Source organism: Prionailurus bengalensis, chromosome A1, assembly GCF_016509475.1.
Source record: "Prionailurus bengalensis isolate Pbe53 chromosome A1, Fcat_Pben_1.1_paternal_pri, whole genome shotgun sequence".
Lineage (NCBI taxonomy): Eukaryota > Metazoa > Chordata > Mammalia > Carnivora > Felidae > Prionailurus > Prionailurus bengalensis.
This window is the reverse complement of record NC_057343.1, coordinates 99,798,686-99,870,774: the sequence shown is the minus strand read 5'-3', so window position 1 is coordinate 99,870,774 and position 72,089 is coordinate 99,798,686. Positions and strand designations below refer to the sequence as shown.

Genomic DNA, 72,089 nt, shown 5'->3' with positions numbered 1-72,089 from the left:
TGTTGAGTGAATTTCAGGGAATGCTTTTAATAAGCTTAGTGTACATATTACTCAGCATTCTAATCTGATACAGGGTATACTCCTTTACCAGTAGTTAAGATTTCAGAGTTGGGGTGTGACTTACCCAACAGTCTAAATTTATGATCACCAAATCAAGCATACATATTTATCATAGTGTCACCCCTCTTGGGGTTGTTAAAGTTTTCCCCACAAGTAGGTTTTCTTTCCCAGATCATGTCATTTTGAACACGTCTGTGTTTACTTTACCTTTCACTTCTTGGGTCTCCTGTTGTTAAAATGGCAGGTAAAAGGCTTTTTAAAAATAAAAGCATGGGTCAGAATGAAGTGATACCTAAGTAAGGGAAGGGAAAATTGTCCAGGCTAAGGAAAACTGTGTACTAAGGTAAAGGTGCCCTGAGGAGCTTAAGGAATAGAGAGATGCTCAGTCTGGCAGGAGTCAAGAGATTTCTAGGAAATGAAGGAAAAATGAAGGAGTAGTTTTATTGGGTCAATACTGTTCAAAGTTAGAGAATAAGGAGGATCTTAGAGGTCATAAACACTTCCACAGGAGCCATTTCAGTAACTGCTGAATATAAAAATAACACTAAACTTCAGGGTAGTTAAGTGAGGAGATAAAAACATCATATACAGAATATCTATGAATAATCATGCTTGAAGGAACAAAAAGAGATAAGCCAATCACGGACAAGAGTTTCAACTGAGACTTTTATTTGTTTTGTTTCATTTATAGGAAGAATAGGATTGATACATAGGGACATTGGTTTTATATTCGGCACCATGAAAATGAGAGAATTATTAATACGTGTCTTCTCTTTTCTGTCTGAAGTAGGTGGTGAAGTTAGAAACTAAGAGTTGCAGTAATGGTGAATTGAACATTCAAAGAAAGCCTGAACATAGTGAGATGGATACAGTAGATACACGTGCACAGGACCACAGAAGATCAGTGGTCATAGACTACTAGCCATTGTGGAGACCCATTCTAAGTTGATGACCATGAATTAATTATGGATCCAATCTGGTCTTGCTCAGTGATTTCTCCAACAATGGCCCTCATTGTTTAGTTATAGGCAGTAAGTGAGATTCTAGTTGAAAACTAATGAGTCACCTACAGCAAGGTTATAGGGGAAAAACAAAGGAGAGATGGGAACAAGTTGGAATCTACAGAGATGAAGTTTGTTTAGATGCTATCTGTGACAGAGAAAAAGAGTTCAGGGTGACCTCAAGGTATTATTCACTGTGATAAGGAATAAAGAAAAAGATGGAAATAGCATTAGAGTGGAGTAAGATAATGAAGTCTCCTTTGGAGGCGCCGATCTTAATTTTCTTATGGGACAGTACGATGGCAATACTTAGCAGGATACTAAGTAAAATCAATCTCAAAGACAGAAGGATCTTCTAATCTGAGAATTAGACCTTTTTGTCAAACATTCCCTTGGACTAAGTTTTTTTTTTTTTTTTCAACATTTATTTATTTTTGGGACAGAGAGAGACAGAGCATGAACGGGGGAGGGGCAGAGAGAGAGGGAGACACAGAATCGGAAACAGGCTCCAGGCTCTGAGCCATCAGCCCAAAGCCCGACGCGGGGCTGGAACTCACGGACCGCGAGATCATGACCTGGCTGAAGTCGGACGCTTAACCGACTGCGCCACCCAGGCGCCCCGCCCTTGGACTAAGTTTTTGACTGAAAACATGAGACTGGGTGAGATTTTCTAGGAATTAGAATGATCAAATAAGGCGACCAAGAAAGACATCTGACTTCAGTATACTCTACCACATGAAATGAAATAAGGGATATGAGAATTTTAGAGTATCAAATAAATTTGTTCTAAAATAGCATTTAGTTTTTGGAATAGAAACCAAAATATAAACCTCTATGCCTTCAGCCAAAGAAATATTCACACAAAATATTTAAACAGGACTTTAAAAGGTATCTCATTAACACATTACAATATGATAATTTTCTACAAATACATTTTATAAATATGCAAAGCTGTAAAAGTGTTTACACATTTGGAAAGTATCATGGATTACATGGGGAGCCTTCTGGACAATCAAGGCACCCCTTTAAGGCTACCCTTAATTACTGTAGTTCAACATCAGGTTCCAACTAACATTCTACTGTTTCTAATGAATTAAGTATTTTGTTTTCTCTGGTTTGAATAGTCAACATTAAATTCATTTATGACAAAAGGAATCTCTAACAAAGAAATTTGCTTATTTATTGCCCAATGTATTTCTAATAAAGTATGACTCGTGAATACATCATTATAGAATGTTACATGGACATTTAGGACTCTTACATTTAAACCTTTTTTTGGTATTAATTTAGGTTTTAAATGGCTTTTGTTTCTAGGAAGACAGATTTCTTTGAAATCACACACACACACACACACACACACACACACACACACACACAGGATAGGAGTCAATCCTTCTACAGACCAGGCAGAATGCTTCAGTCTAAGTGTGGTATTTAATATTTAGTTATATTAATATACATCCATCAGATTTTGCCAAATTTTACTTCAGAATAATGGGAGGAGATTTTAACTTATTAATCAGTTATTTTTAATATTAAAATATAAACATTTAAGAACTGAACCAATAAATATAGTATATTTGGGGTGGTTAACATGTTTCTTTCAAAATTTGTATTTTTAATATTAAAATGTAAACATTTAAGAACTGAACCACTAAATATAGAATATTCGGGGTGAGGGCAGATGTATTTTTATTTTTTTAAATGTTTATTTTTTAGAGAGAGAGAGAGAGAGACAGAGCATGAGCGGGGAGGAGATAGAGATTGGAAGAGCCTAATGATCCCTGTGAAACAAATAATGAAAATTTATTAAAAGATTTATTTAACTTTTTTAATGTTTATTTATTTTTTGAGAGAGAGATTGAGAGAACATGAGCAGGGGAGGGGCAGAGAGAGAGAGGGAGACACAGAATCAGAAGCAGGCTCCAGGCTCCGAGCTGTCAGCACAGAGCCTGACATGGGGCTCCAACCTATGAACCTTGAGACCATGACCTGAGCTGAGGTGGGATGCTCAACTGACTGAGCCACCCAGATGCCCCAAGGGGTGGGGGAGAATTTTTACTTGTTTATTTCCCAGTTAATATGTTTAAGATTAAAATTTAAACATTTAGGAATGGAACCGCTAAATATAGTATATTCCCTTATCAAACTCAATGCACGTAGTACTTTTGCTCAATTCTCTTCTTCACTGTTTTCACTAGCAGGCTACATGAGAATTAGGTAGAAATTTGGATTGAACTTTGAGTAAAGAGCTTTTTCACCATAAGAAAACACACACATAAACACATTATACCAAGATTACTAATAACTTCTTCTGGAAGAGGACATTTCAATATAGTAAATAATTAATCTATACTTCATAAAAATGTAGAGCTAGTGTCTATCATTCAAGGTCTTCTAGTACAATAAAAAAAACAATCAGTGGTCAAATGTTTAAAAGTCAGAAACCCTATTTCTCTGTCAAAAAACATTCCTTCAAACCTATTACAACTTTCAACAGTTTAAAAAAAAATTTTAATGTTTGTTTATTTTTGAGAGAGAGAGAGACAGACAAAGTGTGAGCAGTGGAGGGGCAGAGAGAAAGGAGGATACACAGAATGCAAAGCAGGCTTCAGGCTCTAAGCTGTCAGCACAGAGCCGGACATGGGGCTCGAACTCACACACCATGAGATCATGACCTGAGCTGAAGGTGGGCGCTTCACCATCTGAGCCACCCAGGTGCCCCCAAAGTTTTAGCAGTTTAAAAGTAAGTATCTCTGGTCTGCTTACTCAAAAGATTACCCCAAAATATTTAGTCCTGACCAAATGTTCACAGAAATACCTGAACATTTTACTTGGTCTACCACATGGCCTTGAAGAAGGAAAACTTACTCTCATATTCTCAAGCTTCTATCTGGGGGACACAGCAGCCCTTGCAGCTAATGGGGAGAGAAAGTGCTGCTCTCATCAGCTCCAAGGACTCCTTTTTGGTTCCTCCCACTGCTCACTGTGGGAACCAGAAGTTACATGTGGCCAAGGGAAGATGGAGTACTCCATAAGTCTGCCATTATCCCTATAAGAGTATTTCTCTTCCTGGTTTTCCTTTGGGTCTGTTGATCCTGTTGCCTCTATCAGGTTCCATACACCAGTTCTCAGAGCTCAGACTCAAGGGGGAAAGCCCGTCCCTACAATTTCTGAATGCACACCAGACATACACACTCTCCTGTCAGAGAGCATGTTACCATTGCCAGTTGCCACAGGGCTCACAAAAAACAACTCGAGACCACTATAGGCCTTGGTCATTTTTTTCCTTATGTTTAGACAACTTTTACCAATATAAAAGTTGGTTTTGTTTTTTGTATTTTGTTTTTTCCCCCCTCTCTGAACCAAGTTTCGTCTTTGAATGTTACTGGTATATTTGCTGGAAGATGGGCCTTAGAAGACAAGTTAATGAAGCACTTTTTGACTTTCATGGGATTCAAGTCACCAAAATGACAATAGATGTTAGAGACAAATACAGAACGTTACTCAGTTGTGAAGCCAACTTAGCTTTTTTAACGATGAAAAGGCTGGGTTTTCTTAAATAATGGAAAAGAACTCAGAAATCCAATGTGTAACACAGTAAATTATTTTGGTACTGGCGTCGAAGCAAAGTACTTAAAAGTTAAAGAACAACCTTTGTTTACAATTTCATATTAACAGCAGACCAATAACCTAAGAGAAATTTGTCCCTTCAACAAAAAGAAAACCGCATTCTAATTCTATACCAGTGTACTTGTGATATTAATTCATTTAAGAAAAACTTAATTAAATCCATTCCATTAATGAAATCCATTCAATCCATTCAATCTTAGTTTAACCTCTCATAAAATTCCTTTCCCAAGACTCTTTTTCCACACACTTTCTACAATATTTTTGATAGCCATTAAGATTTTGTCCTATATTTTTCCTCTTCTCATTCCAAAACAATGGTTTTCCTTTCCTTACCTACTTTTCGTGTGCCATTATTTCCTCTCACCCTTATTTTTTCTAAGTGGTTTTAATTACATATATTGATTAGAAGAATGATTAACCTTCAGAATCACTAATTCCTGGTTGAAAACTCAGAAGCAAGCAAATTGTGAACTTTTATACTAGTGTTCTATGCGTGGGCAAAATTAAAAACACATTTGGTAATTTCTAGAAGTATATTATTCCTCATAACAGGTTTTCCAATGTGGAAAACTTCCACATGTGTACTAATAGACCCCCCCCCCCAAAAAAAAAAGTTTTAGTTCCTCTGTGGCATATCAGATCACAGTGTGAAAACCTTAGAGTCTTTCACATCCCAATGTTCTACTGGGAGGATTAGGACAAATAAACTTTCAGAGCTCAGCAACACAAAATGAGTGGAGCTCTCTCAGAGAGAAGCTTACCGTTGATCCAGAAGAGGGGCCAAAGAGGCAGCCAACCAACAGGACTCTGTGGGTAGATTTGCCTGCATTGACGAGCAGCCTCCAAAATCTTCACCAGCTGTCTTAAGGTCTTCTCTAGTTTCCAAAACCATCAAATGACTGAACTAAAACAATTTAGTAACGAGTCTGATGTCCTTTATTCAAGGGACAAAAATCCATGGATGGAAGAACACAGTGTATCAAAAGCAATGGCACACTCTTCTCGAGAGATTTTGGGCAAGAGCAAATTCTGGAGAATGTTTAGCTGAGATAACACGGAAATGGGTCAGGATTGGCTAGCATGGGATGTCGGGATTTTCTTATAAGGCTAGCAAGGTCTTATTTTCTCTGGAAAGGTAAATTAGCTAAAGCTGAGTTAGATTGTGATTGGTATGGGTTAGGTTTCCTTCACAGGTGTTTCCTATCAGCACAGGTGGACTTAGGTTTAGTTTTGGGATGTGGACCCGGTTACTGTGGTAGCCTCTGTTCTGGGCTTACTGATGTACTAAACTAGCTTTTTCAGGCCCTATGGGGGAGGATCCTCTGATGATCCCCAATGCTCCTTTAATCTCTAGCATCCGATTATTTATCTTAAGAAAATATTGCATTGGGAATTGGGATATATATAACATGTCAGAGATACATGATTTTCAGTGAAATTTATATAAAGCTACTGTATTGTCAATGTTTTGGGCAAATTAGTGGGTGGATACCACAACAGAAAGAAGGCTCAGAATTTTTATAAAGTGCTTTCTCCAAAAAACACACCAGATGTCAGATTTTTACTGAACCGTAATGATTCCACTTTAGAGAGACTCATAAATCAAGGGCAAAAAGTTGAAACTAGCCTTTCAAGGATTTAGAATCACATTTAGGGGCGCCTGGGTGGCACAGTGGGTTAAGCGTCCGACTTCAGCCAGGTCACGATCTCGTGGTCCAGGAGTTCGAGCCCCGCGTCAGGCTCTGGGCTGATGGCTCAGAGCCTGGAGCCTGTTTCCGATTCTGTGTGTCCCTCTCTCTCTGCCCCTCCCCCGTTCATGCTCTGTCTCTCTCTGTCCCAAAAATAAATAAACGTTGAAAAAAAAAATTTAGAATCACATTTATTAACTAAATTCAAATTGAGTTTCTGAACTTTTCTGTATTTTGAGTATGTGCAATGTTAAACATTGTTAAACATTTCTACATTTGGTAACAGCACCAAACTATCTGGCCTGCTTTTCTACTACAAGCTTCATACCATGCAAAGAAATTCTAGCATCAAAGCTGGTCATCTGTCCAGAGAAAGTCATTAAACTCTCAGACCAAACCCAGAGACACAACGTTAAATATTTCTACATTTGGTAATCGCACCAAAAGATTGAGCTTGCTCTTCTAGGACGAGCCTCATACCATGCAGGGAAATTCCAATATCAAGGCTGATCATCTGTCCGGAGATGGCCATTAAACTCACAGACCAAATCTGGAAAACATTTGTAACTATTTAGCCACTCCTGAATAGCTTTCACTGGAAAGCTAAATCATCTTCTCCAAGTGGTAATTGTTTCAATGTCCCAAGACATTAAAAGCTATTAAAGTCTAATGACCCAAGTCTTGTTTTTCCTAAAAGATGGAAACTTTTTTTGATACTCTAGCTTTTTTTTTTTTAATAGCCTTTAACTGGCTACCAGTTTTAGAAAATACACTATTATATCACTACGTAAAGCATAAATCAAGTAAGTCAGTAAAATTGTTGGTTTGGAAAACTTACATTTTTGGTTCATTATTTACTTCACTAAAAATACCTAAAATAGGCATTTTAACGTTCAAATGAAAGAGGTAAGGGTATCACTAGGTGATACGAAAATCCTCACATGGCTGTTAAATTTTTGTGGTTTATTTTACTAATATTTTCAGTCTGTATCGTACCACAGATTTTTGGTCATTACCCGGTAAAATCTTGTCATAATCATGAAAAAGTAGTATTCACTGGATCTTATTTTATGATTTTCAGGTAATTATCTCTCTTATAAGAGTGCGAATATAGTACAGACTTTCTCATTTGCAGTTTTTCCCATCTCTGGAACATGTTCATCTTGCCAAAAGGTAATGTTACAAATGGTACTTAGCTAATCAAAAGTTAAAAGAAAACATGACAGAAGAATGGATGCATGAGAAAAACACAATTTTGGTAATTATAATTACACTGGAAATCCACTTGAGTCATCTTTTTGCCATGGTTAATTTTAGATATTTTAACTTTTCGTGTATCATCAGAGCAAATGCTATCCCTACTAAGGAGGAGAGGGCCTGAAGAAATAGAAATAAAATCAACCGATTATTAACCCAAGTAGTAAAGGGGAAACTCCAAGGAGAAATAATCAGTAAAAAATACGCATACTTATTCATTCTTTCATGAGTCAATCATTTAAATTTTCATTAATAAAATGATCAAGTTGAGTCAACTGATTATATCCATCATGTTCTTTTTTTTTTAATTTTTTTTAACGTTTATTTATTTTTGAGACAGAGAGAGACAGAGCATGAACAGGGGAGGGTCAGAGAGAGAGGGAGACACAGAATCTGAAACAGGCTCCAGGCTCTGAGCTGTCAGCACAGAGCCCGACGCGGGGCTCGAACTCATGGACTGTGAGATCATGACCTGAGCCGAAGTCGGACGCTTAACCGACCGAGCCACCCAGGCGCCCCTATCCATCATATGCTTTTAGCACCACTAGTATGATATGAAAAGATAGGATAAAATAGGCAGCGATGGAAAGGATTAGGACCTGAGGTCCTGGGTGGGGAAAGACACCTATTTGGGAGCAATGCTGGGAGATTTTGACACTAGCAAACCCCTTGGGACATAAAGTTCCTTTTAAGAATGTAACAGACACCACCTACTGCCACCCCCCACCCCCCACCCCCGCCAGGGTTCCCTCAGGACTTTGACAAAAGACCTGACTAAAAAAAGTAGACCAAAAAACCTATGACCCACAAGGAACAGTATGGCCATACACTACCCCTCATAGAATGGGAACGAGCCAATCAGGAATGGACAACCCAAGACCTAGAGTTAGCCAATAAGGGTAGAACCTGAGAAGGACCGAGGAGGAAGGATGGGGGGGAGGGGGACAAGAACCTTGTAAAAGTGCCCCCTCTCTGCGAAGAGAGCTTTCCTACTATTCTTCCTTTCTAATTTTATACTCTTAATAAATTTTTGCCTGCTGCTCATTTTGTGTCTACCTCTTCATTCTTTGAAATGGTGAGACAGTGAATTCTGGGTATTGAGGTAAAAAAATACTGCAACAGTAGAGAACAAACATAAAGCTGATGTTTACCTTGAATTATAAGGTATATTTATGAAAAATACAGTTATTATCTGAATGTGTAGAGCATTTTCTAAATCTTACCAGATTGCTTAATTTGAATGCTTATTATAGTGTCTTTGTATAATATTTTTCCTTTTAATTTTCTTGATGTTTGGAGAAAAGCAACATAAAGAATATTTTTTAGCCAAATTCATTCATTTTAGTTTTCTAGTCATTTGTTGTCATTTGTTCAACAAGTATGTCTTTTTTACTATGTGGCAGTTGTCACATTAAGGGTTGAATGTATATTGATGAAGTAGAAAATGCTGTCATTCAAAATTAGTGACAGATGCCTGGGTGGCTAAGTTAATTAAGCATCCAACTGGCTCAGGTCATGATCTCATAGTTGGTGGGTTCGAGCCCTGTGTCAGGCTCTGTGCTGGCAGCTCAGAACCTGGAAGCTGCTTCAGATTTTCCGTCTCTCTCTGCCCCTCCCCTGCTTGTGCTCGCTCTCTCTCTCTCTCTCTCTCTTTCAAAAATAAATGTTAAAAACAAAACAAAAAGTTTTTTTTTAATTTTTTGTTCAACGTTTATTTATTTTTGGGACAGAGAGAGACAGAGCATGAACGGGGGAGGGGCAGAGAGAAAGGGAGACACAGAATCAGAAACAGGCTCCAGGCTCCAGGCTCTGAGCCATCAGCCCAGAGCCCGACGAGGGGCTTGAACTCACGGACCGTGAGATCGTGACCTGGCTGAAGTCCGACGCTTAACCGACTGCGCCACCCAGGCGCCCCCCAAAAAAATTTTTTAACTTAGCGACATATCAGGGCACCTGAGTGCCTCAGTCATTTGAATGCCTGACTCTTGATTTTGGCTCAGGTCATGATTCCAGGGTCTTAGGATCGAGCCTTGTGTTAGGCTCTGAGTTAAGCATGAAGACTGCCTAAGATCCTCTCTCCCTCTCTCTCTCTCTCTCTCTGCCCCTCTCCCCTGCTTGTGCTCTCTCTCTCCTAAATAAATAAATAAATAAATAAAAATTAGTGGCATATCTATCAAAGTAATAAAGTGAAATAATTTTAATATGATACAAATATTTTAATAATTCTAAACTAATTCAGTCCTTGGTGATCAAAAAACACTAGTTCACATGACAGAAAAAATATACACAAGGAATTAGTGCAATTTTACTGTGGTGTTTGAGGAGCCATGGTTGAGACTTTGTGTGCAAGTTTGCATTTTTTTATAACTGGTTCACCATGTCATAATTAGGAACTGTCTACAGCTAAATGTGGAAACTCCAGTTTTCAAAGGGTGTCTCAGCAAATTAGATTTGCTTCCAATACCACATTCTTCACAGCAACGTGAAGATTTCTGACATATGGTACAGTTCCTAAACTTGTTTAGGTTAATGTTGAAAATTAATCCTAACAACTGACATTTTCAATGTACAAAAATCTCCCAGCAGGATCTGACCAAACAATACAAATTGAGGCATTCTGAAGACAGAAATTTCCTGAGTCCAAGTGTAGGGAAACCTGATCTAGAAGAGGGCGAAATATTTAATGGGCTTTAATAGCTAGGTCCAAGAGAAACAAATCACAAACATTTTATTGAAAATTCCCACCATGCCTTCACTGGACTGCAGTTCTGCTGGAATCCCTGAGTTGAAAGTAACAGCTATACGACATAAATTAAAACTGAGCGAATAATTGGCTTGAAATGACCTGGAAATCCCTATATCCTTAAGCATTTTTGTTATTACCTTCTCTTTCAGCTTATATTCTCTCCATATGCAACATGTCCAATGGGACATCCTACAATAATCAGAAATATAATTGTTCAGTTTTTAATTTCCATTAGATAGTAATGTAGCAAAATGCACCTGTAAATACCATGGCATAAATATCTCTATTTGCTACTTCTACTAATCAGAAAACAAAGGGCCTGTGACTCAATTGTTGTATTTATATAAACATAAATATATACTATATATTTATAAACATACATATATTTATACATTTAGATATTTACATAAATTAATGTAAGCATGTGTGTGTGTGTGTGTGTGTGTGTGAATCCAGAGACGAGTCTATAGAACAGGAAAATGAGAAATGTATTTAAAAATTGAATTCATTACCACTTCTCAGATGTGTAACTAACCCGCATGATCTTTCCAGTCTTCCAGAATTAGAGTAACTTTAGAGATATTACTTTTGTGTATGTGCATGCATGCGTGTGTGTGTTGTTATTTTTTTCCCTTTAATATCTCAAATCTATAGCTATATCCCTGACCAATGTATTTTCTATAAACAGAAATTGGATATACTGGCATGCCCTTCTTGGGCTGGCTAACACCAAGGGTGTTAAGATTTATTGGTTTATTTTTCAACAGAAAAAAAGTAGAGTGAATTTTTCACAGAATGATTCTAAATGTCACTGAAGTTAAAACCTAGATGAGAATAGAGTAAAAGTTAGTGTATAGGCATGTTTATGAAACTTTCCTCATTTTAACTGAATAAAATTGAAGAAAAAGTAAAAACTGTCATCTGAGCAGAATGCCTCCAGCCTCATGGCAGAAATGAACAAGTGAGGGTTTGGAACCAAGTGAAAAGGACAGCAAACATGAGCAATAACTCCCATACTCAAAGGCATGGGAAAGTCTGTGAGAAGAAATTGCAAAAGACCCTACCGATGTTTTCTGTCACGGAAGAACCAGAATTGTGGATATGGGCGTGTTGTACAGAAGGCATCGGATAAAAAATTGTTTTCATACTATTTCATCAAGACATGTCAGTAGAAGACCAAAGGAAAGACTGCCAGCCTATATACCAACCATTTTTGACCACTGGCCTAGATCCCTAAAGAAGAAAATTGAGGTTGAATAATAAAGGTAGAGAGTAGGAAACGGTGTAAACAGCCTATATTATGAAAATGATGGTGGTCAACCATAAGAAATCTTTGGGTGAAGAGTAAATAACACACATTTTAATTCAGTTCTCATTGTCATGTCACCCCAAGGGAGACAAGGCACACCCACCAGTGTGTCTGTGTCAATGGGAAAAAGTAGACATGTTTCACCAATTTTGATATAATTTAGAGAAACTCAAAGAAAAATTTCACAGACTGCCATTACCCATATTTGTGTTTGTTTCCTCTGCTCCCAGGCAGCTGAATGAATGAATATAGAAGAGACATTCTTCAGTCAAGCTCTTAGGCACAAACAGAACCCAGGTAAACAGCTAGTCAAAAACAGCCCACTCACATGATTTTCAGACATAGTTGTCTAGATATCTGTTGCTTCTGATAAAAAAATGAGTAGCAAAGTAAATGGGAACCATGGAATCATATTCAAGAAAGGAAGAAGAGAGAAGGGAAAAGCGGAGAAAGAGGAGAGAAAGCAAAAAAAAAATTTTTTTTTGCAAAGGATAGCATTTAAATATGAGGCAGAATTCATCTAGCAAGTAGAAGATAATTTTAGAAAATCTGTATTATTCCACCCCTGCCATCCCCACATTTAATTTAAAGAAAGTGTGAAATCTAAAATGCTGGATAACGGGAAAACTGAATATAAAAGAGATAGATAATAAAGAAAATTATAAACAAGAGAGAACAGCACCACAGTAGTCATTAAACATTATAATGGACAAACTAATATCAACACTGGAAAAAATGAGCAAATCAGGAGACTATAGATGCTGGAGAGGATGTGGAGAAATGGGAATCCTCTTGCACTGTCAGTGGGAATGCAAATTGGTGTAGCCGCTCTGGAAAGCAGTGTGGAGTTCCTCAAAATTAAAAATAGAACTACCCCAAGAGCCAGCAACAGCACTGCTAGGAATTTATCCAAAGGATACAGGAATGCTGATGCATAGGGGCACTTGTATCCCAATGTTGCACTTTCAACACTAGCCAAATTATGGAAAGAGCCTAAATGTCCATCAACTGACGAATGGATAAAGAAGTTGTGGTTTATATATACAATGGAATACTACTTGGTAATGAGAAAGAATGAAATCATGCCATTTGCAGACACAGATGGAACTGGAAGGTATTATGCTAAGTGAAATAAGTCAGAGAAAGACAGATATCATGTGTTTTCACTAATATGTGGACCTTGAGATACTTAACAGAAGACCATGGGGGAAGGGAAGGGGAAAAAATAGTTACAAACAGAGAGGGAGGGAGGTAAACCATAAGAGACTCTTAAATGCAGAGAACAAACTGAGGGTGGAAGGGGGGTTGGGGAAGAGGGGAAAATGGGTGATGGGCATTGAGGAGGGCACTTGTTGGGATGAGCACTGGGTGTTGTAGGTAAGCGATGAACCACAGGAATGTACCCCAAAAACCAAGACCATACTTTACACACTGTATGTTAGCCAGTTTGACAATAAATTATATTTTAAAAAATATTGGAAATATAAAAGTAAGTGAAATAAAGCACAGACTTATAAAAATATGTCCAGTCGATTGCCTAACATCAAACACTTCACTGTGGAAAGAGATCGTGAGGCTTATGTGTGTGTGCACGCCACGTGTGTGTGTGTGTGTGTGTGTGTGTGTGAATAAGGGAGTGATGAGTATGAAATTAGTTTGGGAATTGTACTTAAATGGATTAAAACTTTTTAAAAAACTATAAGATTAGTAAAATATTTCAATATTGTAGCACATTACTTTTTATCTTTCTGATATGGATAAAGCTCATGTATATAACAAAGTTATTAACATCTGCCCGAAGACTGCAAATTGGAATGCAGTTTGGTCAATCTCTTACACACAAAACACAGGGATCAAAAATATGGCAATGACTGGGAGAGCATATAAGATGGGGAGGGAAAAAGACATAAGAAACAAAAGCAGCAGACCTAACAATAGAGTTAAGTTCTTTATAAGACATTCCAGAGAGCAATTTCTTCCTCTCCCTCCCTCCCTCTCTCCCTCTCCCACTGTGTGTGTGTGTGTGCCCATGTACAGTGGAAAGACCATTTGAGGACAAGTAGAGAAAGTAGCCAGCCATCCACAAGCCAGAAAGACAGCCTACATGTACAAACTGATCATGGACTTCTTGTCTCCAAAACTGTGAAAAAATAAATTTCTGTTGTTAAAGTGGCTCAGTCTGTGGGATTTTGTTATGGCCACCCAAGCTAATACAGTAATACATCATCGATGTTTATAATTCTCATACCTCCTTACTATTTCTTTTTTTTTTTAGTTTATTTATTTATTTTGAGAGAGAGAGAGAGAGAAAGAGAGAGAGAGAGAGAGAGAGAGCACAAGCGGTGGAGGAGCAAAGTGAGAGAAGGAGAGAGAGAATCCCAAGCAGGCTCCATGTTGTCAGCGCAGAACCCAATGCAGGGCTCGATTCCACAAACCGTGAGATCATGATCTGAGCCAAAACCAAGAGTTGGATGCTTAAGTGACTGAGCCACCCAGGCGCTCCATCCTTCCTATTTCAAACATAATTCTTTATTTTCAAAACATTATTTCATTGCACTGAGTTCCAATTTTCCAGCAGTATCTTTTCTAGTAACACAGAGATACATGTTCCTTGATAAGGTTTTTTTTTTATGAAATTTATTGACAAATTGGTTTCCATACAACCCCCAGTGCTCATCCCAAAAGGCGCCCTCCTCAATACCCATCACCCACCCTCTCCTCCCTCCCACCCCCCATCAACCCTCAGTTTGTTCTCAGTTTTTAACAGTCTCTTATGCTTTGGCTCTCTCCCATTCTAACCTCTTTTTTTTTTTTTCCTTCCCCTCCCCCACTCTCACCGCTGCTGTTTAACATAGTGCTGGAAGTTCTAGCATCAGCAATCAGACAACAAAAGGAAATCAAAGGCATCAAAATTGGCAAAGATGAAGTCAAGCTTTCGCTTTTTGCAGATGACATGATATTATACATGGAAAATCCGATAGACTCCAGCAAAAGTCTGCTAGAACTGATACATGAATTCAGCAAAGTTGCAGGATACAAAATCAATGTACAGAAATCAGTTGCATTCTTATACACTAACAATGAAGCAACAGAAAGACAAATAAAGAAACTGATCCCATTCACAATTGCACCAAGAAGCATAAAATACCTAGGAATAAATCTAACCAAAGATGTAAAGGATCTGTATGCTGAAAACTATAGAAAGCTTATGAAGGAAATTGAAGAAGATTTAAAGAAATGGAAAGACATTCCCTGCTCATGGATTGGAAAAATAAATATTGTCAAAATGTCAATACTACCCAAAGCTATCTACACATTCAATGCAATCCCAATCAAAATTGCACCAGCATTCTTCTCGAAACTAGAACAAGCAATCCTAAAATTCATATGGAACTACAAAAGGCCCCGAATAGCCAAAGGAATTTTGAAGAAGAAGACCAAAGCAGGAGGCATCACAATCCCAGACTTTAGCCTCTACTACAAAGCTGTCATCATCAAGACAGCATGGTATTGGCACCAAAACAGACACATAGACCAATGGAATAGAATAGAAACCCCAGAACTAGACCCACAAACATATGGCCAACTCATCTTTGACAAAGCAGGAAAGAACATCCAATGGAAAAAAAGATAAGGTTTTTAATAATAGCAAGTAGTTCTTGCCACTTTTCACACTGCTACTCCTCATAGAGACCCATCCATGGTGAGGGAACAAAAATACCTCTATGCATTCCCCAGACATTCCATGTTGTTTATCTCTGTGGCACTACATAAATTATATGGTAATATATATGATAACATAATATACATTTATATTTATCTAAATGTAAGTAGATATTTAAATATATTTAAAACAATATATGGTAATATAAAATCTGTATGTGTATATATACATATGCATATATTTTTATATAATTTAGAAACAAATAAATGTTTCTTACAATTCCCGGAATTTAAACTCAGCCCCTGGGTGGCTCAGTCAGTTAAGCATCCAACTCTTGGTTTTGGCTCAGATCATGATCTCACAGAACAGTACAGATTTACCGAAACAAATAAAAGAACACCTCAATCTTAACAATTCTATGGGAGAATGAATCAGATCTTCCGTTTATTCTCTGACCATAAACAAAAAGCTGGACAATTCTGAAGTCAATTTTACTATAGTAGTTTTTGTGTATTGTTCAAGATATTAGTGTAGTACTCTCAATTACATGGAAGATAGCAATATAAAAAAATCACAAATAGGACAAAAGTTTCAAAACATGTTTTCAATAATGCATTATGGTAATGGCAAATCATAGTTAATACGCTAAAGTAAGACCATATAAGAAATTGCATAAACATATGTAAGGTGTATCAAATAGATACACATAAGAGACAGAATTATGGATCAGGAAGGAACTTTGAGATCTTTACATTTAAAAGCTTCAATGTACCGGGGCACCTGGGTGGCTCAGTAGGTTAAGCCTCTGACTTTGGCTCATGTCATGATCTCTCTGTTTGTGAGTTCAAGCCCCACGTGGGGCTCTGTGCTGACAGCTCAGAGCCTGGAGCCTGCTTCTGATTCTGTGTCTCCTTCTCTCTCTGCCCCTCCCATGCTCACTCTCTGTCTCTCAAAAATAAATAAACATTAAAATAAAATAAAAGTAAAATAAAAGCTTCAATTTATAGATGTATAGATCATTCCCCATTTGTCCCCTCATGTCCCTTTTCTAATCATCTTCACCATGTTCTGTTCAGACAACTACCAAAGACTGTTTCATATTGTAGCCTGGTTGTGTTTGAACATTAAGCTCCTGGCCACAGACCAAAGGGTGGGAGGAGAGAACCATTGGGGTGCTGATTCCCCAGCTCCCTTGCTGCCAAGGCAGCAGGTTGACAAAGCAGGTGTTATTCTTCCAAATGTCACTACTCCTGCACAGTCATTGGATAGCTCTCCCCTCCAGTCTCTACAAGCCCACAGAGAGGAGCAACTTCCCACTACTGTTAGTACTGGACTCATTCACCCTTCCCTCTTGGTTTACATTAACATTTGTTAAAACCCCTTATTAAACTCCTGCCAATTGCCCCTTTTTAATGCCCTATTTTCCCTGGGAAATGAACTAATATGAAAGATGAAAACTCTAAGTCCTAAAGAGATAAGAGTACAAGGGCTAATTTATCTCGGTCATATTATCATTTGCCTGTGGTCTTACAAGAGCAAGGAGCTTTATGATAGCCATTATAAATGCTGCCCACAAAGTACCAGCTTAAAAATAAAATTCACAGCTCCTAGTATATGATAAGAGTGTTTCTATTCATTCCATTTCATTAAAATGCTGAGCACAAAGGAAACACAAAATGTGTACACATTAGTTAGTTCGTCCGTCAGACAAGAGTCTAGAAGGCTCATATGTTGCTTTTTGTTGTGTGCCTCCCTAGGTGCCAAACGTTTACAGGCCCTGATCACAATGACACAGGTTAGTGGTAGAGCCTAAGCCAGAACTAAGCCCTTCCCACATTTGTGCTCTCCAATGGGATCCGACCACCGGTACACAATGATGACACACTATTTCTGAGAAACTACATTATGTCCCCACATTAAATAGATGCATGGGATAAAGAGAAGGGAAACTTTGGAAACAGACAAAAGAATAAGATGAGTGGAGTGGTGACTTAAAAAGGAGCCCAGAGCCCTTGATCATCATCAGATTTTGGGTTTCACTCCTTCTTGTTGGCTCCTATCTCAAGGAAGCCAAAGTAAGCATGGATATCGATCCTCGGATTCCTGGTAAAGAGTGAGAGCCTGGGAAATTGTGTCATACAAACAGCTCAAGTGAAACCACAATGGCCAGGGATGGGTTTCCTACACTCATGGAGAAATAACAAGAACATATTGGCTGCCTTCATTTTCCTACACTGTTGCCAAAAGCCACAACGTTAACCTGTGTGCAGTGACTTGACCCCCGTTTTGCAGCATTCCTGTTCACTAGGTTTCAGATAACCATTTAGCAACAATTGGTTAGGAAAAAGGCTCAGAATCAACTGAATTTCTGGATTACGGTATCATTTGTAAACTATGTCTCATCATTATCAGGGTAGAACCTTTCCATTTTCATCAGTTCAAATTGTTTCCATTAGGACACACAGATTTTGCACAGGGACTATAATTACCAACAATTTATGTAAACTGATAGATTACTTGCTGAAACACACCAAAAAATTCCATTATATATTTTGTTTTCCTTAAGCTATGAAGGGAGTAAAACCCAATTCCTTTCATCCTTGTTGGAGCTTCATGTTTCTTTGCGTGCCCATTTATATCCTGCTGCTTTTTTTATGCCTGCTACAGGAAGGGCTGTGACATCAGGACTCTTGACCATGACAATTGGTTAACTATGCAATAGTTAATGGAAGTAAACATCAGGAATAAGGTGAAGTTACAGTGGAAAGAAGAGTAAAGGGGCTAAAATGTTAGGGGAAATTGGCTTTTTTTCCCCTTTCCTTTCTATAAATGCAGAAATCAGAAAAGAATGGGCTATCAGATTTCTGTTCAGCAGGGACCTAAAGTTGTAATCCATACCAGATGTGAGGAATAATAGGAGGAATCAATAAAAAGGAGTTTTAAATCCTACATTATTATAATGAAAAGGAAATGGACATTTTTTTCTTTTCTTTCTTGCTGTTTTAAAAGAAAAAGCAATACATAAAACCATACAAGGAAACTTCAGTTTTAGCGCACTAACAATCATCATGTTTTGATGATATATGGGTAATCCAAAAATAGACAATTTTCATAGGGTTAGAACAAAAGAGTAGATCACTAGGAAAATAAATGTTTCAAATTATTGCAGATCACTTTGCACTAGTCACAAGTATTTACATTTCTGACAAGTTTTTTATTTTATTTTTTTAAGATTTTTAGATATTTACAATTCCCAGTGTTCTAGACTAAGATGTCATTTTCTCATTTCTTTTCCATTGGAAGAAAAACATCCATGAAATGTTAGTATCCAATTTTTTTTCCAGATAAACTTTTATGTTAGGTATTTGTGTTCAGTTCCAACGTCCTCATCAAACTGAAACTAATCTTAAAATCTCTGGAGAAAGTGTCCTATTTTCTTTTCTTGTATTGATTCACTTAAAATGTTGGCAAGTGGGGGGGGGGGCGCAGGAAGGAAATGTGAAGAAATGATCTTCCAGAGAGTCATAAAATTAGGAAGATCATCTCTATTGAAATGCATTTATCTCTTATTTTCATGCTATTTGCCTTTAATGTTCATGAAGTATTGTCCCTGGAGTCTTAGTCAGCCAAAGGGTTGTGGTTTACGATACTTCCGTCTGGCTCTCACCTTGACTGTGAAGAGCTTCTCTGTTATTCATTTGGACACAAATCTATTTTGCCTGCTTTATTCCTAAAATATGAAATGATCCAATTCTTGAGCAGGCCACAGAATAAGGACAGAACAGCCATTCCCAATTTAACTAAAACAGTCGTCTGACTTTGTGCAAACATGGATTGTCCAGGATTGTTTATCTGTAAATTTATAACGGCAAAATAAATTCCTAACACTAGAGAGTTAAATAGATCATACTTCTTTATAATGTATGCAGGAGAGAAGCTTAAAACATGTTATATACGCATATTTATTTACTTCAAATAATATTTTCCTGTATTGTTAACTAATTGTATTATAGGAGAATATGATAAGCAGATGAGACCACTCTAGAAAAATGTACTCATTAATGGCTATATGAATAATATTTACCTTTCTGGTAATGACTTTTCTGTCCTGTGTTTCATGTGCTAATTTTCTTCACTGAACTGACATTAATTTTATAAATAAAATCAAGCAATTTAAAAATTGAGACTACAGTGGTTATCATGTAGAGTTCACCATGTTTATTCTCTGCCCTCTCCATATGTTGAAATATTTGAAAACACATGAGCTTGAGCGTTGTAAGTCAAAAGAATTAAGGAGAGACAGTTTGAACAAAACCTTCACAAGGGACAAGGCTTTTATGCAGTCTGGTGGACAAGAAGCGACACACTAAAATTTTTACAAATGTATCACTATTATTCCAAGAGGACAGTATACTGTGACTTTCACACACTGCTTCAAGGAAGTACTTGTCACAGCTATAGGGAGTCAGCAGACAACATCATATGTCACTCCTTGTTGGCTCCTCAGCTACACAGGACAACATCATCCAAGGGCCTGACCTATTGGGGGAGTTTACACCAATAACCAATCCAAGAAGAGTACAAAGGCCACTACTACACAAGCCTTGGGGCTCCAGAGCTCTCAATGGTGTGGGCTGAGGCAATTGTTGGGCCTGTATCACATTCACCACCTCCTTCTGTCCAATGCTGCTTCATTCTGCCATCTTCCTCAGCTGTCAATCTTGAAGGTGAGCTAAACTCTCCCTCAGAATCTTTGTTTTCAGCAATTCAAACTGAGTCCAAGAAAACAATGGGAAAAAAAATTCTGATCCTGAGCAAACACAAATATATTTGATTGTAACATTATAGTACGTTTCGATGTGGGAGAGAATTTGCATCTACTTTATTGCGTTAGTTATTCTCTTCAACATAAAATTAGGAATTAGCACGATGATGTCCATTAAAGACTTTTACTAGAATGTGTATGTGTTTTGACGTTATACAGTAAATCACAAAGGCATTATATTTAATTCTTCCAATAAATAGCACATAATTATCTCCATCTACTCAAATCTTTTGTTGTACACCTCAGTGAAGCCTTAGTTAATTCTTCAAATAGGGACTGCACATTTCCTGTTAAGAGTCTTGTTCTATCTCAGTGCTTTCAATCCATTGTGAGTGGAATCTGAGTTCCTCTTGGATATCCCGATATGTAGGTGATTTTCTTAATATTAATATTCCCGCGATTAATCACTTTGTAAACATTGTTCATATCCACATTTTCCTTTGCTATTATCTTAAAATCTTCTGACTCATTTATTTTGATATGTCATTTAAAAACCACAGAGCAGCCTATGTTGCAATGGTTTGTTCCTTGCTGAAATGAGAATCTCTGATGTTTAAGGATTTCACTCATACCCACTTACTGTGATCACTAATGTGCAGCTGTATTTTACGTTTGTTTTTGACTCTCTATCCTACGTTCTTTCCAGGTCTTTTGGTTTGTAAGTACACAAAGCTGTACATAGTCTACCACCAAGAAGGTACTTGTACTTCTTTATCTCTTAGTTTTGTCTTTTACATTATATTTGCATAATTATTTAGTATTATATTTTGGGGAACCCTCTTAAAAGCCATGGCTCTGGGTTTTTTTTTTGTTTTTTTTTTTTGTTTCCCTCTTAGATTCAGGTAATAATACCAATGAGCACTTTGAAACTGTTCTGACACTTTCCTGATGTTTGCTGAAAAGTTCTATTTATTCTCAGATTTCTGAATATATTTTCTGAATGGACCAAAATGCCACTTTCATTATTGTACAGGATGTTTTTTGTTACTCCTTTTTTGGCTAGTAAGAGCACATTCAGTACGTCTTTCTTAAGCATTAGGATATTTTCTCCCATTATTTATTGGTTATTTTGTTCCTTTTATTCTATTCCCTTCTACTGTTTGTACAGAAGAAATCCTCGTGGCAGTTTCAATGTATTTCCCTAGATTAATCTTCCAGCTCAATAATTTCTCTAATTTATTTCATTGTACTACTTAATCCTTTTTAAATTTTTGTTTATTTTTGAGAGAGAGAGAGGGAGGGGCAGAGAGAGAGGGGTACAGAAGATCCGAAGGGGGCTCCACACAGACAGCAGTGATCCTGATGTGGGGCTCAAACCCACAAACTGTGAGATCATGACCTGAGCTGAAGTCAGATGCTCAAATGACCGAGCCACCAGGTGCCCCACTACTTAATTCTTCCACTGAAGTTTACTTCAGTGTATGTTTTTCTTCTGCAACCACAATTTAAAAATTTCAAGATCCCAATTTTTTTTATGAAGTATATTTATTTTGCAAGAGAGACAGCATAAGTGGGGTAGGAGCAGAAAGAGAGAGGAGAGAGAAAATCCCAAGCAGGCTCCAGACTGTCAGGCTGATATAGGGCTCGAGCTCACAAACCATGAGATCATGAAGTGAGCTGAAACCAAGAGTCACATGCTTAACTGACTGAACCACTCAGGCATTCCCCCACCCCAATTTTTTAATAGTACCCTTTTCTCTTTGATTTATGAAGATTATGTATCTTTTATCTTTATGAGACTAGTAATGACCTTTGTTTCAAATGTTCTCTTATCTCTACTGCATTTTGTCTTCTTATAGAATTACTTTTATCATTTGATGCTTCTACTTCATAATTTGGTTTCTCTTCGGTTTATTTGGTAACAGAATTATTTTTGATTTACTGCTTGTCGTCTCAATGTTACGTTAGAGAGTACTTGTTACTGTTAATCTCCTGGAGATTAGAGGCTGCTGTGGGAGGACACTGTATTCAATTATTTTGGCTGAAAAACAGATTTAAATATTTAATATATACATGCACTTATATTCATTCTCAAGTTTAAGTTCATTACATTAATCATGAGGTAACAAAAACAAACCTTTCATGAAAATGGGGTCTTTTGTTGATGGGAAATTATTTATCTAGGTCACTAACATACCCAGCTTTTTAACAATAATTATTTTATCTTCTGAATTTTTTTATAGAGTGCTAGGATAAATATTAATCCAATAAAGTTGAGGTTATAGTTACACTCTTGGGAAGTATATTTTTGTTAATCTTGATGTTTACAGAGTGGTAATTCTTACCTTTGCAACTTCTTAACTTATCTCTAAAAATTTATATCCAGAAGAAGCCAGAGTTTATTTAAAAATCACAGGTTTTCAACTAGGAAGTAAGTTTTCAGTGTGTAATGTGTTTTGATGCTTCACCTCATTTCTTTAGAGGATTTAAGATATTCCCCTAAGGGATAATACTCCGAGGTATATATAAAATTTAAAAGCCTGCACAGTGAGACAACTTCATTTCAAACACTCTGTAGGTCTTTACAAAAAAAAAAAATAATAATAATAAATAAATAAAAGAAGCAAGCATTCTTTCTAAATGTCAGAACTAATTGAATCCATTTTCCTGTAACATATTCAATAGCTATTAGGGACACTTTCTTCTTTCTGCATCCACAGTCTCATTTCCTCCCTTCCCGCTTACATATCCAGAGGCTCTTCTGGCTTTTCACTTCAGAGCTTGGACCAGCCTTCACTGCAATGAAAAACTGGTCACTTCCCTCTAAAATACAGAGGCATCCTCCTCTGCTATTTGTGTACAGAAAGATATGCCATAATCACAATTATCAGAAAAACCTAGTAAGAAACAGTAGATAGTAACAAGAAAGAGAAGTAGAGAAAGGCTTAGAACAATGGTCAGGAAGTAAAACCTTCCCTCCCGCTGTCGTTTCCTACACACACACACACACACACACACGCACGCACATACACACACATGCACACACACAGCTTTTCTCCTCTTCAGAAATCCCTGTGGGAACTATCTCTAGTGATTTCATGCCCTGTCAACATCTGGCTCCTACACCCTTACATAGACAGTGCTCAAATCCCAGCAGTGAGATGCATTATAGCCTGTGGCAGTTAAAATCTCCCAACTCTAGAACTGGACTATGATTTAAACTGGGTTTGGGGGCATCTGGGTGGCTCAGTTGGTTAAACATCCAACTCTTGACTTTGGCTCAGGTCCTGATCTCATAGTTCGTGAGTTTGAGTTCTGCATCAGGCTCTGCACTGACAGGGTGCAGCCTGCTTGGGATTCTTTGCCCTCTTCCCCTCCCCCACTTGCCCTATATCTATCAAAATAAATAAACTTTAAAAAAGAAAATAAATAAACTGTGTTTTGAGAAATATTCTGAAACTACAAGGCACATAACACCATTGATAGGTAAAATCCAAGCCCAAACAAACTGCTGTTCATAGGGTAAGACAGGGTAATAAGAGAACCTGTATATTGTAAAAAGTTGCTGCTTTTATAATTGCCAAACCTGGGAAGCATTTAAGATGTCCTTCAGTAGATGAATGGATCAAGAACCTGTGGTTCATCCAGACAATGGAATATTATTCAGCACTGAAAAGACAAGAGCTATTAAGCCATGAAAGGACATGGAAGAAACTTAAGTGCATAATCCAGAGTGAAAGAAGCCAATATGAAAAGGTTTCATGCTGTATGATTCCAACTATATGACCTTCTGGAAAAGGAGAAACCATGGAGACAATAAAAAAGATCAGTGGTTGCTGGGGAGTCACTGAGACAGTGGAGGATTGCGAAGTGAGAAATAGGCAGACTACAGAAATTTTTAAGGCAGTGAAATAGTCTGTATGTTCTAATAATGGATGTTATGTCATTATATATTTGTCCAAATCCACATAATGTATCCAAGAGTGAATTCTAAGGTAAACTATGGACTTTGAGTGATTATCATGTATCGGGTCAGGTTCATCCTTGGTAAAAGGTACACCATTTGGGTGGGGGATGCTGATGATATGGAAGGCTATGCATGTGTGTGTGGGAGGGACAGGGATTATATGGAAAATCCCTGTGCTTTCCTCTAAATTTTGTGGTAAATCTCAAAAACAAAGTGTGTAGGGCAGGTGGGTGGCTCAGTCAGTTAAGTGTCCAACTTCAGCTCAGGTCATAGTCTCACAGTCTGTGAGAATGAGCCCTGCAACAGGCTCTGTGCTGACAACTCAGAGCCCGGAGTTGCTCTGGATTCTATGTCTCCCTCTCTCTCTGCCTCTCCCGCACTCACGCTCTGTCTCTGTCTCTCTCAAAAATAAACATTTAAAAATTTTTAAAAATATAAAATAAATTCTTTAAAAAAAAAGACACTGCTAAGAGTTTTGTCTGAAACTAAAGATATAAGTTGAGATCATTTGACTTAAGACCTTGAGGTGATTTGTTAGAGGAACTGCTTCTACTGTTTAATGAAAATAAGACAGTCACATATATAGATTGCTTCCCAGCCTCTAGAACAAAAGATGTAGGCACTTGAAGAAGAAATAGACAACCCAGCGTTGATGGGTGGATTACTATACTCTTTAACACTGGTCAGCTGAGAAGAAAACATCCTACCTAATATCTAGTGTTTTCAAGAATTGGTGCAGGTGAATGAGAAGAATGAAGGGAAGAAACTCAACTAAAAGATAAATTCTTCTTGCATAGTATAAAACAAAACAAAACAAATCAAAACAAAACAAAACAAAACAAGAAACTGCAATAACATCATAGGGACTAGGTTTTCAATCAGGGGCAATTTTTTTTTCACCCTAGGGGACACATTTGGCAATGTATAGCAATATTTTTTTTAAGTTTCTATTCATTTAAAAAAGAGCATGAGCAGAGGAGGGCAGAGAGAGAAGGAGAGAGAGTATTCCAAGCAGGCTCCACACTGTCAGCACGGAACCAGATGCGAGGCTGGAACTCAAGAACCGTGACATCATGACCTGAGCTGAAATCAAGAGTCTGATGATTAAACAATGGAGCCACACAGGTGCCCCAGCACTATTTTTTATTGTTGTAACTGGTGTAGTGGGGGGGGGGGGAGAGTACTTTCATGTAGTGGTTAGAGGCCAGGGATGCTAGTAAATATCCTACAATGGACAAAACAACTTTTCATCTCCCACCCCAGCAAAGAATTATCTAGTCCAAAATGTTAATAGTGCCTAAGTTGAAAAAATCTGCCATGGAGGAATGAAACATCATCATAGAAGAACAGATGAATATGGTGGTGTATCAAGTTCAAAGGCAGGATGATGCTACAAGTGAGGATATACTGAGGAAAAGGTACTTTGTAGGTGAGGTAAAAAACCAAGGTATGACCTCATAGTGGCACAGACAGAGGTAACAGATAGGAGGACCATTACATATGTTACAAGTTTTTTTTTTAGCCCACTTTTCACCAAAGAACAGCTCAGGTTTCTTTAAAAGAAATAATGTTTATTCCCTTTTTGAGAGACAGAGACAGAGTGTAAGCAGGGCAGGGGGCAGATAGAGAGGGAGACACAGAATCGGAAGCAGGCTCTAGGCTCTGAGCTGGCAGCACAGAGCCCGACGTGGGGCTTGAACTCACAAACTGAAAGACCATGACCTGAGCCAAAGTCAAACACTTAACCGACTGAACCACCCAAGCACCCCAAATAGCTCAGGTTTCTTGAGAAAGGCTCACATAGTTTCAAAATAAAATCCCCATCAAAAAAACAAAGCTCCACAGATAACTACAAAACTAATGGTGTTAAATATGACCAAACCTTAAATTTATCTGGGGCCCGAGGAAGGAAAAAAGGGTACAGTGTCACTGAGCATTTTCTCTCACCTCCTACCTTCTCCAAAACTATCGTTTTATTTTTTTCTGAGAGAGTAATAAAACCATATCATTTCCCCCCAACTTTACATCTGTGAATCATGAGCCCTGTTATCCAGTGTATCTCATCAAAGAAAAGACATAGTATTACATTTCAACAGAGAAAAAGAACATGACAGATTATTAATAGGGGAATGAGAAGCAGTTTTGTCAAAAGCAAAATGATTTTTCTTGTAAAAGTCAAGAGACAGACATCATCATGTCTGCTCTTTTTATAAAGCTATATATCTTTGTTATCTGGGGAAAAATCTGTCTAGAGGGTCTCTATGAATTTCTGAGCAGACAAAAGAAAATCAAGATGTCGTGAGAGGAAAAGCAAAAGCAGTTGCTCAGGACTATGCTAATAACAGCACAGGAAAATGAATAATGGAGCGAAATAAACATGTACAGAGATCACAGGACCTGTATATTATACTTAAATTTTAACAAGCCATTATATCTTATATTTTGATCCATTGTTTCTCTGGTGATTACAACTAAGGAATGAGCAGAAGACTGTAATTTTAGGCAAGCAATGGTTTGCTGTGCCTGAAATCACATCAGCAAGGTTTGGTATTAATGCATAAAGTCAATTCAATGCTCACAGACACTTACAGCAATGGTCTCAATATTTCCGGATCACTAACGCCACTGCATTATTTTCCACTGTTCTTGACTAGCAGACTAGCAGGAAGATTCCCTTTGCTACTTTCAACCATAAGTTTTAAGGCATAAAAAATAAGAAAGGTTTGCACCCTGAAATAGATTCCACTAGTATTCCTGGTCTGTCATCAGGCTGAGAGTCAATTTAAGATCAAGAATTCACATAGGGAAGAATCATTTTGCTGGCCAGTAAGTTGTTATGTACCCATTGGTGGCTAATCAATGTAATTGTCCACAACTCTACTAATTTTTAACAGATTAAAAACCAAATGTTTCTCTACCATAGGTAATGAACAGATTTAAGATAATTTTGAAACTGAGTGTCCAATGTACAGATTGTAAGAATAAAACCTATTCTTTTGGCAAGAAGTTGAAGCTCAACACATACTGTGAAATGTTGGAATTTATGAAACATGTGATTATGTCAGACATGCTAAAAGCTTTATTTGGCAGACACAAGGTGAAGTAATTACATGATGTACAAGTCTTCCATCTAGGTCTGAGTCAAATAATGACCTCCCAAATGATGCTGGTAGATAATATAACAAATACTGAAGGTAAATGTAAGCTTTTAGAAATATCAGAGGTAATCTAGTAAAATAGATATATTAATTTGTTCTGAGAAGAGTGAAATAAGAGCTACTTAAAATACTTTTTAAACCCTATAATTAACTAATTTTACCTTCTTAACAGAAAGTAAAAATCTACTTTATTGTCACCAGATTTATTTGAGACACAGATATTTCATGTTGTACAAATTATCAGAATAATCAATTCTCAAACAGCATTGAGAAAAATAAACTACCAATAAAGACAAAGAATCAAACTGAAAACCTATAAACCCAATCCTCAGTGAAAAAAAATAACATGTATGAAATATTAGGATACTAGTTTTATAAATATTGAAGTTTAAATGGAATCAGAATGAATTGCACTGGCAACCTATATTTTTGGCTACGTTAACCTCAAAGTCATATATATAAATAGCCCCTATATGAATTACATCTGACCACAAAAATTTATTTAAAAAATAAATATTGGTAAGTATCTGCAGAATCTTAAGCTTCAAAGAACATAATGACATATACATTTATATAAAACATGACTTGTGTTTTCCATTTCCATATTGTAGAGTAGTAATTTTAAAAAGACCATTAATACTACAACTAATGGATAATAGGTCTTCTTTTACCAGCATTAAAAAAAAAATTATCAAGACCAATGAAAGTTCGGGGCTTTACTCTACTTGAAAGCCAAAAGGTTAGCTGCCAATTTCATGAATGATGGTGGAAGATACAAGATCCCTGGGTTAGCAACAGAGGATTTTATTACTTATGGCACAGAAGACAACAGGGTCATGATACTCACATTTGTCTCTCTTGCTATGCCTGTTCCATACAACTGAAGCACAGTTGTTCAGCTGGATGCTATACTTACTGAAACTTTGCATTAGGCTAAGTGAGTATGCTATTACTAGTCACACCATTTTATCAAGGATGATAATGAAAAAGGTGATGATCTGTAGACAACAAGGAGCACATAGGTCACTGTGGGGTAAGCCCTAGGTAGCTCAGTGGGTTAAGCATCAGCCTTCAGCTCAAGTCATGATCTCGCAGTCTGTGAGTTCAAGCCCTGCACCGGGCTCTGTTCTGACAGCTCAGAACCTGGATCCTGCTTCCGATTGTGTGTCTCCCTCTCTCTTTCCCCTCCCCTGCTCACGCTCTGTCTCTGTCTCTGTCTCTAAAATAAACATTAAAAAAAATTTTTTTTTTAACATTTATTCGTTTTTGAGACAGAGACAGAGCATGAATGGGGGAAGGTCAGAGAGAGAGGGAGACACAGAATCCGAAACAGGCTCCAGGCTCTGAGCGGTCAGCCCAGAGCCCGACGCGGGGCTCGAACTCACGGACCGCGAGATCATGACCTGAGCAGAAGTCGGATGCCCAACCGACTGAGCCACCCAGGCGCCCCTAAAATAAACATTTTTTTTAAAAGGAAACCCCACTGTGGGCCAGGTTTTGGTTCTGTACTAAGTATTCATATTGATAATCTTATGAAATTTTCACAATAACATCAAGTTGTACAATTTATTGAACTATCCCCAGAAGGGATGGTGGACATTAAGAAGAGAGCATATTTAGCTTAACTTTACAGAAAAAAAAAAAAGATCCTAGATGCCTGGTGCCAGAGCTCATAGTTGTAATCACAAATTACGAAAGTTGTAATCTTTTGTCATGAAGAAGTGACTTCCCATCAGGAACTCTGAGAGACAAGTGGTCAACTTTCTCCTTTAAAGTCTTAAAACTACCCAAACAGGTAATGATCCCTCATTGGGATACATGGGATTGGCACATTTTGCTAATGTATTTTAATAAATTGTACTGAGAAATATGTGCAAGAGAAATTTTATGTATTTCAGTAAAATATTACATAACATTTGCAAGGTTCGTGTAGGACAGTGGTTATCAAAGTACAGTCCTAGCACCAGCAACATCAACTTGACCACACAACTTGTGACAGGTGCAAATTTCAGGCCCCATAACTACCAAACACAAATTCTGGAAATGTGTCCCTGCAAACTGTTTTATCAAGCCCTCAGGGTGTTCGTGATGCATTGGTAATGTTGAAGAACCACTTCTGGGGAAAACCCTCCCTGGCTTCCAAATCAGGAAAACCAAAAACAGTAAGAATAGGGAGGGAAACATACATTGTGAAAACAGGGAAATTGAACTACTTCAGACAGAATTGTTACTTAGTCCTCTTCCAACAATTTGGCCTCAAGAATATTCTGGTAAGCATACAGATTCCCAAGCTGGAGATTTTAATACTTTGTTTTTTCTGGAGACGGGAAAGGCCCCTAAAGAAATCCCTACATATCTGACATTGAAAATGGCCAGTACTCTCTCATTCACACCACAGGCAAGCCCATGAGTTAACAAATCTTGCATAGGATCATAGCAGTTCCAAGAAACCTTTTATGACTCACTCTAAAACATTTAAAAGCCAAACCATCAGTGAAATGCAAATGATAAAAGCATTTTCAGACATGTAAGCTCTCCAAACACACTCTTTCTTAGAAAACTCCTGGAAGTTTTACTCCACTAAAACAAGGGAGTAGACCCAAACAAAGATAGACCTGGGATCCATCAAGCATAGCTCCCAAGAAGAGCACTGAAAATACATCCCATGAGTATATTTGTGCAGATCTGGCAAGTAACTATTCCAGATTGTTTCTCAGAGATGAAGGACTGTAGGTGGAATGCCTCAAAGGAAAACATGAGGCTGTTCATCTGATGGTTGTGAATATGTAAGAAGTGGCATTCAAAAAGGTTTTTAGTACTGTTGAATAATTGGGCAAGGCTTAATGAACTAGAAATGGAAAAAAAATAAAAAAAGTAGCTGTAAACAGAAGAAATGTTATTATAATAATTACATGTCTTTTTAGGGAAGAAAAATTATGGAGCTGTAATAAAGTAAATAATCCTGATTCAGTCAAATCAAGCCTTCAAATCCAAAGATTAGAGAATGTAAGTCAGCAAAAATGGAACCAAGAGAAATCTGCGTGTTTGTGCAGGCACATGTATACACAAAATTGTTTAAGTAAATGTTATAAATAATGGACAATAAAATATGAATAAATTTATTAGTCTAAAAATTACTAAGGACCTGCAAAGGCATATTATCTAAACATATGGCAATAAATGCCACAAAAACTAAAAGGATGGAAAACATGTTTTAGCATAAAACTTGCAAGATTACTTTCATAATTTATACAATTATTTGAATTATTATCATTTACTTTGATAAAAATAAAATTTATAATTAAAATAAGGGGTAATAGGGGCCAGATTACTCACTGGCCTAAAACAATAAAAAATGGGCAAAATATATAACAGCGCTTAAAATATCAGGCAGTGAAAAACAGTAATATTTGAGAGACAGGAAATTAATAAAGCAAACCCTTAAAATGCTCCATCCTACTTCCCAGTAGAAATTTCAAGGTGAAGGGAGGGAACACCCATGTAGAGCCTGCTGGACACCTTAAGGTTGACACAGAGTTGAGAAAACAAGGAATCCAGTGAACCTAGAGTTTGTAAGACACAGGAAAAAGAGAAGAGAGCTGCACAGAGAGAGGAGTCTGGATTTATGCACTAGTCAAATATTCAGCTGAGTACTAATCCAGGAATACATGTAATGAAATTAGTCAAGACTAGAAAAAAAAAAAAAAATTTAGGCCCTGAAAGGACTAGAGAAAAGAGTGTCCGTAGTTGACACAGGGCTAAGAATGATTCCAGTACCTAATAGCCAGAGTGTAAAAGTCATAAATCAATGGGCAATGATTATAGTATAAACTGTCTTCCCAAAATAGCAGGAAGGAGGTAATTTAACCCTAGAACTCCATGCAAATGTAGCTTTGGTTCTACCTAACAAAGTTTATTTTTTTTCACTTGAAAAAAAAATTAATGTTTGTTTATTTTTGAGAGACAGAGTAAGAGTGGGGGAGGGGTAGAGAGAGAGGGAGACACAGAACCCAAAGCAGGCTCCAGGCTCTGAGCTGTCAGCACAGAGCCCCCTGCAGGGTTTGAACTCAAAAATGGTGATATCACATCCTGAGCCAAAGTTGGGATACTTAACCAACTGAGCAACCAAGGCGCCCCTTTAACTATCAAAGTTTAAAGGTCAGACCAAGCATATCAAAATGTTTCCAGGTAATCTGATCTTATCCTATGAGAAAAGTTCTGTAATAATAATTTAAAAGCTCCAGCATGCAATACGTAAAATACACAATGCCTGACATCCAAATGAAAATTACCAGGCACACAGAGATGCAAGAAAATACAACACATATTAATCAACACTGATCCAGAAATGACACCATACTGAAGGTGGAGTAGTGGATAAGGATACTAAAATACGTATCATGATAATATCCCATATGGTCAAGAAACTAAATAAAATACTGAATATGATAAGTAGAGAAATACAAGACATTAAAGAGACTCAAAAATCACACTTGTAGAGATAAAACCTAAAAAATACACTCGATAAGATTAACAGATTAGACATAGAGTCATTTGAATTTTTAATTTTAAAAATAAAAATGTAGCAAACTCTTGCCAAGTCATTCTATCTGTAATAGCAAAAATATTTTAAAAATTCTATGCTACATAAGAAAAAGTTACAAAATGTAAAAAAAAATAGTGTAGATTTAAAATGAAGGCACAATTCTGTACTATGAGAAAATCTTTTATAATGGGACACATGCAGGAAAACTAAACAGCTGCTCTTTATTAAACTAAAGAGATAATTTTCCATAGTTAAATCACTCTGTGGTTGCCACCATACAAAGCAGACTTTAAAAAATTATCTTATACTGCACTTAATGGCAGGTATATTGGAACTGAGGGAAAAATAAAGACAAGAACAAGGAGGACTGTGAATCTCAGAACCATATGTACAGTTTTATATGTATACTTTTATAGGAAAGTGGGAAAATCAAGTTAATGTAATCATACAGGGGCACATGGGTGGCTCAGCCAATTAAGCAACTAGCTCTTGATCTTGGCTTAGGTCATGATCTCATGATTTGTGAGAATGAGCCCTGCATAGGGCTCTGCAATGATGGCATGGGATTTGTTTGGGATTCTCTTTCTCTCCCTCTCTCTCTGCCCCTCCGCCACTTGCTCAACTCTGTTCTCTCTTCTCCTACAAAATAAAATAGTGTGTGTGTGTGTGTATAAAATGCATACAGATATTAAAATTATTAATAATCATATAGGAAATAATAGTAAATGACAAAAATGGGCTTGGTAGCATGCTAGAAATTTTATTTTATTTGCCCAATTAACAAAACCCACTGGGCAATTCTTCAATATTTATCATTTTGTAGAATGCATGCTATGCTCCATCACTGAAGAAATATACCAGTTGCTGCAAAGGTTGATATGAAGGGTATTTAAAATTTTTTTAAACATTTATTTATTTCTGATCGACAAAAAGATACAGAGCATGAGCGGGGTAAGGGCAGAGAGAGAGGGAGACAGAATCTGAAGCAGGCTCCAGGCTCTGAGCTGTCAGCACAGAGCCTGACGTGGGGCTCGAACACATGAACCGTGGGATCATGACCCAAACCAAAGTCAGATGCCCAAGTGACTGAGCCACCCAGGTGCCCCTGAATGATATTTTTGACAACAGTTAAGGATCCTTAAAAATACACTACTTCCCTATGATTCAGCTTCAAATAAGCTGTACTAAAGATTGAAAATGAATGAAAAAATATTTTGAGTATACATTTTGTGCCAACCCCTGCATAGCACATAGGCAGGATGGACCTGAAGGAGCACAGCAAAGGCTTTGCAAACTGAACTGACACTGAAACCATGACCTACATAAAATGATAAAGAATTTGCACTCTGAACTTAGCCACGTTGATTGCATTCAAAAATATAAAATACATTTGTCGTACAACTTTAATAGCATTCAAAATCTTCCACTTCAATATTGAAAATGTATCAGATACAATTCTAAATTACCCCAAAACAAAGAAACATAAAATATGATCAACCCTCAGGGTAATATATAACTGACAAATGTCAATCTCATGATGTCACAGGTGGAATTTTCAGAAAAAAAAAAAAAAAGCTTTAACACAGCTACTATTAACTGTGGTCAATGAGGTAAAGATAAACAAATCTAAACGAGTGGAAAATGAGCATATTATAAAGATATACAAGCAGTAAGAGCCAACTGGAAATTTTGGAACTAAATATTACAATATCTTACATCTTAAAAATTATGAATGGGGGGGGGGGCACCTGGCTGGCGCAGTTGGTTAAGTGACCAACTCTTGATTTTGGTTTAGGTCATGATCTCACAGTTTATAGGGTTTAGCCCGTGTCACGGAGCCTGCTTGGGATTCTCTCTGCCTGTCTGCCCCTTGCCCACTCACTTGTGCGGACTCTCTCTTCCTCAAAATAAATATACACAAATAAATAAATAAATAAATAAATAATAGGTAAAAGTCTTATACTCACAGTCCACAAAAGAAAGATTGCAAATGATAAGTACCTGAAAAGACATGCAGCATCCCTAGTCATAGGGAAACACAAATTAAAAACACAAAATACCACTGCATATCTACTGAAATAGTTTAAAAATATTTACATCTATATTTGTCATATATTATACTAATATAATAACACTCTTAGGCATTAATATGGGGAAAACTCATGTCTACATTAAAAACCTTCGTCACGGAGGCTTTATAATCACCACAAACGTGAAAGTACCTTTGAACACTTGACACGTTAAATGGCTCTACATAGCTCGATGGAATACTACTCAGCAATAAAAGTAATGAAGTATCAAAGTATTCAGACATTTTGGCTGGATCTTAAGAAAATTATGTTTAGTTGGAAATGCCAATCTCTGACGTTTACATATGGTACCATTCCATTTATATGAAATTTGTGAGGTAAGTAAGTTATAGAGATGGAGAACAGATGGGTGGCTGTCAGAAGTTGGGGGAAGGGAGAATGGGTGTGCCCTTTATGACCAGCTTGAGAGAAGTGCTTTGTGGTATCAGAGCATTTTTGTACCTTGACTGCAATGATGTGTATATAATTCTATACAAGGGATAAAATGTCATAGAATTATATATAAAAACATACAAGAAATGAGTGCATGTAAAAATAGTGACATCTTAGGAAAGTCTACAGGATGGTTTATTGTATTGTTCCAATAAATTTCCTGTGTTTGGTAACGCACTATAATTATGTTGAAGGAAGCAGGGTGATAGGTACATGGTACCTCTTTGGAGTGTTTGTGCAACTTCTTGTGAGTTTGTATTTATATCAAAACTAAAAGATTTTTTAGGTGCGCCTGGGTGGCTGATTCTTGATTTTGGCTCAGGTCATGATCTCATGGTCTGTGGGTTTGAGCCCCAAGTTGGGCTCTATGCTGACAGCATGGAGCCTGCTTGAGATTCTCTCCCTCTCTCTGTGCCCCTCCCCTGCTCTCTCTCACAAAAATAAATCATTAAACTAAAAAAAAAAAAAAAAAAAAAAAAAAAAAAAAAAAAAAAACCTAAAAGTTCTTAAGAAGCTCAGCATATCTAAAATAATATATATAAAAAAATTCCTACCCAGACATATGAAACTACTGATAAAGGTAAAGAAAATAGTTACTAAAAATGTATGAAACTTTATTTGTGAGTAACTAAGTTGGGTGCTTTTACCTGTATCTTACTCACCTCACAATTACTATTACTTTAGGTACTATGATCTCCAGTTTTTAAAATAGAGCACTGACTCAGTGTACAAATATGTTAAGTGGCAGTAAGAAATCTAGTCCAGTTTGACTATTTTGAAGCCCGATCATTTTGTTTATACACCCAAATATTTGTAATGCACTTTTCTAATTAATCAAGTGTACATACTGAGTATAAGCATATCTCTTACTGTTTAAGTATAAAATCAGAGGAATATAATAATGTATTACTGATTTCTAGGCCACATCATTTCAACTATTATAATGGAAGAAATTATCATGTTAAAGTTGATTTGCATCATTAGGTAACAAACAAAGTAATTGACTCAGGATAATGGAAACAAAACAAGAATTTATTGAAGTGGTTAGTGGGGGTGCTTAGCATATTAAACTAATAGTTAAAACAGCCAGGTCTTCTAAAAAGGAGGAATTGAAGCGTGTCCAGTCATAGAGGCTCATAGACCTTGAGTTGCAGACAAAGGAGAACTCCCCACCAATTGCCCCAGTCTCCAGCTCCTCTATTTTAATTTTCCAAGCTATCAGTACAACCCAGACTGATGATTATTCCCAGGGTGAATCATGAAAGCCAAGTAGCGAAGTAAGGACTTCACTTCACTAGTCTGACTTACTTGCCCATATATTTGTGGCCAGAAAGTAGAGCTTCTTATCAAAGGAAGCAGGAAAAAGAATTACACAGATGAAAGCAAAAGCAACTATAATCCACCCCTTCTATGACACACGGGTACACACACACTTCTTATATGTACATATCCATAGGGGCAATAGACATAAAAATAGTTTCAAGATAATCATATATATATATGATATATACATATATATAGAAGAGATGTATATATATACGATATATATATATGCATATAAACACAAACATATCTATATCTGTATATATATATATATACACACCTGGATATACTGTATATATACATATAGTTGTCCCAAATGCCATAGGTCAGTTTTAAGCTTTAGTAATACCAGAAATGCAAAAGCTACAAATTATAAATACCACCATCTGAAAGTTGAACTATTTTAATTTCCCTTATATAGCTTTGTGAACTGTCACTAATGCTTTAAAAACATTTTTTGTGTGTATCTGTCCCTCTGACTAAAGATGGCAGATGACAAAGAAAAATTACAATTTATCTTTGAAAATGTATAATTACAGTGTTAAGTGACATGCAAATAATTCAACATGCAAATTATATTGTTCAAAAATTGGTAGCTTTTAGGTTTCTAAAATGATTACGCTTGAAAAGTGCGCTATGACTTTTGGGACACCCTTGGGTACATATACTTGATCATCTCTGATGTTTGTCATACGTTCCATCCTTCCTACTTTGATCATGTAAGAAGTGTGTGTACACCTACATGTGCACGAGCTCATGAAAGCCAAGGAGTGGGTTTTCTTTACTTTTGGTTTCGTCTGTACACTAGCTTTTCCTGTCTCAATGATAAGAATGGCTCCCCAGGCAAATAACTGTGTGGGTGAGCATGTTAGAGAAAGGTAGGGGAAAGGTATATGTGCGTTTAAAGAAAAAGATATCGAAAAATAAGTCAAGTTGTTAACAAAGGCTACACTGGTGGGAATGTGTGGGTGAAAAGGTATGGATGACAATCTGTACCATCTGTATCCGTCAGTGTTCATGCTCTGCTACGTGTATTCTGGATAGAAGGTATGGAGGAGGGGAATACATTTGGTGGGTTGAAGAGCGACAGCTGGGCTAGAGAATAAGACTACAAGCCAGGTGGTCAAGCGTCCACTAAATGAAAGGGACCTGAGAAGCTACAAGTAGAACTGAGACTGGGAAAGAAATTGACATATCCTTTTAAACCTTCTGTTAAGTTAGCAATCTCCTCCCTGGAGTCCTGCCAAGTCCTCATCAACCTTCTGTTGCACCGGTGAAAGGTCTAGGTATGAGAAATGTGCTTTCCACAGTACTACGATCTCTCTAGGGATATCGCCCTCTTCTCCACAAGGCAGCCTTGCAGATGTCTGCAATGGCATCGGACTCCTGGAGGGGTGAGGTGGGCTGGCAGGGGCAGGAAAGTTGTCTTGCAGATCTCCTGAGTGCACAGTATTCCTGGTGTTCCTCGGGCTCCTCACAGGTCCATGTGGATATTTTCTCCAGACACGGCACCACATTTTACCAGGGTAACTTGGGAGCAGCTGCAAAGGATCAGGGACATCCATCTACAGCCAGCCCTCCCTGCTATGGGGCTCACGAGAACTTTTGTGCTCCCATCAGACTGTAGGAAGGTACTGGATACCATCACTTGAAATCTTTGGGCCATGGGTCTGTGTTGCTGTGAGAAAACCAAAACAGAGAAGAGGGTCCCTTCAGTGAGAAAGGCAGCTTTTCTTATTTTAGTGATAAGTCCTCAGTCACTCTACATTATTCAGAAAATTTGGGGCCATTCCCGGGCTACAGTCTGATTTCTGGAGCATGGAAAATGAGCCCTTCCTTCGTCCCATTAACTAAAAAGACATACACCCATTCGTTGTAGTGTGAAGCTGGCTTTGCAATGTCTTTGTAGTTTCATCTATGTTTAACCCCTCTATAGATCCCTTAGAACAAGGCACTTGATGGTGTAGCAAAAATAAAGAATAAGATGTGGGGACTGTGCACTTTCATAAAAGAATATGAGGATCCTCCAGGAAGCAACACATTAAAAGCTTCCAGAAAGGATCCTTGGCAGAAGGGTACCCTTGATCCCTCTCCTCCTCCAGTTGCATCTGACACTTGAGAGAAAGCAACCAGAACTACAGGCAAATAGTATATACCAAAGAGGTAAAACAGCAACAAAACAACAACAAAACAACAAAAACAACAACAAAACAACAAAAAAAAGGATTCCATTGGTTGTTTCTCTCAAGTGATTGTAACTCCCCAGCAGATTCCTCAGGGTATGCAACTCATAATATGACACCTGAGATCTCACTCACACCTAGGGAGACTGGCCTGTGTACCAACCCTTCCTCCAGGAGACAATGTTTGTCCCTGCTAAGCCCTGTGCCTCTTGAAAGGGAGGCAGGCCCAGGAATATATTTAGGGTGGATGTGACTCCCAAGACATTTGGTTTACCTAGGAATGATGGGCCCAGGCTTGTCTGCCCTACTGAAATACCAGACTGGTCTGTCTTTACTCCTGTCTCCTCAAAGGGCATAAAAAGGAAGCATTCTCACTAATTAATTCCACTTTCAAGTCTATATTCTTCTGAAGGAAATTCATCATCACAGTTACTGGAGAACCTCGGGAGGCATCTCTGCTGGCTGCCACCTTTTCTCAGAACCCTGAATCCCAAATACCCTTGAGGTGCTCTCTTACCCCAAGGGCCCTCACCTCTTCTGCAATTTGGCCCCTAGCAGTTGCCACCTTCCAGTGAGTCTTTTTTTTCTCAACTGTAATGGTGGCGATGATATACTGGTGTTCACTGTTCTTTCGTTGGCTCAAGAACATCTTGCTGTTCCGCAAGGTGTGACTTCCCTTCTTCTTCCTCCTTCTTGGGAGAGGAGTGGGTAAAAGTGAAAATGGTTCTCTGCTCCTATGGGTGGTGTGGTGATAGTGGTGAGGGTGGGGGTAGGTGTAAATAAACAACAGTGGGTATTAGGGCTGTTTAGAGAAGATGAAGCCCCCTCAGTAGAGTAAGGCCTACTCTACTTCCTCTCTTTTAGGGGCTGAAAAATAGTCTGTTTATTTGTGTGAAGATTTCATGCCAAAATGCTTTCCTTTCTGGCATTGGAACATTATCTTCCTGACTTTCTTCCTCTTCCTCCTCTTCTTCTTCTCTATCCTGCTCTTCTTGCTCTTCAGCCAAGTCAAGGTAAGATGGAAAGTACGGCAGCTAAAGCCCTCACTGATCCCATGCTGCACATGCTGCTGGAGGACCTCTAAGGTGGGGAAGACCCGGCAGCAGCCCATGCACCTGACACCACTATCCTGGGACACCAGCCATTCGGGCGTCTTGGCCCTGGAACACTCATCTACAGCTGGAGGTTCTGCTGGACTCTCAACCTCCTCCTGTTGCTCTTGGTCTTCGTTGTTCCAGCTGGACTCACTGTCAGTCAGGAGTTCCTTCGTACCCACATAAGAGAGGGTGGCTTCTGTAGGGCTCTTTTCAAGAAAGGTCATTTCTTCTATTCTTGTCTTCTTTGAGGAGGCTCCAGTCCTTCCTCTGTGTCACATAAGGCAGCCACTCCCCTTTTCATCTGGACACGCATATAGTAAATTTTCATGAGCCTTTCCTCTTTCATGTCTTCTGAGGTAAAAGAGGACTTAGTATCACTGACCAAATGGAATGGGAAGGAGACGTGTGGAAAGGGGGAGGAAGTCTCCAACTGGTATCCAAGACAAGAAACACCTTGATGTAATTGATGGATTCCTAGGAAAGAAAATTCCAAACATAAAATAAGTAGAATAAGTATGTGATGTCTGGAGGACTTAATATGGCCAGGAGAATATTCCTATGTGGAAATGTGAAGCAGAAGCATATGTACATGTTACACTGCAGAATTCTGGGAGTGGTATGTTTTACTTGAGGTGCACCTGGTATAACTGGGGAAATGAGGGTGTGGTGTGTCTAGCGGAGTTGTATGTGTGTTTGGGGACATCTCTGGTGAGTGTTTTCGATACTGGTAAAAGGCGACGGCGAATGAATGTGCGCATGTGCGTTAAATGTGAACAAGTGCAGGAGCGTTGCCTATTCTTGCTGCGAGTCGATATGACATCGAGTGTTAGCAGAAGTGACCTGAGCTCTCAGAATGTGTGGCTCCATGAGGGGCTGAAGTCTTTGTGGGTCAAGTGGCATATAGATTAGAAAGGCAGTGTATGAAAGTGCATTCCCTCCAGGGTCTATGAATTTTCTGCAGTTTGGCTTAGCATGAGGGAGTTAAAACAAGTTATCTGTGTGAGGCAACATAAATTACTTACGGGATTAGTGTGTGAGTGGGTGAGTCGGAATGAAGGTACCGGGGCATACCTACACCATGTAACTAGAACACAGGAACGTTAATGAGGAATGAAGGCAGGTAAGTTTGGTAGAAAAAGTAAAAGGAAGGAGAAATGGCACCATACCTGGTAGGAAGGAATACAGATGAGTGAGTGTGTGTGAGCATATGAATTCATGCTCCTCTGAGGGGGAAGGTTCCGATGAACTGCCCACACCAACACTGTGCTCTACATGACCCATCCCAGTGTTCATATGAGGAGCTGTGTCTTATCTTTGAAGGGACACTAACTCTCTCTCTTCCTCTGCAGAGGCTTCAGCCCAATGCCTCCGCCCTGAAACCCTTTTCTGCTTTTGAGGGGAGACAAAATAAGTAGGGCTTGGGCCAAGCAGCTCAGTTTTACCTCCTCTCCATACTCAGACCCCACCTGTTTGTTTTTCTTACCACACTCATCAACAGGAACGAGCTTGCGTACAGAGGAAACACAGGAAAAGTATTCTGAGACAGAGGACTTTTCTTCTGCTGCCTGATTGCAGGCAGGGACCACTACACATGACTCAGCAGGAGGGACATCCTCTTGACCTTTCGTGACTTCTGAAGAATGGAATAAACATGAAGAAACACACAAAAAACCCAAAAACATTGAGGTGGCATTTTGTGGAGTCATAAAAACAAACAAAACCAAACAAAACATTGAGACGTGGCATTTTCCAGAGTTTGTCAATTCAAAAGACACGCATTGAGTGGACATTAGAAGCCACACATCATTACCAAACATGAGACTTGCTCTCATTAAAATGAAGGTGACTTTCTCATTTGAAACCCAAAAACTTTAAGGTGCGTTGGCCTTTGAAAACTTCACTTACTCTAAGATATAAGTAAATAATAATTATTAAAATTGTGTTTATGGTGGATGCCCATGATATTTAGTACCTCGTATGTGATATTTCTGGAGATGTGTAGGGAATACTGAACACTTAGAAAGAACCATTCCTGGAAAACAGTATGCAGTCACTTAAGTTGGATATTAATAGCTTAATTTTCCTCATGGGAAATTGTGTAATTAGGGAATGTGGGGTACAAGTTGTATGAAGACCTCTGCATCTACATCTACTTACATATGGATATATATCTATCTACACACACATATAGTGAGGATAAATAGATGATGGATGGATGGATGGATGGAGAGAGAGACAGAGAGAGGGAGGGAGGGAGAAATAGAGAAACATAGATACAAAGATATGTATATATACAGATAAAATCGATTTTCAAGATTCCCTCGGAACTCTGGTGCTGGAGATGGTCAAATTAAGACTTCACAGACTCCTCTTCTGGAAATGTATTTCTACATGTCTCTTAGATTTTTAATCTTCCCACTCAGATCCATTAAGGGCTTCTTCCAAAGAAGACAGGGATGCTGAAATGGTATATTCTGCCTAACAATTATAAACAAAGACCCTGGGCAGCCCTTGAGAGAAGAGGTCATCTATGGACATTGCTGAGCAAAGGAGCTCAATTCTAATTTTTGACTAACACACTGCCTCACCACCATGCCTGAATCCCCCTCAGCCCCTCCTCTCCCCCATCACATACCACTGTGAATGGGCCTGTCTGGAGAAGGGACACCGGAGATCTGTTCTGAGCCTGAAACCTTTGCCATCTGGTTGTGGAACTGGACCAACCTAGAGGGTCCAGAATGTGAAGAGTCTTCACCTGATTTTAAGACCTCTGGGGAAGAGAAGGAAAATCAGATATTTTTTTTGCCTCCACTAAACATTCAAGAAATACTACATAGAATCACACACATAGCACTTATCTTCATGAAGATTATAGTCTAGTTTCTGTTCAAAGTCCTAAAATCAAGGTATATAAAAATATTTGTTGGAATGAAGTATCTGATGAACTATGAATGCCCTATGTTGTTTTCTGGAGTGTATCCAAGCTCAAATTCTTTCCAGGTACATGATAAGGTAAAGGTCTCAGTTTGACAGTTGTGGTTTATGATATTAAGTCCTGCTGCTTCATGGTAGGTTTAGAATTTACAGGAAAGAATTGACTGACTTCTACTGCTGGTCCTTATCCTCCCCTTCCAGGTTATCTACTCTTGTGGAACCTCACATGAGGGCCCTGCTGAATAGGTATGCAATGCAGGACCTGGAGACTCCAGTAGGAACCCCAAGGTGGACTTCAGACCACACCTCTCAACAATGGACACAGCTCCCCTGTCAACAGCTACTGACTGCTAAATGGTTCGGCCCTCATTTGGCCCTGTCACTGGTGTCACTTTTCTCACATGCCCCACACATTGTTCTGATCAATTTTTGCACCTATACTTACCAAACTCATACCCTACCTTTAAATCTTCCCAATCTACAGGTAAATTCTAGGTTGTTGGTTATTTTCCTACTAAAATATGCATATTTCTTGGATCACCTCTATCTCTACCATGACTTTAAACACATCATGGAAATCGCCAGTTTGTTTTCCTTCCTCCTACATTTCCACGGACTTTCAGTAATAGGTGAATTTTTGTTCCTGATAAAGTAACTCAGGATTAAGTCTCTTATGTTTAAAAACTTCAGTTAAGCCTGGACCCCAATTTTTACTTCACAAAATACCTCTATTTTGTCTCTTGGATGACTGGTAGGTCATGTTGGTGTAAGGATGAGACAAGTCAGTGGAGGTGGTATATCTTTCAGAGAGTTCGTATGTGTACCAGGTTTGATGAGTACAGTCTGATGTGTGCATGTGTCTGTCAGGTTTCTTCAATAATTTTATGTAGACAGTGTAGGGGTGACACGGACATTGAATGTGAAGGTGGCGTTGAGTATGATGTGTTGGGTGATATGCAGCATAATTTTGTATAGGTACAGCCAGTACATCTTCCCTGTATCATGAGTGATCTGTGTGTCATATACTATTGAAGTTCAAGTAGTTACATAATATCTGTTGGTTTATGACAGACTATACGAACCTGGGTGATTCTGTGAGATCTGGTGACACCGAGAAAGTGTTGGAAGACTAACCATGTGAAGGATACATGGGAGACCTCATATGAGCTCCCAGATTGTGGAATTGCATGAGGAACCCAAGGGAATAGGAACAGAAAGGTTTTAGAAGATGGTATATGATTGTGTTGGCTTCATGCGTTACTGTGCAATAGGAAGTTCTACAAGAGTGAGATTATCTGTGTGAGTTAGAGATTACAGTATCTAAGGAATGAGGTTAGAGAAAGCAAACGTGAAGAATACAAATGCTGCAAAATGAGACGTGAAGGTTTACTATGTGAGGATCTGAGCTTATGAGAGTGTCTGGGAGTGTAAACAATTGGGAGCAGAGAACGGGGAATGAAAGGATGAGTGTTAATACGTGTAAATGTGAGGGCACACGGTGATGAGTCTGGTTGTGGGTGTGATGGAATAAAGATTCCTGTGTGTTTACGGGGGTAGGAGGTTGTTAGAGATAAAATTTAAGGATTTTCAAATCTCTGTTCCATCTTTACCCATTAGAGGACATATGCTAAGGAGTTTACTCCTCTCAAAGAAAAAAAGGAAAATCTAGTGGTTCCTCCTTAGATACTCTCTCTGGTCCTTGCTGGCCCATTTCACACTGGTTGTCAGAACTCTGCCCACATTATGACCAACCAAGTTCATCTTCCCAGGTTCAGACTGAGTTTATCTTGCCATTTCTCAGAGATGTCTGACATTTCCTTAGCCTCCATCTTTGCAAACACGGTTCTGTTCTGATATCCTTGCACTTTGGGCTATTTGTCCTTTTTGAGATTTCCCTCGAATCTCTCAGTTTTATTTTATATGGCTGCAAATGAGTATCCCCCAAGGGGGAAGACACCTTGCACTCTCACTGTAGTCCAGACGTAGACTTGGATCAGCTGATACCAGTTTGTAGACAGCAAACGCCGTGCTTACTTTCTCTGCCACTCCCTACCTCCTGTCCAGACACCTCTACTTACGAGTATTCTTATTGTCAGAGACAGAGAATGAACAGTTTGAGAAAATGAGATTGTTTTCTTCGTGCCTGGGAATAGGACCAATCAGTGTAGTTTCCTTTTGCTTGTTTAAGATTTCTGTTAAAGTGCATCCAAATTAAAGAGATATATCCAATCATTCATACACTCAGTTCATTTGGGTTTCTAACTCAGACATACGTGTGCCATGTATGGAGAATACTGCATGGAGAATAGAGTCTTTTTTCTGGCCAAAGCTCCAGAATATAAGTATTCAAAATTTTTTTTAAAAATGTTCCCAAGTGTTGATGGTCAGGTAGATATATGTATATTGTCTTCATGGAGACCCCTACAGTGTGTCCAGGAACTGTGCTATGACAGAGTGTAGTCAATATATTTTAATATTTGTTTACCTGACTCTACATCTGCCATTGCGTGTAACACATTTTTATTTTCGTTGTTAACCTATTCACATGTCTTTGCGTGTAACACATTTTCATTTTAGTGGTTACAGGCTAAATAATACCTTAGCCAAAGATGCCCATAACCTATCCCCAGAACCTGTAATGTTACCTTATAAGGCCCAAGGGACTTGACAAATGTTATTAAATTAAGGACCTTGAAGTAGAAAGATTATTTTGGATTAGATGGGTGGATCTATATGACATATTTTAGACTTCTGACCTCTATAATAACAGGATAAAGTGTTGTTGTCTTTAATCCACTAGATTTGTCATAATGTTATAGCATTTGATAGCTGATAACAATTACCTTAAACTAAGGACCTCCATATTCACTGGGAGCTTTCAAAATGGGCAGGCTCTATTTACCCAATTTCCTTTCTTTTCTGAGGGTGAGTTGCTTATGTGAGTCAATGGTGCTGCCCACTCTGTGCAAAATATGCAGCTTCGAATACTTGAACTCCCAGTCATGTTACATGCAACTATCATCTAATACTTCAGGTATACCCGTTTTGTTGACCATCTCTGAATTCATGATTACCAGTCTGGGTGTATTAATCATCAAGCCTATTTACATTCAATCACAGACTTACCAACTCCTCAGCTTACCTTTTGTTCCTGTGTTCCATTCCGTCTTTCTGAATAGATTCTGTGCTTTTAACTTTTTTATATTTTATTTTTTACTCTTTTTACCTGAAGAATGTCTTTATTTCATCCTTATTCTTTATGATATGAGTGTTCTTTTCCTTTAGCACGTAACTTTACACTGTCTTCCAGTGTTGACAATCGCTGCTGAGATGTACACTGCCTGACAAATCACCGTTCTTTTAAAGTATTGTGTGCTTCTCTCTAGTTGCTTTAAGGTCTTTGTTATTGAGGTTGTGAATGTTTGTTTTAGTATACTCAGGTTTGGATTTATTTTTGCCTTTCCTGTGATCAGCTTCCTAATAATGTTTCCTGATTCTAAGGATTTGTATCTTCCATCATTTCTGAAAAAAATCTTGACCATTATCTCTTTAGTTGTCTTACTTTCTTCATATTACTCTTCATGAACCTCGGTTTGATATGTCATACTATCACATTTTGTCCTAATTTATTGTAATCTCTCTCTCACACTTCCCATCTATTTATCTCTCTGATTTCTATTTGTAGGTAATTCCTTGGCTATATCCTCTGGGTCACACATTTTCTTTTCATTTGTGTCAAATGTGATGTTTAATTCATCCCACACTTTTTATAATTTCTAAAATGTTATTTCTCATTTCTAAAACTACCACTTTTTTAAAAAACCTTTTTTCTTGGTAGTGTTTTCAGTTTTTACATCTTTAATAGTTTTACACATTATTTACCACCCCTAAAGCACTATTAAATTAAGTGAACTTTGAAGCTAAAACTTGGTGTTCATGGTGTTTGCAGAATCTACCTTGAAGGTATATATTTTGTAGTTTTCGATTGTGAGCTCAAGTTCAGCAATTCATTACCTATAGGACTCTTTAACATAGATAACTAATGATGCAGGGCTCTTTTATATTTTCTGTGGTCATGTATTACTAGAGTGCTACAAGCTATGGTTTAATTTTATATTAATTCTTAACTTGTAGGCTTAAGGGACACCACAGCAATTGTGGATACTGTGTCTTTGATTCTACTTCTTCCCTCAATAAATGATGTTTGTCTCAAAATGAATGCACAGAGTACCTTCCTACCCCCTATGAGTGAAAAGTGTTTATATATAATGAATTCCTATTGAGGGTACAGAAACAGAGACCTAGACTCCCAAATAAGAGAGGAGGAGAATATGATAACTGGACCCAATGTGCACCTTTCCCCCAGTGGCTGAGCAGAGATGCTGAGCTGGATGTCTACAGGTCTGTTCAGGCTCCCACTGCCCTGATCTGCCTACACCTTAAATGCCCTTTCTTTCTCCTTACCAACATAAGGGTGATGGTGAAAGGAGGAGTTACAGGAGAAGTATTTCAATTCAGAATGTCCATCTTTTGCCTCAGAATCCAGAGTACTGTCTTCCAAAGAGGACTCAGGTGGTGGATCATATTTGTGTGACTTTGGGATTCCTAGAAAATGAAATCAAAGTCATAAAAATAGTTGGTTCCATTCTGTTCCCCTCCTACTGTCTTCTCCCTAACCTACTCTCCCCACTGCCAGCACCCTCCTGGGGAAATACTTATTTTGTCCTGAACAGTACTTCAGCATTCCATTCTTCTATCTGGATCTTGCTACTATGGCTCCTCATATCCATTCACCCTGGTTAGGATTTTTGGTACCATTTGCTTTCCATTTGATACTCTTTGACCCTCCACATTCAACATCCTAGAGATTTATAACCTCAAATGAAACAATTGATGAATTTTTTATTTTTGAAGAACATATTTTTTATTATTATACCAGTGTCTCTGTTTCCAAGTTAACCAAGCTCACTGCTCACTAATAGTTTAAGATTATGATCGTTCCTCTGGGGCATCTTGGTGGCTCAGTCAGTTATGCATCCAACTTCAGCTTAGGTCATGATCTCACAGTTTGTGAGTTCGAGCCCTGCATCATGTTCTGTGCTAACAGCTCAGAGCCTAGAGCCTACTTCTAATTCTGTGTCTCCCTCTCTCTCTGCCTCTCCCTGACTTGTGCTCTGTCTCTCTAAAATAAATAAACATTAAAAAAAAAACAATGATCATCCCTTATGGATGTGTCTGCTATGTGTATAATGCACATATTGTAGCAAACTGTTGTGATGGATGCAATGTGATTTGTGTGTATAAGTTCCTAACATGTTGCTTAAGACAGGACTGATGCTTAATATATGATTGATTTGGTGTTTGTGAATCTGAATACGGGGTGAATTTTGCGTGAGTGAGAACAGTAGGTATGCTTCGTGTCTGTTTCAGTTCAGCTAATATCTATGTGTGTAGATTGCATGTCCCAAGATTACATGTTTGAGTGTGTATATGCTGTTATGATTCAGATGTATAAGGTAATGATTAGGAATATTCTCTTTAAGACTCACAGAATTAGTTGATTTGTGAAATCTAAAGAAATAATGAAAGAACATTAGAAGGTGTAAAAATCAAAATTGTAAGAGAAAGAATATATGAGCTTTGAGACTATGTGAAGATCCAAATTAAATGGGGGTATAGAGGAGGATGTGGAAGGTTAAGTGTACAGTGACATGTGACTGCATAATAAAGGCATAAAAGACTCATGTCTAAGGGATTAAGATAAAATCTGAAAACTACCACCTAACAATTTAACTCAAGCATTCTCCAAACAGAAATATGTCAGATAGCAAAATGCATATAATAGAATATTCAAACATCACTTTTTAGAATAGCCCCATATTAAAAACAACCCAAATACTCAGAAAAATATAATCAATAAAGAAATTATTTATATTCATAAAATATGTGTTTGTGTGTGTATATATACATGTGTATATATATATATATATATATATATATATGTATGTATCTGACACACAGAACATAGATAAATTTCACAGATATGATGAGTTAAAGGAATCAGACACAAACTATAAATTGTGTACTACTATTTAAATGAAATTAAAAAAAAACAGGGATAACTAATCTAGGGTTCTAGAAGTCAGAGAAATTACCACTGTTTGTATGGGAGGGACAAAAATATGGCATAGAGAATTTAGACACATATGGAAGATTATAAAGAAATGAATGACGGGAATAAGGAGTGCAAAAAGTGTATATGGTGATAAGTGTGAGAACACTGGCTATAAAAATACATGAAAGGGACGGGTCTTAGACTGGATGTCTCTGAAGTCTACCTCAAGTCCAGATCTCAAGGATCCTACCTCTTTTGGTCCATTTCAAGCTTTGAGTAATTTCACACCTTCCTGATAACATATATGGTTTGCTGGCTCATACTGACATTCTCTTCCACATTTCTCTAGTAAAATTCTCATACCCAACACTCTCCCACCATTTCTTCAAATAAAACACCACTCTCCACTGATCTTTTGGGGCTTATTCTAATCCTCTTAAGTATTTTTCTCTTGCAACTGATGGCTTCCACAGTTGATCATGGAAGAAGATGAAGACACGTTGTGAGTTTGTTTCTGTACTAGGGAGCCTTGTATCAACTAATGGGCAAAATCACCCAGTTTATCTCTTGGCCTAGATCCCAATTTATTCAATACTTTCTCCTTACCAGCACCAGAAAACATGTTTTCTGAAGAGATGCAGGAGAAGTAATCTGAAGAGGAAGAATCTCCCCTTGCTATCTGGTCTTGAGTTGGGGCCATTCCCTTGTGTCCATGATGCAGAACTTTTAAATTCATATATGCTGAGAAATTACAGGAAAATAATAGAGATGTAGTCCACGTTTGCTGTTTGTACATTTATCCATCCATTAAACAAACAAGAAGAGTCTACCATGTGACATGTTTTGTGAACAAACATGGACTCCATTTTCATGGATAGCAAGATATAGCTCATTTATTGTATTTATATCATGATTGGTTGGGTTTATATAAGGGCACTCTTTGTAAATGGAGCAGAGACTATAAGCTGTCTCCTTTGGACCTGGACATACTACTAAATTATATTTGTCAACTTCTCTTGTGGTAGTTCTGACCACGTGATTATGTTTTTCACAATAGAAATGAGTGGAAATGGCATGTGCCACTTCCAACCAGAATCATAAAGACCTCCTCTGTGTCTCTCTGAGCTCTTTCCTTTTCTAGCTGATGAGCATGTTGATAACCCAGGGTCTATTGGAAAACTGCATGTTAATGATAGCAAAGTTTCCATCAGCCCAGGAGGCTTGACCCACTCCTCCTCATATACCCTGAATTATTAAATAAGTAAGAAATAGATGCGTTTGTGTATGAGTTACAAAGGCCAAAGTAGAGATGTAACGTGTTCTTGAGGGGCAAATAAATGGACCTAGTACATAGTACATAGTACATACCAAGCATATGTGATATTAGTATCTACATTTTCCTGGCTTATTTACATTCTACATGTGTGTATATGTGAACACATGGTTGTGAGTGCATATTTTACAGCTCTCATAGTTTACACTTAATAACATCTCTCAACATACACTCATTTTATTGTAGGTAGACATGACTCACTTTCTAGCCCTCTCTCCCCAGAAACCCCAAACACTGTTGGAAGTGCCAAGTTCTCTTCAGGAGTAACAACTGCCACTTGGAACTTTGGGGTTGGCTCTCAACTGTCCCCCACCCCCACTCCCTTGAACAATGGTCTTTCCTCAGAGAAGTTACTTGTTTACTGTTAATCTCCATGGTAACCAGAATTATTTCAGTTTCCCATTTTTTTTTTTTCAGGAGAAAACCACAAACTTTCTCCTCAGTTCAACCATTATGGCTAAACAGTGGTATGTATGTGTATTCTGCCTTTTTCTTGCATTTCACATAGGAGCCCCACATTTACATTTTCATAGTCTGAAGGAAAACAATTCTTTTTTGCTTCTGAATAAATAAATTATGACTTTAAATTCTCATCCCTCTACAACCAGTTTTAAATGTTTTAATTTTTTTCTCACTTTTATGAGCCACATTTTCTTCTTCATTAACAGAAGAAAGGACTATTAGAAAACTCATAATAACATCATATACTTACCCAATGCCCTTAGGCAAAAATCAAATAAAGGAAAATACGATTTTTTAAGTAAAACTGTACTACTCAACCACTACACCTGTAACACAGTGAGTGACATGGTATAAACAGTACAGATCTTAAGCTGCAGAGACAAGGACTTGGCCATTTGAACTTTCTCTTTACTCTCAGATGATCTGTGGCCTCAGAAAAACCAGCATATACACATCCCTCTCCTACCCATCCCTCCTCCTCTCCCTTGCCACAGCTAGGGATACTCTCTCCCTATTTTTTTAAGTTTATTTATTTTGAAAGAGAGGGAGAGGGAGAGAATCCCAAGAAGCCTCAGCAGTGAGCCCAATGTGGGGCTTGAACTCATGAACTGTGAGATCATGACATGAGCCAAAATCAAGAGGTGGACACTTAACTGACTGAGCCACCCAGGTACCCTTCTCTTTTTTTTTTTTTTTTTTTTAAGAGGCAATTCCATGGTATCCTATGCTCAGAGAAGATGCTTAACACATACCTCTTGACTTCTTGGAAGTTTCGGGAAAGTATGTACTTTCCAGATGTTTCCTTTTTTGTTTCTGCTTCATGGTTCACCTCTTCAGAGTGACTCAAATCAATACCTTTTCCCTGAAACTCTGCTCTCAGAGAATCAGTGGAAAATAACAGAGAATCAAATCAGTACATTCAAGAACAACAACTCACTTGAGAAGTTACCTCCTCACTAAATCACTGTCTTGACCAGTGCTCAGTACACCATCAGGACTATTATGATGCAAGTCAGCATCAGAATTCTGTGACCTATGCGTTACATCAGTGCACCCCAGGGACACAGCTGGTACTCACAGGACAGAAGGAGTGCCATGACCCACTGACTAGAGCAATTGCTTTCCCCCCAGTGAAAACCCCATCAGTGACTTGAATTTGTGAACTTTGCACTTGATATCAAAACTACACATGACTTGGATCAAACAAAGAACATTCTTTTATGTATCTATAGTAACCGCATTACTAAATCTCCCCATGTAGAAGATATTAAAATCGTACCTGAGAGAACTAGGTCTGAATGGTAGAAAAGAGTTGACATTAGATCTTATTAGCAGTACTATTTAACTTATGTGAAATGGTTATATGTAAGGTATATGTTGGTATATACATATGCAGTTGAGGACATCTCATAATCCTATACAACCCTAAAATATATTGACATTCCCCACTCCCGGGAATAGTCTTATGTATTGTGACAACAAGCCGTTGTCTCTTTTGCTACTCTTTTTTCTAATTATTTCCCAAGAGATTTGGGGAAAGTTAAGCCCTTGGATTACATTTACATTCCCTGGACCACATAATGAAGCTTGTTCTCAAGCATGAAGGTCTCATTCTACAGGCTACTGTTCCAGGCCCCAGTCTATGTCCTCTGGAAGGAGCGGGGCTCTGTATAGGGTTTGAACTCTGTGGTTAGCTCCATCCTATCTCCCATATACCACTGCATACACCCCCTCCCTTAGGAGCAATCTGTATTTACTTCCACCTCAGCAGCTGGACTAAAACCAGGCCATAATCTATGGCCTCCTTCTGTCTTCTTTGGTCCCAGTAGGCACTGCCTCTGCACATTCCCCTCACTCACCAGGGGCTCAGCCTCTTACAGCCACTGAATGGCAGGCACATTTATCAAGAAATGCTCAGCCTTGTTAGCAAAACAAAAATTAGATACTATTTTACATGTATCATATTGGTAAAAAAATAGTAAAAAAATTGGTAAAAAATGATTATAAAGATATGGGTAAAAAAAGGAATCCTCATGATCTAAAATGACTTATGTAGCCATGGTGAAGAACAATTAGTCAATATTTTGTAAAATTAAATAAGCATTTACTCCACAAGCCTACAATTTCATTCCATAAAGAGGTCATTACAAGAGTGATACTCATGGCACTATATATACCAGCAGGGAGCACTAATTTTTGTTTACTTTAGTTTCCAACTCAAGAAGAAAGGGCAAGCAAAGTATGATAGGTACATGTGACAGAATTAATTTCCAAGGGTATAAGTCATGCCCCTTAAAATATATGACTACAGGGAAGAATGTGATCAGAGATAAAAAGAAAATATAATGCAATCAAATTATCACAAGTACTTCCTTAACCAGACTAGTTACTAAGCAGAATTATGAACTCAACAGTCAATACTTTTTGGAAGAAAAAAAAAAGAGTAATTTCACCCAAAACTAAAATGTCTCAGATTATGTCTAGATCCAAGAGAAAGAATTGTTCTGAAGATTCTTTACTGTATTAGTTTCCTTTTGCTGCTACAGCAAATTACCACAAACCTGGTGGCTTAAAATACAAATGTATTATCTTACAGTTCTGGAGGACAGAAGTTCAATATGGGCCTTACATCCTGAAATCAAGGTTTTCGGTTCTGTCTGGAGGCTCCAGGGGAGACTCTGCTCTCTTTTCTCCTCCGGGCTTTAGAAGTTGCCTGAATTCTTTGGATCTTGCTCCCTCCCTTCATCTTCAAAACACACCACTTCGGGGGTACGTGGGTGGCTCAGTCAGTTAAGCTTCTGACTTCCGCTCAGGTCATGATCTCCTGGTCTGTGATTTCAAGCCCCACATAGGGATCTGTGCTGACAGCTCAGAGCTTGGAGCCTGCTTCAGATTCTGTCTCCCTCTCTCTCTGCTCCTCCCCTGCTTGTGCTCTGTCTCTGTCTCTCTCTGTGTCTCTGAAAAATAAGTAATTATTTAAAAAGAAAATATAGCACTTCAATATGTTTCCACTGTCTCATTTCTGTTCTATCACTCTCCCACCTCCCTCTACTAATGATTCTTGTGATTACATGAGTCCCACACAGGTTATCCAGAATACCTTCCCATTTCAAAACCTTTAATTTAATCCCTTCTACAAAGGCTCTTTTGACACTTGGAGTAACCTATTCAGAGGTTCTAGGGATGGGTGGTGGGAGGGGTTTGACATTTTCTTCCAGGGGCAGGGAGAATGAATATTTCAGCTATCAGAGAAAGACAAAAACAAAGCATGTGAGAGTAAATTCACCTAAAGTAAAATATAGTGAGGTAAGAATACAAACCCTAAATAAAACAAGAGCAATAGGGGAAAAAAAGACACACCAACAGTGGATATCTATTGAGTAAAACAAAGCAGGACAAAATATAGGAACAACCCCAAGTGGGACATTAAACATAACCCAAGGAACAGAAGAAGAATTACACAAGATTTCTCCATGCTGTAGAATTGAAACAACTAGATTTAATAAAACAAGAGCTCTAAGACAAGATGTCATTGTCAGTGCAAAGATATAAAAATGGAGAATTCAGAGCTGAGGAAAAAACAAAGACTCTAAACAGGGTCAAAACAGGGTAAGTAAACAAAGGAGAACCAGAAAGAAATAAGGTTTTAAATTGAAAAACTGGCATCTTGACTTAAGTGTGAAGGGAAGAGAGAAATAGGTAATTAACTAGAAGACAATGGATATAAAAAGGCTAAATGATGATACATAATTATAAAGAGGTTAACAAATAAAGCAGACAGTTATTCAAGATATAATACAGTAAAATATCCCTAGAATACAGAAAGAATGGAACCACAAAGGAAGAGTATACATTTTTTCCAAAAAAAAAAAAAAAATTGAGAGCCTTACAGGAATTTATAACCCCCAGTTATATATATATACACATATATATGTACATATAATATATACATGTATATATATGTGTACATATAATATATATGTATCTATGTACATATATATTATATGTACATATATATGTATATATATGTATATATGTACATATATATGTATATAGATACATATATATAGATACATATATATGTGTCTATATATATGTATATAAATATATACACATACACACACACACACACGAATGTATAAAAGACATATATAACCTTAAAGGATAAAAGGAACAAGCAAAATTCTTCAGGTATTCTAAGAGAAGGAGCAAGTCACTTGAGAGGGGTAAACAGGAAGCTGGCTTCCCCATTCCATAGAGCGACACCTAGTGTTTGAAAATAGAAGAGTATCCCCAGATACTGAAAGAAAGAAGGTGTGAAACTGTGATAGTATTTGTAGCCAAGTTGTTTTGAAGTGCAAGAGCAACTGGCAGACATGGTCAAAAGTGTATCAATTTTTTTTTTCAGAAAGATGTGTGCTGTTAAGAGCCATGCCTGGAAAAGTCAGCTCTGTGATAGAGCCAACTCCAATGCCGTGAGAAAAGGACAAATGGAATACTCCATGCCAAAAGACAGGAGAATTCTGACAGTAAACAACTGAGGGTGGGGACAGGAGTGGGGTGAGAACTATATGAAAATAATAGTTTTACTATACTATTCCTTCTGAATAAAGTTTGGGTTTCAGGGCTGTCAAGAGCCTGCCCCTGACTTCCTGTCACCCGGTGGTGTCTTACCATGTGCTCCCAGACTGGCCAAATTTCGATGGTACCTCTGCACGATTGTGTCTGATCTCTGTGTTTGTGCCCAAACTCTTCTCACTCTTGAAAACTCACACAACATCTGGGGCTTCACTGTTACTGTAGTTAGTACAGTATATGGTTGCTTGGTCAACTTTAAGTCTCCCAATTGAGGAATTTCTGTGTGTACATCTCTCACATGGTAGTGAGTGTTCACTGTCTTCTTGCAAGTAAAAAAAAAAAGCCACACGTAATTATAACATTTTAAGAGCCAATAGAATTCTCAAAAATATATCATCCATGAGCCTTAATTGAAAAGGCATACAAAAAAAATTAATATGATGATGAAATCCAGCCAACCCAGAGATGACATTTTAAAAGTCCCCCAAATACAATGGATATGGTATAATGGTTTGGGGAAGAGCAATGAATCCATTGAAGTATAAAAATAAAATAAAGCAAGCGCAAAGATTACAGTTACAGAAGAGAATGCAGAACAGAAATAGCTACAAAATCTAAAAAACAGAGAGAGAAAAGGGGAGTACAGATGGGCTACTTTTATCTTTAATGGCAGGATTAAATGGATACTATCTAAGAGTGAAACTTAAATTCATACCTATCTCAACATTTTTAAAGTCTTTATTCTTAGTCATAGGGGTGTTTTAAATATTACTACATTTGTGTTTATGAAACATTTACAGATCAACATTGTTAGCTTCATTCGTATTTCATTTTTGATAAGTTCAAGTATACCTAATTTAATATTTTAATAACTATAGTACAATTCGTTTTCTGCAAAATAACTTCTGTTCCTCTTTCCATCTATCCATCCATTCATTTATGTATCCATCCATCTACTGATCTACTTATATACAGGTATAAATGAGGGTATTCAACTAGTTTGATATCCAACAAATGTGGAAAATGGTTACATTTGAGTAATTTTGAATAATTTTAAAACATAATTTTTAAGAACTTTTGAGGTCCCATTTTAATATGTATTACTTATACTAAGCTCACCCTAAAAGTTAAAGAAAATGTAAATCTGGGGAAAAAAAGTTTGCAAACTGGATAATTCCTTTAGCATTCCTTTCTCTGAGTACTTCCTCTTTTCAAAGTACTTTTGCTTAATAACAATATCATTCAAAGTTTCCAAGTTTTAAAGGAATATAATACTCCTAAAAAACACTTTTATGTGACTGTGCTCTTATAAATACAAGACAGAATTTGTGTGATAATGGATAACAATTATGGAAGATTTCAACAAAAAATAATCAACAAAGGAACAGCAAACACATTCTGTAACATTGCTAATCTACTTAGTCTGGTACATGATCCAGTGAGAGTGAAATGCATATAATTATGTAACTGGCAACCCCATGATGTACCTGTCCTGAAGACAGTCTCACAGGTCAACAATGTTTGTTTGTTTGTTTGTTTGTTTACATAGGCCCTGTAACATTTAATAGTAATTCAGGCCATGGCACAAATTCTTTTAAATGGACAGCCAGAATTATACAGAGTTGGGTGAGTCAAGGCTAAATTAACTCCTACTGAACTTTTAATGGGAAAATATATCCTCAAGAAATTATCCAGCAAAATGTAAACCCTATAAGAGCTGGAACTATGATCTAGCTTTTCTTTTTTATTATTTTTTTAAACATTTATTTATTTTTGAGAAACAGAGACAGAGCGCCAGCAGAAGAGGGCCAGAGAGGGAGACACAGAATCTGAAGCAGTCTCCAGGCTCTGAGCTGTCAGCACAGAGCCTGACATGGGGCTCAAACTCACAAGCTGTGAGATCACGACCTGAGCCGAAGTCAGATGCTTAACTAAGCCACCCAGGCGCCCCTGTGACCTACCTTCTTAATTGCTCTAACTCTAATATCAGGAACAGTTAGACCTTTTAGATTTGTTGCAAAAAAATAATAAATCTATAAGTGAATCATAATGAATAAATTCAGATAATCAGAAGTGCATTGCGGTTTTCTCTGGCTTTAATTACCTGACTTAAATTAGCTGGCAAAACAATGTTTCTTCTAATAAAACGTATCTATTCCAACAGAAAATATTTCAACTTTAAAACTCATTTACATCCATAATCTCTTCTCACAAAAGAATGGATCGGACTCATAATAAAGAGAAAGGTTAAGAATGCTTCAGACAGTTAAGCAATCTGCTTGGTCATAGAACTTTGTGAGTATGGAAAAAGTCTTTCTGCTAAATTAACATGAAATGAAATTAGTTTTTCCTTAAACTAGGAGAGGCTGTATTTTGTTTTGAATGCTGCTCTTAATACACTGTAAGCTTACTACAGCCATTACTTAGCAGGTTAATATATCAGTGGAAATTGTGACTTAATGAACCAGCCACAGGAGTTTTAGCAATGCTTACCTTTTTAACACGCCCAAAAAGCAGATTTTTGTAGAGGTCAAAGACACTGACTAGAATAGCACTTGCTTCACACCAGCTCTCAAGAGGAAGCTTAAATAATAAATGTCACACCCTACTGTTAACAAGTCTTCCTACCGATGCAAAGCTATCCGAAAAGAAGTGTGAGGGTAAGTACAAGGAAGAAAAAGAGAAAGCGAAAAGAAGGATGTGAGTTAGCCTCTTCAATTTTTATCTATTTGAACGCCTTTGCCTCTGACAACTGGTGCAAGGTGGAACGAACATCAGAGGATAGAGTAAGCAAGACAAATGTGAGAGAGGGCTGATATCCCTACCCTGCCTCCAATTTTCTCTTTTCAGTTCTGCCATTGCGCCATAGTGAATGTGTAGCTTGAAGGAAATGGGATGAGTGAGGTTAATTCCTGTAATGACCTCGCTTGAGTCAGACTTATGACTGTAAGGCAGAGCAGTTTAAGAGCATAAGTTCAAGCCCCGCGTCGGGCTCTGTGCTGACAGCTCAGAGCCTGGAGCCTGCTTTGAATTCTGTGTCTCCCTCTCTCTCTCTCTGCCCCTTCCCTGCTCATGCTGTCTCTCAAAAATAAATAAACATTGAAAAAAAATTAAGAAAATATGGTGCCAATCTTATTGATATGAAGATTAAGTGATCAAAGTCTTTTTTTTTTAAGGTTATATTTATTTTGAGAGAGAGACAGCAAGCAGAGAAGGGGCAGAGAGAGAGGGAAACAGAATTCCAAGCAGGCTGTCAGCATAGAGCCCACTGTGGGGCTTGAACTCACAAACCCTGAGATCATGACCAAAGTCAAGAGTTGGGGGGCGCTCAACCGACTGAACCACCCAGGCACCCCAGTGATAAAAATTTTAATATACTTCTTGGATGATTGCTAACACTCAATAAATATGCATCAAGAGTTGACCGTATGCTGAGTGTTTTCATGTAACATGGGTATACATAATTACAAATCTAAGTCAAAATGTCAGGTTTAGCACTGAAAATCGGGCAAATGCAAACTAAGACATTTGAAATAGCTAATTTACTTTCAGCACTTATTCTGTTTAAATATTTTCACATCCTACTTAATTTTAATGATGCTAGTCATTTAAGTCAATTTCCCCTCTCTGTTCTCCTTTATTAGTCCAAAATGGCAATTCTCATTTGCTTTTGACAATCTGATGAAAGTACTGCTTTTCTAAAATTCTCTTGAAAATTGGCATTGTGCTTTGATGAATATATTTCCATTATCATTTAAATGCACTTTAAAATGGGTGCTCTGACAGATTAGATGCAAAAAGTTATACATTGTCTGGCAATGGCTGTCTTTTACTACCTGTGGTGATAAAAACATTTCTTCCTGTGGTGATAAAAGGATATTTAACATTTCATTTTGTCAAATTACCTGTAGTTAAGTTCCTTTATGGGAGTTTGCATAATAGGAAAAAGTAAGGTTCTACAAGTTTTTAATAAACTAACTGAATCACCCCAGGAGAAAGTAGTTACTAACCAACAGATGGTTTGCAAACATAAATCTTTTAACAGAGGCATAAGGGCTAACTGCCTGATGCCAACATTTGAGATTTCTTGGGGGATCTATTTTATTTATTTTTTAAACTATGATTAAAAAGTACTTAGTTTGTACAATTTATTATCTGTACATCCATAATAGAAGTGTAGCCAGGTTTTGCTAACAATAACAACTTTTAATAAAGGTGATCTATTTTTAATTGCTACAATTTCCTCATAATATTCTATTATCATTTTAAATATATCTTGACATTTATTTCCAAGCAAAAACAGACCTGATCCAGTGAAATGCATTTCATGGTAAGCACAGATGAGAAACATAAGATAATTATAAACTACAAATTATTTCATAGAGGAAATATTCTGCAGCATATTACAAATGAATTTAAATATATACTTGGTTTGTGAAAGCCTTATGTAAACATAACCTGAATACACTTTAAAAGGAAAAACAGAGACTAAAACAAACATTTTTATAACCAGCCCAAAGACAGTCAAATATACATTTAAATAATAGACTAGTGAAAAAAAAGAGAAAGAAAAGTAATTTTAGACAGAAATGTTCACAAAGAGTTCACTAATCAATCATCACATGCACATTCTTCCCCTAACACAACAATGTTGAATGGCTATTCCTTCCGCCTCTTGCTTGCTTCCCATAAACAAGGAAGGGGGAGCTATAACTGCTTTACGATCTTAAAGAAACAGATTCTTGATCTAAGGTTCATTTTGAGGAAAAAGTGCAGTTTGCTTTTCAGAAACAGTTGTTCACTGTCATTTTTCCTAGAGCTTCTGGATCCAGAGAAAGAATGGGAAAGCATGGATTCAAACCTCCTGACATGAAGAGTTGTTGCCATTTCTTATAACCCAATAGGTTTCAAGGGTATCTTTTTCAGGTAACACTCCTTGGGGCCTTTTTGCTCTTTAATTGAAGAAGGGTAACCACTCTCTTCTTTTATAATGAAAAATGACTTTCCCAATGAAGAAGCCATTACTACTAACATATCACCATCCTCAGACATGGAGGACTGTAAAACTTTTCTTCTTCATATAATTACTCTGCATCATTCCCTACTACCATGAGGGCTATGAGGCTGTTTTTTTTTTTTTAATTTCACTTAATGTTTTCATTTTGAGGTCAGCAGGTATATCCTGGAGTTCAGGAGGAACTACACTATCTTTTTCAGAAGGCTTTATGGAGAATTTGGAATGTGCACTGATTTGGGCTCAAGTTCCATCTTGGCTATTGTTTTTTTCTTTTAAATTATTTACTGGTTTCTCTGTATGATTTATTTCACTTAGCATAACACTTTCCAGTTCCATCTGGTTTCACTCTTATGTGGATCCTGAGAAATTTAACAGAAGATCATGGGGGAGGGGAAGGGAAAAAAAAAAGGGAGGGAGCCAAACCATAAGAGACTCTTAAAAACTGAGAATAAACTGAGGGTTGATGGGGGGTAGGAGGGAGGGGAGGGTGGGTGACGGGCATTAAGGAGGGCACCTGTTGGGATGAGCACTTCGTGTTGTATGGAAACCAATTTGGCAATAAATTTCATAATAAATAAATAAATAAATAAATAAATTACTGGTTTCTTTGTCAAAAGTCTGGTTTCTTTTCATTTTTTGTCATTGATAATAATTACTTCACACCATCCTTTACTTGCATTGTAATCATAATAATTTGCTTGGCCTTGGAATAATTTTCTTCTGAAGCATTCTTGAATGACTTCAGTAACATTTTGCATTGCATCTTTTAAAGTTCTAACAGCAGCTTCTTAGCATCCTTTTCATTCTTTACAAAAGTCATTGAATCCTGTGGAATACAAAGCAGAATTCTGATTTTTAGATGTTTAGACAGATGACACCTTGAAGAAAAAAGAATTTAGGTGACAAAGCTAACCAAAAGTTCATTTGGGGTCTTTGGGAATTCAAATTGGGGAGATACAGATTGAGGAGGAAACTGAAATGTGTTCCAAAGGGGAGGAGAAAGACAGAATTTATAAAGGCAAAAACCATATGCTTGTGTAAGTTATTCTGAAAAAATTACGACTGATAGGTAAAGATAATTAAGGTTGATTAATATAGGCTAGGTTACTATGCTAAATGCTGGGTTGAAATACAGCAAATTAAGCCTCATTCTGAGAATTCCAGCAAGATGTACTTTTGTGGTTGGCACATTCTAAAAGTTCATATTCCATCCAAGTATGGAAGAGCCTAAGACTAACCTTCCCAGTGGTCTTCTGGCTCCATTTTATGGCCTCTTGGTATTCTCGACTTCATTTCAGATGTTTCTGTGAACAATATCAAATTCACTCCTTTTATTTTTTTTCCACTCCTTTTATTTAACAGATGAATAAATAAAATTACTTTCAGTGTCAAAGTAATATTTATTGTTAAAATAGGAGAAGATTCCAAATTTCTTAATTTCTAGTGCTCTTTACACTGTATCATAGTGCTTCTTAAGGATTTCTTTATATTAAGCCTAGTTATTAATGGAGTTAATCGGAAGGAGAAAGAGGAGAAGGCAGGGAGGTCAGGGAGGAAGAAGAGGATGAAGAGAAAAGGAAAGATTTAGTTTATTGCTTTCACTATATACTTGAACATGAGTTTGAATTGTACAGATTCACTCATACAGAGATCTTTTTGTAAATATAACAGTACTGTAAATGTATTTTTTCTCTTCCTTATAGTTTTCTTATTAACATTTACTTTTATCTAGCTCGCTTTATTGTAAGAATACAATACAGAATATGTGCAACATATAAAATATGTGTTAATTGACTGCTCATGTCATCGGTAAGGCTTCCAGTCAATACTAGGCTATTAGTAGTTAAGTTTCTTTTGCGGGGGGGGAGACTCAAAAGTTGTACCTGAGCTTTCCACTACAAGAGGGCTGATGTCCCCACACCTGTAATGTTTGAAAATTAAGGGTACTAAGATTTCTTGGTTTTCCTCAAATATCTAATATGCTTAAGGGTTCTAGTCCAAAGTCTATTCTGCTCTCCTTGCAAACTCTTCTGAAATTCTCAACTACCTCATTACTTCCACTGTCAGTTGTTACCTCCCATCACCCTTCAGGTAAGCCTCAAGTGTGGATCTGCAGTTCTCTCATGGTCTTGGTCACCCTTCAGATTCCACTTGAGGTGAATAAGCACCACCACAGATGTCAATGAGCAAAACAAAACAAGATTTATAAAGTGTCAAAGAAAACATCCAAGTCCAGACATTAGTAAGGAAAATGTCATGAAGGATGACTCTTGCACTTAGAGAATGCTCTCACCATCTGCTCTCTAAGAGTCTTGAAGATCAGACAGAAAGGACATTTTCAGGGAGGAGCAAACAAGGCTATGAGGAATGAGGTGGGGGGGTGGTGATGAACAGGTGACATGATCAGACAGTTGAGCAAGGAGAATGCGTGTGTGTGTGTGTGTGTGTGTGTGTGTGTGTGTGTTTTATTTTTGGTCCTAATTCTCAGGAGAGACCATAAAGAAGAGATGTTTCATGATCCAGTGCTTAGAAGAACCTCAGGAACAAGTCAGAGTTTAGAGGGGAGAAGAAAAGTCTAAATTTTAGTGGTCACATGTTCAGATTGACCAGTGAGAATAAGCAGGGCAGGTAATCGTTCACTAAACAAAGAGTGGGGATTTAGAATTTTTGTGGCTAGGTTTGTCACGGGGAATCTAGGGGAACATCCCAAGAGTTATCTATGTCATACAGAGAAGGGTGGTTCTTTGCATTGAGCTGTTGCCTGGAATACAACAAAAGAGGGAGTTTCCTTATCATTGCTATTTTCCAGGAGTACAGAGATTAGGTAAAGGTGAACACTGCCACAACAAATACCTACTTTTCTTTTACTCTCATGAAGTATTATTTTACCTCAAGATGATGTTTCACCTTTGTAGCTTCCCTGTTCTCATCAGTAGTGTCACTAAGAGTTCAGCGGCTCTGTGACAAGTGCCCACTCAGAGGACTTTTAAAGTGATTGCCCTTGATCACATAGCACTCCAAATTGATGCAGGTAAGCCACCATACATGCTTGGGATAAGTGATGGACAGTTCCTCCTACTCCACCTCCTTCTTGACAATCACTGTTATGTCTAGAATAACGTCAACTTTGGAGGGATATTAGCATATCTCCAGGAGAAAATTAGACCCCAAATACTTTTCTATTGTCAAAAATCTCTACAACATACCATTCAGCATCCTCATACTGCTATTTGCAGCTTCTTTATTTCCTAAAATCCCCTTCAGTGAGCCTTCTGGAGTGCCCCACTGACACCACCTCACTATGTGTCCCCAACTCCCTCTTCGTGTGCTCCGCGTCCATCACCTTGATGACATTGGTTCTTCCATGGCCTCTCAAGTGGACACTGCTTTCTCTCCTACCCAGTGTCCCCTGAGCTGCAATAGTGCTAGAGAGAAAAATCAAAGAACTCATTTGGTGTATTTATCAGGTTGGTGTTACATTTATAAATAAAGTTAGAGATAATTGATATCTTTTTGATGTTAAATCTACATATCCCCAAATACTGAAAGCATTGTCATTTTTTCAAGTCTCCTTTTGATTTTTGGTTCCTTCAGAACAATTATAATTTTTCTCACCTAACTAACTCTAGTTAAGACTATTTAAAGGTATTTTATTTTACTTTGTCATTTTAAATGGGGTATACTCTTCAATATATTGTCTAGAGAGATGCTTTTACATGTGAAGATGATTGATATATATGTTAATTTTATGTATAGCTTAGCCCACAATTCTTGCTTTTCTAACATATTTAACTTGGCTAATTGTATTAGTTAATACTTCAAATAAAATGTAAGTATTAAAGATAATAGTGAACATTTTTGTATTTTTTATCATAGGAGGAGTATCTCATTTTTCTCCCTAAATTGTTGGATTTTAAGTCAAGATAAATATTTTGTCATGTTAAGGAAATATTAACCAATTTCAACTTTTATTTAATCATTTGAAAATCAAAAAGATGCTAAATTTTATGACACACTTTTTCAGCATCTATGGAGATTTATCATGTGGGATTTATCTTTGGACATAATATGGTGAATTTTATTATTATGCTTTTTAATATTAAATAACACCTATATTTTTAGAATAAATCCCACCCTGATCCTGAGGCACTGTATTTGCTATGGCAGAGTTATTTTACCTTTTCTCTTAGTTCACATATGTGTTCCTGGGTCGTATCCATTCTGCAATTCAACTTCTCTGTGGAGTTGTTTTTTTCATCAACTATATTATTTTTCAGATTCAGTATTTCCAATCAATACTTTTAATGCCTTACCTTGATTCATGTTTCTGTTATCATTCCCCATATTTATTTTGCCTCTTCCTGTAAATCAAATTTAGCTGATTAAAAGGGTGCGTTTTCTTGTCTTTTTTTCACTAATGGTTGCTCCGCAAAAATGTCTTTTAATGTTTTCTGAGTTCGTTTTTTTCCTGGAGAAACTGGCTCATTAGCCTATGATTTGAATCTGTGTGGAGAGATCAATGGCCAAGTCCTAGTATCTATGTTTGGAGGATAGAAATGCATTGTTTCTCAGGGCAGAGAGCATTGACACTTCTTTTTCCACAGGGTAATCATCATCCTTTGTGCTGTGTTGTTATTTAGTCCCTCCCCTCAACTGGGGCATCTGAGAATAATTCTGATGCTACCCTACTAGTCTGGCTAGCCCAGAGCTAGATTTTTTTTTTTTTTTTTTTTTTTCTACTTTCAGAAGGAAATATTGTGGTGCTAATATACAAAAGTCGATACGAAGACCAGAGACTACTTAAAAACCTCTCCTCAACCCATACTCACATCTGCAGTGTTTTTCCCTATTCCACCATGGATGTTATTTTAATAGACAAACTGTTACCATCTTGTATTTCTCACCCTTGGTGTTTCTCATCTTTCTAATAGTTGTTAAACTATTTGTTGTTAAAACTAGCTGTTAAACTACCCATCAGCCTCCTTAAGCCTTCAGTACCATCTCCAAAATGGGGGCCATGCAAGAAAAAATGTAGGTCCATGCTGGTTGTACTATATTTGGAGGAAATAGAAGTCTCCATGCATTTCTACTAAGAATTTGTTTCTTTAGTCATTAAACTGATTCAAAGAAATTAAGGGCTTAAAAGTGATTGAAGCAACTTGATAATATTCCTAGCAATTTATTTAAAACACCAATAGTATGTTCCAAGTGTGAGACTGACTTATTTTAGTTTGATATTTCACCAGGTCTGATCAGATACCAAGGCCAAGACTGTCTGATCCCAGAATGCCTAGCCACACTCAGTAACAGTCATAAGTGAACTCAGTTGGTCCCATCCATTTCCTCAATGACTTAAAGGATTTTAGAATACCATCCCCCATTTTCTATATTTTCATAGTTGTTCTGCCTTCCCTGGAATGTTGGGAGTCTGTAACCCTAGAGACCTAACTTGACTAGAAACTGACTGCTTCCTTCCCGACCCTATCACTGAAGGAGGATTAAAACTAATTTAATTCATAATTTATATATCTGTATCACAGTGTACAGGTCCATTTATTTAAGGGGAGAAATACTCATTTCCAGTTTCACCACTATAAACAGCTGATTTATAATTAGACCAGCAGACAGTTTACTGGGAATCTGTTTCCCTACGAGCTGGAGTTTGATATCTGGGTATTTTCAACAAATCTCTACTATAGCCAAATGATAGAAAAGCTCAGGTTCTGCTCCCTTGACTGAAATTTAAATGTCCTGTACTGGGGTCCTTCCTATACACTAACGGTAGATGTCAGATGGTATATCTTTCCTCTAAACCAGAGTAGACCTCTTACAATAAAGCTTCTGCCCAAGAATATCATCTAATCATTCATGTCTCTCTCACCCTCTTCTTAGTAGCAATAATTTCTAGATGAAACAGAAAACCAGAGAATGGTAACGCATCAGTATTAATCCCCAGGTGAGTTTTCACCCCTCACTTGGACTTCAGCATGCTGGTCCTGGTTCCAGGTTTGCACGTTCTCATTACTCTTCCCTTTACTGGTTATTATTCTTGGTTGCCCACTGTAATCCTTGGGGAGCTTTTGTAAATACCGATGCCTTGTCCCAATTCACCCTACTATCTCTACCCTCACCTCTACCAAAACTCGTATTTAATTGGTCTGAAACATGACCTGGGCACTGAAATTTTAAAAAAGCACCCCCGACCCACCCACCCAGGTGATTCTAATATGTGGTCAGAATGGCTAGTGCCCCATTCAGAATTTTTCTGCCAACTCATGAGACCAGATGTGGATTTTTTTCTGCCACAAATCAAGGCTGGCTACATAAATTGTAGCACACAGTGCAAAGTGGAAATACAGACTCCCTTATTCAAAAATTGTTAAGAATTTCAAGCCTGTGATAGGAGAATATTAAATCCAGCCTGGGATCTGTCTGAGAATATGCACAGGTGGCTTGTCCATGAAGCTAGCCCTGTCTGAGATCCAATGGTAATAGTTCATTGCTTTTCCTCTTGTGGGTTTTTTACTTTCATATTTTTCTGTCTCCCTACCAAGTCTCTTTAGTCCACCCATTCTACAGATGGCATTATCCTTTTCCCACACCTGACCTCAGCTTTGGTGGGTAAAGGTAGTCTATTAATAGCAACCTGAGTCGTGAGAATCTTCTGTCTCCTTCCTTGGCCATTCCTTTTTGAAGTGGCATTGTCCTCTTTTCCTTATTTGGTTGTTCCTGGGACATTCTAGCGACTATTTCTGAAGACTATATTTTAAAATTTATTTTGATAGATTTCAGGGAAAGAAGATATTTAGAAAGAACTTTAACCATAACATTTTACCCAGAACACACTTCATAATTTTGTTTTTCTGGATTGTAATATAACTTGTTATATGGAAGTAGTGAAATCATTAATTGGCAAAGGAAAATTAAGACAGAGAGTGAGAAAATGACCTTAAAGGCATCATTATATATGATGGGTATTTTTTTAAATTAATTAATCAATGTATTTATTTATTCATTTTGGGAGACAGAGAGATTGCACATGAGCATGAGCAGGGGAAGGGCAGAGAGACAGGGAGAGAGACAAAGAATCCTAAGCAGGCTCCACATTGTTAGCACAGAACCAGATGAGGGACTCGAACTCACAAACTTTGAGATCATGACCTGAGCTGAGTTGAATGCTTAAGCAAGTGACTGAGCCACCCAGGTGCCCCAAGCAATGGGTACTCCTAAAACAAAGCTCTATCTTGGGCTAAAGGAAGACCAAGAATAATGTAACTACGGGCTACTTAACAAATATATTGTAACTCGGTGAGACTTTCTGGACTTACTTTTCTCCTGCCACGCCTGCCCATTTCAATTACAGCTTCTTCTCCTTCCCAGCACTTCCAAAAAATTGAAGAAGTGACAACACAAGATGCATGTCTGAAAAGAGATTTAAGGATCAGAGAAACATAGCCCATAATAATCATCACGTCTTTCAAGATGAAAGCATTTTTTTGACTCTTGGGCCAGGACTGCAACCGAATTTCAGGACCCAGCACTCCCTTACCCTCAGAAAGATGGAGCTGTCAGCACCTCTGACAGGACTCTGCATCTAATACTCGGCTGACCTTGTGGCGTGCAGAGGATTTACTACACATGGTGCGTGGGGAAGGAGCCAGCACTGCCGTGATATAGTGCGGTGTCAAATAAAGTGGGAGAAAGGCTGCTCAGTCAGGATCTCAGGGAGACTTTAATCCTCACTAGACCAGAGCTGAAGTTTATATGACAAGCAGATGTGAAATCTCTACTGGGAATTCAGCAGCCAGGGGCTCTAGAAAGGGAAAAGAAAGGCCCAATAATATGAGAGATGTAACAGTGAGCCCAACAGGTTCACTCAATTCTAGCTGGTCTGTGGTAACTGATGTGTTATGATCTGCTGATCCTGCCTTCTTTCTTTTTAACCATGTTCTTCCAATTCTTTAAAGTTAGGCTCCAGTCCAGATGCCTAACTCAAGTTTTCCCTGATGGGATCAGCACTATTTTTTTCTTTGAAGGTTTATTTATTTTTTGAGAGAGTGTGTGCACACAAGTCGGGGAGGGGAAGAGGCGGGGGTGGGGTGGGGGGGAACAGAGGATCCTAACTGTTCTATACTGACAGCAGAGAGCACAATGCCGGGCTCAGACCCATGGACCATGAGATCATGACCTGGGCCGAAGTCAGATGCTTAACCAATTGAGCCACTCAGGCACCCCCTATTATTTTCTTTTCTGAATATCCCCCTCCTGTCAATCCACAATTTAAAAACATACATATATGTTATACATATATAACACATATATATATTACTCTATTCTGTTCTGTTGCTGAGTCAATTATTTTGTAGATTAGAAAGCCAACATGAAATGCATATGGATGGTTTACTATACTCATGTTTTGTCACACCAACTAGAATGCCTGATCCTGTGGGCAGAGCCACTGGACAACCCGTGTATAGTCATTTGGATTCGAATGATGCTGAATGCAATGCTATGAACCTATCATCCAACTTTCAGTAAAAGTGGGTGTTGCTGCATATATTGAAAGACAGATGTAATCTGTCAATTCAGAATGAAGCATTATTGAAGGTAAATGTAATTCTTGAGAACTTGGAAAAAAAATTCAGTGGAGCTAAATTTGTTTTTCCTTTTTTTTTTTTCTTTTTTACCAGGTTTGAAGTTTGTTTAACTATACAGAGGAGCGCCTGGGTGGCTCAGGCGGTTAAGCGTCCAACTTCTGCTCAGGTCAGGATCTTGCGGGTTTGTAGGTTTGAGCCCCATGTCAGGGTCAGTGCTGACAGCTCAGAGCCTGGAGCCTACTTCGAATCTGTGTCTCCCTCCTTCTCTGCCCCTCCCCCACTCATGCTCTCTCTTTTTCTCTCTCTCTGTGTCTCTCTCTCAATAATAAATAAACATTAAAAAAAATTTCAACTATGCAGAAAGGGTGAAAAGCAGAGCAAAAGAAGGAAACAGAAATCAGAAACACAGAACAGCCTGATACTGTATGAAATAAATGGAAACATCTTCCTCAGCTTCTGTATCAATAATGTGTTCAAATCTCACAGGCTAGTTTTTCTTCTAAGGCAGCTGACACAGGTTTTAAATGTCTACCTAAATACACAGTCCATAGTACTGTTTCCTTGTAAGAAGAAGGCAGATCTTGGGATGGGAATTTAATACGAATCAAACAAACTGAACGATAAAAATATCTTTACCAAATACCACAGGTCTATTTGGTGGTAAAGGTTTGCTCCCGGGGCGGGGGGGGGGGGGGGGGGGGAGGGGAATCAAAACAAGATGATAATTTAATTACTTCTAATTTTAGCACAACAATAAATTTAGTGGCCTGAGAGAAACTTATGCCAACTTGCGACATAGAAACTATGAGTGAATTCTTTTTTCCAGCATAATTTATTTTTTGAACTACCTCTATCTCATCCATGGATTAAACATGAACATCCCCAATTAATATTTCTGACTTCTGTAAATTTATGCACATAACTCTCTTTTCCTTTAATTCCTTCCAAGGGATCTGGCTTCCAATTACCTCTGGAAGCAAGCATATATAAATGATTACTTTTCCAGGGAAGTATACCTTGTGTCACCTCTCGTCTTTTACAAGAGCATCCTTAACTTAATTCTCAAACCCAGTCCAATAAGCCAGCTCTCCTTCTCCACATGCAAGAAAAGCCCTTATTACTACTTGCTCTGCATTATCCCAAAACTACCATTAGTATATAATTCAAGTTAAGATGTGGGAAATTATCACGGTCAATTCCCTCACATTTCATCAGTTTTTCTGAATTTTCATAGCGATACTTAGTTTTAGCTGTCCTGACACCTCTGCAGGGCCCACATAGAGTATGAAGAGCAACGGATACCAGAGCTGTTCAAAAAACGCTAGAGGAACAAATGAAGGACCATGGCCGTCAGGAATTTTTTTTTTTTTAAATTTCAGAATCTGTGGCTGTTTAACTGAATTGAGATGGGACACAGGAATCTGGTCTACAGATCTATGGAAATCACAGATGCTCTCAGCTACTGACCTACTTAGGGTACACATCCTTAGAACAGATGATTTATTATGACTAATAAATCATTATGACTAAACTCAGGATATATCTATAGTCTCAGAGTTTATGTACCTAGAGCCTTTGAGGATGCAACGTGTACCAAATCCTAAGTACTTTTCACTCCTGTAATTACTATCATTGCTTTGTTTTGTTTGAGTGGTTTTCGGTTCACCTGACTCATCTCCTCTATTATATTAATAGAACCTTGGGAATCAGTGGCATATTCCAAAAACACAATAGACACTTACATACTTCAGAAACTGTAAATAAAAATTCCTTACCTACTCTGTGCCTAGAAAATAAAATAATAATAAAATAAAAATGAAATAATAAAATAATAATTAAAAAAATAAAATATTTAATCACTCAATTGATCATTTTACATTTACATTTTACATCTGACTCTTTATGACAGTAAAGAATACTTGTCCATGATATCTTCCACTCAAGGAAATGAACTATTTCAACTGAACTTACTGGTTACTTTGGTAATTTGGTAGCAAACTGAATTAAAAACAGTCTTAAAATGATATTAGAAGAAAAGCGTTTCTAAGTTTGATTTAAAAGTGTGATGTTAAAAAGTAAAGAAATAATACAATCTGGTACCATGGGATTAATTAGGAAATGGAGTGCTTAGTTTTAACACATTTAAGAAAGAAATCTTCAAAAAATGTCTAAGAGATAAACAATTGAAAATGCACAGAAAATAAGTAAAATATAAATGTAAAATAATCAGTGTTCATATAGTTCACAAATTTCATGGTGTGTAGATCAAAGTATTATATTCACGTATTATAAAACCAGAATAAGGAACAAAACAGTGATTCCTCACTGAATATTTCCAATGAAAAAATAAAATTATAATTATTTGGCTTCTTTGTTTTCATGACCACTTTATTAGCCTAAAATATAAAATGCTCATAAATGAAACTGTTTCTTTTTTTTTTTTTAATTTTTTAATGTTTATTTATTTTTGAGAGAGAGGAAGACAGAGTGTGAGTGGCGGAGCGATAGAGAGAGAGGGAGACAAAGAAAACGGAAGCAGGCTCCAGGCTCTGAGCTTTCAGCAGAGAGCCTGATGCGGGGCTGGACCTGACAAACTGCTCGATCATGACCTGAGCAGAAGTCGGATGCTTAACTGACAGAGCCACCCAGGAGCCCCAGTAAAATAATTTCTGAATATTACATAAGTTAATTCTGAATATTACATAAACTCATGAAAAGACTAGTAAATGTATTAGCACCTTTTATAGAGTAATATGAATTAATAAAGCAAGATGTTACAAAATTTAACACTGACATTCTAGAATTATCTTCTTCAACCAAAAACTATTTTTTAAAATGTCCATTTTAAAATGTCATTATTATGCAGATTTAAGGGCATTTACTAATAATCATTTTTTATCAGCCCTCTACTCACTTTGGGTATGCAACTATAATAATCTGGATTCTGAGCTTTTAAACTGAGCCTATGGTATAAACCCAGAACTCAAAATTCTAAGCTAAGAAGACATACCGTCAACATGTGTGTTATGCACACAATTTTGGAAATAAAAAAGTAATTTCATTTAAGAATAAAATGACTTCAGTAACTTCAACAACTTCAAATAAAAATGATTATCAGAAAATATTGGTTGCATATGTTTTGATTTAAAATGTTCTGGCATTTACTTGATTCTCCCCCACTGAGCAATCTTTAAGGCTGCCTATATAATGTGTTTACCTATACTGGTTTACCAGAAGGTTTAAAAAAAAAAATAAATAAAAACTTACAACGTATTTCATGACCCAAATCCCCAAATGTCCTTGAAACTCTGCTCCAGGGAGGCATAAGGTTTTTTTTGTTTGTTTGTTTTGTTTTGTTTTGTTTTGTTTTTTGTGGTCAAATGGAACCATGTGTTTCCTTCACACAGAACAATGGAATCCATAGTCTTTATTTTCTTTTTCTGGGGTATTTCAATCGACTCTCAAAACCCCTCCACCAGTCCTAGGATTAACTCATCATTTTCTTCTCTGTTGGGATTAAGTGTATGTTATTTAGAATGTTAATTTAAAAGCATGTGCAGTAAAGAACCTATTGTGGTTCTAACAGAAAACAACTCATACAACCATGGAATAAATAAATAAATACGGTGAACACCCGAAAGCAACCCAAGTGTTCACTGATGGAAACATGGACAAACAAGATGTGGTGTATACATACAGTGGAATATTAAATGTCAAAAAAGAAGGAAATCCTGATACATGGTACAACATGGATGAACTATGAAGACAGTTCAAGTTGAAATATACCAGTTGCAAGAAGATAAATACTGTATGATTCCATTTATATGATGTATCTAGAGTAGTCAAAATCAGTGGTAGCTGACAGGGGCTGAAGGGAGGGAAGATGAGGAGTCATTGTGTAATGGGTAGAGTTTCAGTTTAATAAATTGAAAAGACTTTCATGGCTGGATGGTGATGATGGTAGCACAGCAATGTTAATATACTTAATGCCACTGAGCTGTATACTTAACAATGGCTAAGATACCAAATTTTACGTGGTGTGTGTTTTACTAATTTTTTTAAAGAAATAAATTTGGTGAAACTCATGAATGGTATACTTGGATTTAAGACTGATATCTGGAGTCAAACAGGGTT

The 72,089-nt window shown here is 37.5% G+C and overlaps 1 protein-coding gene and 1 long non-coding RNA gene across 3 annotated transcripts; both read right to left on the bottom strand.

Annotated features, from left to right (window-relative positions):
* Positions 1 to 35,327: 35,327 nt before the first annotated feature.
* Positions 35,328 to 50,741, bottom strand: LOC122486669 (protein FAM170A-like). Of its 2 annotated transcripts, XM_043586102.1 has the most exons (7): positions 50,516 to 50,741; positions 48,575 to 48,709; positions 46,318 to 46,458; positions 41,555 to 41,689; positions 40,403 to 40,552; positions 38,355 to 39,393; positions 35,328 to 37,317 (listed from the first exon to the last, which is right to left on the bottom strand). In XM_043586102.1, exons 1-6 carry the CDS (start codon positions 50,583 to 50,585, stop codon positions 39,149 to 39,151), a joined length of 876 nt encoding a protein of 291 aa, XP_043442037.1. In that variant the 5' UTR covers positions 50,586 to 50,741; the 3' UTR covers positions 35,328 to 37,317; positions 38,355 to 39,148. The 2 variants fall into 2 exon arrangements, with proteins under 2 accessions (XP_043442037.1, XP_043442045.1); XM_043586110.1 differs by lacking the exon at positions 48,575 to 48,709.
* A 9,223-nt stretch (positions 50,742 to 59,964) lies between these two features.
* Positions 59,965 to 60,746, bottom strand: LOC122472221. The gene is made up of 2 exons (XR_006294392.1): positions 60,597 to 60,746; positions 59,965 to 60,184 (listed from the first exon to the last, which is right to left on the bottom strand). It is a non-coding gene; the product is annotated as an uncharacterized LOC122472221 (long non-coding RNA).
* Positions 60,747 to 72,089: the final 11,343 nt, after the last annotated feature.

Coding starts and splice junctions, on each gene's coding strand:
- LOC122486669 (XM_043586102.1), bottom strand. CDS start 50,585: ATGAAGCAGAAACAAAAAAGGAAACATCTGGAAAGTACATACTTTCCC. Junction 48,710..50,515: donor AACTTCCAAGAAGTCAAGAG/GTATGTGTTAAG, acceptor GTAATTTCTCAG/CATATATGAATTTAAAAGTT. Junction 46,459..48,574: donor AAACATGTTTTCTGGTGCTG/GTAAGGAGAAAG, acceptor TTCATTTTCTAG/GAATCCCAAAGTCACACAAA.